This window comes from Miscanthus floridulus, chromosome 5, assembly GCF_019320115.1.
Source record: "Miscanthus floridulus cultivar M001 chromosome 5, ASM1932011v1, whole genome shotgun sequence".
Classification (NCBI taxonomy): Eukaryota; Viridiplantae; Streptophyta; class Magnoliopsida; order Poales; family Poaceae; genus Miscanthus; species Miscanthus floridulus.
In genome coordinates, this window is record NC_089584.1 from 48,651,442 (window position 1) to 48,723,530 (window position 72,089).

At 42.8% G+C, this 72,089-nt stretch overlaps 2 protein-coding genes and 1 non-coding gene across 3 annotated transcripts; all 3 read right to left on the reverse strand.

Annotated features, from left to right (window-relative positions):
• Positions 1 to 11,014: 11,014 nt before the first annotated feature.
• Positions 11,015 to 11,112, reverse strand: LOC136455769 (small nucleolar RNA Z119). Its single transcript, XR_010759237.1, has one exon. It is a non-coding gene; the product is annotated as a small nucleolar RNA Z119 (small nucleolar RNA).
• Positions 11,113 to 27,116: 16,004 nt separating this feature from the next.
• On the reverse strand, positions 27,117 to 27,966 carry LOC136452136 (transcription factor UPBEAT1-like). The gene has a single exon (XM_066452774.1). It carries the CDS (start codon positions 27,800 to 27,802, stop codon positions 27,464 to 27,466), a length of 339 nt encoding a protein of 112 aa, XP_066308871.1. The 5' UTR covers positions 27,803 to 27,966; the 3' UTR covers positions 27,117 to 27,463.
• A 520-nt stretch (positions 27,967 to 28,486) lies between these two features.
• On the reverse strand, positions 28,487 to 31,534 carry LOC136452135 (disease resistance protein Pik-2-like). The gene is made up of 2 exons (XM_066452773.1): positions 30,553 to 31,534; positions 28,487 to 30,448 (listed from the first exon to the last, which is right to left on the reverse strand). Exons 1-2 carry the CDS (start codon positions 31,362 to 31,364, stop codon positions 28,840 to 28,842), a joined length of 2,421 nt encoding a protein of 806 aa, XP_066308870.1. The 5' UTR covers positions 31,365 to 31,534; the 3' UTR covers positions 28,487 to 28,839.
• Between the last annotated feature and the right edge of the window lie 40,555 nt (positions 31,535 to 72,089).

Consider the following 72,089-nt stretch of genomic DNA (forward strand, 5'->3'; position numbering starts at 1 on the left):
AGAGTGAACACATATCCAGACGTGGATTTTCTATTATCTCCCGCATAATCAGAATCTGAATATCCCACTATATGGAGTGAATCAGATCTTCTATACGTCATCATGAGGCCTTTCGTTCCTTGCAAATAACGCAAGACTTTCTTTATCAATTTCCAGTGTTCTATTCCAGGATTGCTCTGGAATCTGCCAAGTAACCCGGTAACAAATGCCAAGTCAGGGCGCGTACATACTTGAGCATATTACAAGCTTCCGACAGCTGAAGCATATGGAACCACTTTCATTTGATCGATCTCATATTGGTTCCTGGGGCATTGAAAATCCCCATATCTGTCGCCCTTGACTATAGGAGCAGGTGAGGGACTACATTTGTGCATACTGAATTTCTTTAAGACTTTTTCTATGTATGCCTTTTGTGACAGTCCTAATACCCCTTTACTTCTATCTCGGTGAATCTCGATCCCTAGAACGAACGAAGCTTCACCAAGATCTTTCATATCAAATTTTGAGGACAAAAACTTCTTTGTTTCCAGTAGTAGACTGACATCACTACTAGCAAGTAAGATATCATCCACATACAGGATAAGGAAGATAAACTTCCCATTCTTAAACTTTGCGTAGACACAATTGTCCTCAACATTATCTTTAAACCTAAAATTCTTTATTGTCTGATCAAACTTAAAGTACCATTGTCTTGAAGCTTGTTTTAATCCATAAATGGATTTCTTTAGGCAGGCATCCCAAACGTTCTTTTCCTTCCATGACAAAACCTTTCGGTTGTGCCATGTAAACATTTTCCTCTAAGTCTCCGTTGAGAAATGCCGTCTTTACATCCATCTGATGTAATTCTAAATCGTAATGTGCCACTAATGCCATTATGATTCTGAAGGAATCCTTACATGAGACTGGAGAAAAGGTCTCATTGTAATCAATCCCTTCTCTTTATGCAAAGCCTTTTGCCACAAGTCGGGCCTTTATATCTCTCTATATTCCCTTGAGAGTCAAGTTTTGTTTTGTAGACCCATTTACAGCCTACTGTTTTGGCTCCTTTAGGAATTATCTCCAAATCCCTAAACTTTATTTGCATTCATTGATCTCATCTCATCTTCCATAGGCCTCAAGCCACTTTGATGAATGATCAATTTTCATGGCTTCTTCAAATGCGGTGGGATCATCCTCCATTTAAAATTCTTCAGTGTTGTACACTTCATAATCAGCAGGAATAGCTGATTTTCTAACTCTTTGAGACCTTCTAGGGGCCTCCTCACTTGGCACATTTTCTGTTTGAGGCTATTGTTGCTCCCCCTCATGTGTGGCAATAGGTTCATAGTATCCTGAGCCATAGGTTCCTCATCATCATTCATTGTTGCCACAGGCAGGGATAACAATAGGTGCTGGCACCTACAGTGTCTTGTACTGTCGGTGCAGCAACAACAGGTAGTGAGAAAAATGGCTCATGAATGATCGGAGTGGGTGCATACACCCGCTTCTCTTCAAGGTCAATTTCTCGAGCTACCATGCTCCCCCTAACCATTTCATCTTCTAGGAAGACAGCGTGTCTCGTTTCCACAAACTTTGTATATCTGTTAGGACAGTAGAAACGAAAACCTTTTGACTTTTCTAGGTAGCCAATGAAATGGCAACTCACTGTTTTGGGATCTAGCTTCCCAATGTTTGGGTTAAAAACTTTAGCCTCAGTAGAGCTCCCCCACACACGCAAGTGGTTAAGTGAGGGTACTCTTCCTGTCCACAACTCATACGGTGTTTTAGGGCACCGACTTACTTGGTACTCTATTGAGAATATGAACTGACGGTTTTTAACGCCTCCATCCATTAGACTCATCGGTAAAGTGGAGTAACTTATCATACTACGCACCATATCCATCAGGGTATGGTTACGCCTTTCAACTACTCCATTCTGCTAAGGTTCGTCCGGTGTTGAATACTGGGCTGACTATACCATTCTCCTGTAAGAACCTTGCAAAAGGTCCAGGAACTTGTCCATATGAGGTATGCCGACCGTAGTACTCTCCCCCACGGTCAGACCTGACTATCTTAATCTTTAAATCATGCTGATTTTCAACTTCTGCTTTAAATATTTTGAATTTATCCAACGCTTCTGTTCTTTCTTTAATTGGATAAATGTAGCCAAACCTAGAGTAATCGTCTGTGAATGTTATGAATGAATCATAACCATCCACACTTTTCACAGGGAAAAGGACCACATATGTCTGTGTGAATAATCTGTAGAATTCATACGCTTCGTTTGGCATCTTTCTTAATTTTCTTTATATACTTTCCTTTTATGCAATCTCTACATTGTTCTAAATCTGAGAGCTCTAATGGAGGAAGAATATCATTCTTAACTAGTCTTTCTATTCTCTCCCCTCGAAATATGGCCTAAACGACAGTGCCATAATTTCGACAACAGCATCGTGAGCTCTCTTTCAGTTTTCTGTTTCCATTGTTCGATGAGGATACATTCTCATTCACATCACATACGGAATTCACATTTTCACGAAGTGATAACAAATAAAGCTCGTCTTGTCGACCAATACATTTATTATTAAACAATATCTGACATTTGTCATTTCTAAAATGGTAATCATAACCATCATGGTCTAACTTTGATACACTAATTAAGTTTCTTTGCAAAGAAGGTACATAAAGAACATCTCTAAGAAAAATTATGAAGCCATCAGCAAGCTCTAGAGGAAGATCGTCAACGGCCTCAACATCTGCTTGTTCTCTATTTGCGACTTTAATGAAACTTTCGCTTCTTTGCAAAGTTCTCATCGAACGGAATCCCTGTAATGAATTAGCAACATGAATAGTTGCACCTGAATCAATCCACCAAGTAGATTTTGAAAACTTTACATACAAGGATTCATTTACAAATGTAATGATGTTCTCACCTTTATTTTTCATAATCATCTTTAAGAAATCGGGATAATTCTTTTTATAATGTCCCAGTCTTCTTGCAGTAGAGACACTGGTCTTTATCCACTGGGAATTGCTTGTTCTGAGACTGTTGCATGGGACCTTTTCCAGATGACTTAGGAGGAAGAGCTGTTATTATAGTTCTTTTTCTTATCTTTTAGGTAGTTGATAGTACCACCCTGTGAAACTTTTATCCTTTCCTCCTCCTGCACACACATGGCTATGAGCTTTTCTAAATCCTATTTTTCAGGCTGTATGTTGTAATTAACAACAAAGGTGTCAAATTCTTTGGGCAAAGAAGCAAAAATCAAATGAATAAGAAACTCATCCTTGAGTGCCAAATCCATTGGTTTGAGCTTAGATGCCAGATTGCTCATTCTCAGTATGTACTCTCTAATGCCACTGCCGCCACCAGAGTACCTTTCTGTAACCAGCTGCTTGATCAGCTGGGTTGCATATGTCTTTGAAGAGCCAGTGAACTGACTCTTTATTCTTTTAGGTACTCTGTGACCGTGTCACAGTCTGGAATTGAGCCCACAATAGCAGGCTCAATCGTGTTCTTTATCACTGCCAAACACTTCTTGTTGGCAGTGACCTATTTCGTATGCTTAAGGTCATAGGACATCTTTACGGGAGCAAAATCCCGCTCTCTGTTCTGCCATGCAGCATCAGTCTCATCTATCTCCCTCACCGGTGCCACAGGTTCTCTGGGGCACGGTGTGGTGACAACCCAGTCCACCTCAGCGAGGATGAAAGCCAGGTCTATCTTTTTCTTCCACTCATTATAGTTATCACCTTTTAGAGCGGGGATCTCTTTGATACAACTCATCAAGTTGTATCCTCCTAAAAACACAATTCAAATAGTGTGAGAAACAGAAATAACAACAATAATTGCATGCCTTAGTTTAACGTTGGTCAAATTTAAAACATACAATTATTTTCTACACTAATTCTACATCACCGTTGGGCAGAAATAGAATTAATGTATGACAAAAACATTATAATATTGCCATTAATCAACGTTGGTCAGAATAACAACAATATTATAATCAATTTAAAACATATCCATTTTCAAAATTAAATTCTCCCGTTGGTTCGAATTTAATAATGAAAATTACATCTTTAAATACGCAGCTGGAAACATTAACATTCAATAATTATTTTCCTATTTTCCAGAAGCAACTTTACTATTTACTGAACAAAAAATATCGTTGTATAAATTTTGTACAGAAAATTATCATAAAAATTCAATTCAAATTGATCAAACTGTTTTCTGGAAAATAAGAAAATAAAAAAAAATGTGACTGTACTATTTGTTTGGCCATTTCGGCCTAGAGCAGCGCAACCGGCCCAACTGCCCGCGGCCCAGCCGCGTGGCGCGCGCTCCCCCGCTTTCGGCCCAGAGCAGCGCAACCGGCCCAGCTGCCCGCGGCCCAGCCGCGTGGCGCGCGCTTCCCCGCGCCCAGACCGCAACCTGGGCCTGGGCCAGGATTCCGGCCTCGCGCCCTATCCCGCCTGGGCTGAATGTGGCCCGATGCGCTGGTGGCCGTTGATCTCCGATCGACGGTTCTCCTTGCTTTTCGGCCGGATAAAAAACGCCCTGGCCGCTCCCCTCCAGAAACCCTAGGTTCATTCTCTCCCTCTCCTTCTCTCTCCACACCGCATCCGAGTGACTGAGCACCAGCGTCAGCCAGTCCATGGCGGCCGGAGAAAAGAGAGTACGACGCCGTCGCGGGCCCCCTCGCCGGTGCGCGCGCTCCCCTTTGGGTGAGCGCAGCCGCCAGTCGAGCGGCCTCGCGTTGGTGCCCTGAGCGCATCCGCCGGCGACCGCGCGTGCGTCTCGGCTCTGTCCCGCATGCCGTTCTGGAGCGACGCCGCGGTCTCCTTTTCCGCGCGGTGGCGATGCCAGCCGGCGGTGGGTAAAAGCCCAGGTAGGCTTCCTTTTTAGGGTTAGGGTTTGCTTTTCCGATTTGAAATCGGTTCTTTTCCTTTCTCAGTCAGTCACCGAGCGGGCGCCGGATCCCAGCGAGCTATGCCCCCGGCCGGCCTATCTTTTCCCCACGCGCCGGCGTGACTGCAGTGCCACGCAAACGCGAGGTAGGCTACCCTCTTCCCTTTCTTCCCCTTCCTGGATTAGGGTTAGGGTTTGGATAGCTTTTCCCCCGATTTGATTTCTTCTCGGGTAACTTTTCTTTTCTTTTCCCGAACCCGATCTAGGGTCAGGGTTCGATTTCTTTCTTTCCCCGATCCAGATCTACCGCTAGAAAGGCTCTGGTACCATTGTTAGAGTTCTGTGGATCGACTAGGGTAGATCTAGGCGGATGAACACTTGGATCCGTAAAGCACATGCACATCTAGACCTAGAACTACTACACCGAGAGGGAGATAGGGATAGAGATGCTGGTGTTGAACCTGAGCCTTCGGAGGAAGTCGCGGTTGAGCTGGCCATCGCTGGTTCGTTGATGGAGGCAGCACACGGCAGGCGACGGGTGGAGTAGAGGTTGCACGGACGTCGATGCAGTGCAGACGGATGGCGTAGCAGTGACGACGGCGAAGTCAGCGGAAGCTTCCCGTCGCTGGCTGCGCGCCCTCTTAGATCGGTCTAGGGTTTGTCGGTGGGGTTTGCGGCTCACGGTGAACCTCGTACTTTGAGCCGCCGGCCCCCACCTCTTTATATAGCGCAGTGCGACGGGGGCCCACCAACCATGTAGGGTTGGGCGCCCCCGATCAGGGACGCGTGACCAAGGCCCAATAGGCCGTTGGGCTTATTGGTTGGGAGATCAATCTAACAATGTCTTCATCTTGTGCCAAACCACCCAGAAGGGTTGCTTGAAAAATCTCACACTGCACAGTCCAGCTATCAGATGTTGGGTCCAAACCTTCAGTGAAAGTGAAGAACCAAGGTATAGAATCCAAACCACTGACTTGAGCTCTGACATAGACCCTGGACATATTCTGATAATCCTTTTCCCAGACAATTTATTTGCCAGATTCAGACACAGCTTTTATCAACAAGTGCATGGGACCACATATCAAGATTCAGGCCAATAAGCACCATCCAAACATCATGGGTCATAATAGCAGTCCTATTGTTCCATGCCTTGTCATGTGGAATAAATGAAATTGAGCCATTACCATAGGGAATAGGACTATTTTGGATCAGGAGATCTCTCTGATGCATATAAGTGAACTTCACATAGGCCTGCCCAAAAGGACAGGGCTGAATGGCCTCATAGGGAAACTGATGCTGCACTAACACATTTCTGATGGAATCAAAATCAAGTTGCTCCTGAGGAAATGGGTTGAAAGTTGCTATTGCCAGATCATTATGCCGACGTTAAACTCTGCCTATAACAACACGCTGCATCTTGGCTCCCTCAGGTAGGAAAGGTTGGGGATAAACAAAACGAAAAGCCATCTTCTCCTGGGGATTAGTGGGAGGAACAGTGAATGGGGGTTTTCTCGCACCAAGCTACGTGAACAGAGGGAGGAACAGTAGCGATGCCAAGGTTGGCACGAGCATACTCACCGAAGGAGAATATAGGCTCGCGAATAGCTCTTGCCTTCACTGGCGACGGCAGCTCGTCGTCGAACTCAGGCGCCGTGATTTTCCAAGTTCGGCTCCAAGGAACAATGAGGGGAGATGGAGACGTGAGGCCAAGATGTTTTTTGTAGTAGTCAGAGAATGAGGCGAAGCAAACATCTTTGTAGCCGGTAGAGGGTCCATCGGGCAGAGAATGAATGCCTGGCCGATCACCGGAAGCTAAAGCGACATTACCAGGAGCGCACGACAATCGAGGAGGGAGACGGCACTTTCCAGAGTGATGACCAAAACCACCACAAGACTGACAAATGGGGTCGCTGCTTCTTTTTCCAGGGTCATCTCATTTTCCAAAATTCTTATGCCCGGTCTGTTGAATTCCATTCTATGCATGACAATGCTCAATAGATCCTCACTAGTATTTATGCCCCTTGTATCACTCTGAAAAAAGCCAATTTCTTCAGTGGTTTCAAAATATTAATATGCCTGATTCTGTGGATTGGATTATAGCGGGAGATTTGAATCTCTGTAGATCACCAGAGGATAGAAATCAGCAAGGTGGTGATCATCAGGACATGTACCTTTTTAATGAGGCCATTAGCTCTCTTGGCCTGGTTGAGATACCTTTAAAGGGAAGGAGATTCACTTGGTCTAATAAACAACCATCACCTCTTCTTGAAAGACTTGATTGGTTTTTCACCTCAACCTCCTGGACTATTTCATATCCTAACACTTTTGTTTACCCTCTCTCCATGGAAACCTCTGATCATGTTCCCTGTGCCATCTCTATCTCCACCAAAATTCCTAAAGGATCCATCTTTCAGTTTGAAAATCACTGGCTTGAGCATGCAGATTTTTATAATGTTGTCCAACAGCACTGGACAGCCCCAACACATTATCACTGATGCAGCAAAGGCTTTAACAGCCAAGTTTAAAAATCTCAGAGTGGCACTCAAAGCTTGGAAAGCAACTCTCTCTAACTTGAAAACTAATATTGCCAATGTCAAGATTGTGCTAGCATTTCTGCAGGTTATTGAAGAATTCAGGGATTTATCTATTCCAGAATGGAATTTTAGACAATCTCTTGATGTTAAATTACAGAGCTTGCTGAGGCAATAGAAAATCTACTGGAAACAAGGAGGGCAGATAAAATGGGTGACTCTAGGTGATGCCAAGCACCAAATTTTTCCATGCCAATGCAACTATAAAGTTCAGAAGAAATTTGATTACCTGCCTTGACGATAGTACTGGAACCTCTGTCTTTGATCATCAACAGAAGGCTGACATGATTTGGGTGTCATTCAAAGAAAGGCTAGGTGTATCTAAATTTTCCTCAACTCAATTTAACCTTGACTCTGTGATGTAGGCATCTATTTTTTTTCTCGAACAGCGCAGGAGAACTGTGCGTCATTTCATTAAGGTAGAAAAAATGTTACACGGGTCCAAGAGACCCAACTCACACACCCCACACCCTGGACACTAAGTTACAGGCTCGCCACATAACGAATAGAAACGACCAAATGCTCCGAGCTTTAAGCTCTAGCAGGCAGCGACCTGAAAACATGTTCCTGGAGTTTAAAGGCCCCTGCCGAGCACCAAAGCACTCCCTCCGAGCTAATAGCCCTAAGAACCTCCTAGACACTTGGCCTCTTATTATCAAAGACACAAGTGTTGCAATGCCTCCAAATCTCCCAAGCCACCAAAATTATCAAGGAGTTGAGGCCTTTTCGCGCTTCTTTGGGGACAGCTGCAGTTGACCTCTTCCACCACCCCGATAAACGAGTCACAGTAGGCTGTGGTGCCACCTGCAGCAGCCCTAACTGTTGCAAAATCAGAGACCAAACTTGTCGAGCGAATACACAACCCACTAGCAAATGATTTATTGTTTCATCCTCTTGATCACATAAGGGACAATGCAGGCATCTATTGACCTGAGCTCCTTGGTGGCACCTTTTAGTACAATGGAAATTGACCTGGTGGTTAGAAATTTGCCCTCAGATAAGGCACCTGGTCCTGATGGCTTCAACACTGATTTTGTCAAGAAGTGTTGGCCTATTATTTGTCAAGATTTTTACAAACTTTGTGATGATTTTCATTCTGGTGATATTTGTCTTCAAATTATCAATGAATCCCTGATTACTTTGGTTCCAAAACATGATAATGCTATTAAGGTGGCTGATTTCAGACCAATCTCTTTATTAAACACCTCAGTCAAAATTGTCACAAAATTGCTAGCCAACAGATTGCAATCGGTCCTTCCTCAGCTAATTCATAAGAACCAATATGGATTCATTAAGCATAGATTTATTCAAGATTGCTTAGCTTGGTCCCTGGAATTTCTGCACCTTTGCCATCAGTCAAAGCAAGAGATTATTATACTCAAGCTATATTTTGAAAAGCATTTGACAAGGTTGAACATAATTTGATGCTTAAGATTATGGGAAAGAAAGGCTTCCCTGATAGATGGATGACTTGGATGCATTTGATTTTCAATTCTGGGAACCTCAGCTATTCTGCTCAATGGTGAATCAGGGAAGGTGTTTCATTGTAGGAGAGGAGTTAGGCAGGGTGATCCCCTCTCCCCTCTCTTATTTGTCTTGGCTGCAGATTTCTTATAGGACCTTCTTAATTCAGCCAGAGAGCAGGGACTTCTTTCATTACCTTTGGTGCTACCTCATACTCAAGATTTTCCAATTCTACAGTATGCAGATGATACTTTGATATTTATGAAGGCAGATGCTAGATAGCTCTTTTTCATTAAGGCTTTGCTAAATTCCTTTGTTGAATCCATTGGTTTGAGGGTCCACTTTGATAAATCAATGATGGTTCCAATAAATGTTAGTGAAGTAAAGTTGAAAATCTTGTCGAGAACTTTGGGCTGTTCTAAGGGATCACTTCCCTTCACATATCTAGGCTTGCCTTTAAGCCTCACCAGACCAACTGTTGCTAATTATTGGCCTTTGGTTTCTCGATGTGAACGTCATCTAGTCAGTATATCAACCTTTCTGAGTCAAGCTGGTCGTTTGCAGTTAACCAATGCAGCCTTTAGTGCTTTGCCAACATTTGCAATGTCAACTTACTTGCTTCCAAAAATAGTTATCAAGCAGATAGATAAGTTCAGAAAACACTGTTTATGGCGTGGTTCAGATACTAACAGCAAGAAACCCCCCAAGGCAGCATGGGCAATGACTTGTGTCCCCAAAGAAAGTGGAGGTTTTGGTGTACTCAATTTGCATACTCATAATCAGAGTCTGCTTCTTAAAAACTTGTGTAAGTTTTTCAATCGATTAGATATCCCATGAGTACACCTTGTTTGGGAAGTCAGGTACCCAAATGGCCGACCAACAACTACTATTCGCAAAGGCTCTTTTTGTGGCGTGATATTCAAAAACTTCTGTCTGCTTTCAAAGGTATGGCAATGGCTACAGTTGTGAATGGAACTTCATGCTTATTTTGGCTGGATTCTTGGAATGGATTTACCTTATGTAATAATATGCCAGAGCTCTTCTCCTTTGTCAAGAACAAATATGTCACTGTCCAAGAAGTCTGTCAGACCACAGAACTTCATGATCTTTTTCACTTTCTTTCTGAGGAGGCTTTTCTACAACTCTCACAGCTCTCTGACATTGTTCAATCTATGGATTTACAAGATGGTTTTGACAGATGGTCATACATTTGGAACTCTGGTAGCTTCACTTCAAAGCATGCATATATGCTTCTCATTGGGACAAGGCAGGTCCATCCTGCTTTCAACTGGCTCTGGAAATCCTGCTGTCAGAACAAAAGGAAATTTTTCTTCTGGCTGCTTCTCAAAGTTAGGCTTAGTACCAGGGAGCTTCTAAAAAGGAAAAGAATGGTGTTAGATGACTACAATTGTGTTCTCTGTAATGAAGCTTCAGAAGAATCCCTTATTCATCTGTTTTTGGCTTGTCCCTTCTCAAAAGCATGCTGGGCAACTCTAGGTCTCTTCATTCAGCAGCCATCAGATCCTTTTGGGACTTTGACTTCGTTCAAGAAGCAGCTACAGCTTCCTTTGTTTATAGAGATAATTGTGACGATGTGCTGGTCTATTTGAACTATTAGGAATGACGCCATCTTCAGACAAGTGCCACCTTCTGTTCAACACTGCAAGTCCATCTTCAGAAGAGAATTTGCTCATGTTATTCTTCGAGCAAAGAGCAGCTTAACCTATTTGTTTACTCAATGGCTAGATGCATATATGTAATTTTACATATTTTTTTTGTAACTTTCTTTGTTTCTTGATACCCCTTGTAAGAACATTCTTTTTTTTTTAAATTCAATAAAAGCACAGTAGGGGTGCACCCCGCTCCTGTTTCCCCTCAAAAACACTTATCTACCCTCAGAAACAACATCTGGAATAAGTTTGTCATTTCCCAACTAAGTAAAGCATGTTAGAATAAGATGTCAAACTCTTTGAGCACATATTCTGAAGCATCGCATAACTACTTTTTTGCATTTGACCAGGAATTAAGCAACTGAGTTTTGTTTTCTAGAGGGGAGAAATCAGAACAAGTGCTTTTGATCAGAATGGCAAATCAATTTTTTCGCAGCACTGGGAGAGCCCTTGGCTCATCCTCAGAAACAGCCTCCGATATGAATCATCATCTCTAAATGCAGACAAGCTGCAAGAAAACTTTGCAAATAATTTCCAGTTGTATAGATTTACCAAAAACAAATAATAAAGATATAAAAGATTCTTGGTTAGTTGTGAGAAACAGTCAGCTCTCAAATCCCTCCATTAACAAGTACGGAACAAGTGATAAGAATCATCTCCAAAAGCATAAGGATAGAGCTCAAAGACGACCCAAACAGATATATCTAGTTTTGAGAAGTTAATTAAGCAAATTATTGTGAACTGAGCGTAGCTGATTGGGTTCCTCGTGGTGGAAACTGACCACCCGGGTTCAAGTCCCCAATTTATATGAGTGCTCGCATTTTCCTGGATTTATTCCAGGATTTAACGATACTATTCTTTCAGTGGCAGGCGACGTGTCCGTCGACAGCGAAGCGTCTATAGTGACTTCGTCAATCTCGAGATTTGCCGATCCAACTCAGTTATTAGGAGGTGCTCATAGGGTATTTTTTTCTTAAAAAAATAAAAAAAGAAGGATAAAATGTTGCGCCCTTGAACTATTTTGGGGAAACCACATGGGCTTTGGGCTACACATCACACCACACAAGGCAAGATAGGTGGATATGCAAAGTAAACCCCTCTATTTCCTCTATCTCAAGAAAGCATGTCTAGGACTTGGGGAGCAGATTAGTGTAGCAGAGAAATTACACTTTTGCACCTATAAAGAGTACATGACTGTCCTATAAAAAGCAATTGGGGGAATAGAATAGTGTAGCTTTAGTGTTGTACACGAGTGAATGGAAGGGGAACGAGGGAAGCTTTCTAAAACCATCTCGAAGAGAATATCCAAAATGACTATCTAAATTTAGTGATTTAGCTATATTTTGTAAAATGAATCTTACTTAAAAAATAGACCACTCCAACAGACTATCTAAACTAAAACTCTCTATATTCAAAAGCCTGCCACGTCACCCGATCTCCCGTCTTAATGGATCGCGGCGACGTCGTCGTTCGTCTCGTACGCCGCCTGGGAACTCTGCAAGTCACCTTTCGTCAATTTGAAGCCGCGATCTGCTAGCTAGCCAACGCACACGGGGGCGGCATAGCCACGTCCAGCCGGCCGCACCGCACAGCAAGGGGCATCGCCCAGCACCGTCCTGTTGTTGTTGGCCACACGGCTTCAGGGGCATCATGCGGCAACCTGCTCGTGGCCTGTGATTGCAGCCAGCTAGGAGGTATGTTTTGGCATCTGTACAGATAATGTGGCTTACAGTGAATTAGTCTGGTTGATGAGAGAATTTTGTTCTTGTACCGTACAGCTCAAGGTGTGTCAACGATAGATTATGAAGATGAGTTCTATGATACATGTGTATGGAATGAAGTGCTTGAGTCGTCATCTTCAGACGATGAGGATGATTTATATATTGCTGCCGCGCACATAGTAGCACTGTAGCAGAGGATAATGACAATCAACTATATCGCCGAGGTTCTATTGACGGACATCGCGTATTGAATCGAGATAGGCAGTCCGGGCACTTCAGACTTTTTCTAGACTATTCCTCAGATAATCCTATGTATGGGCCGAACTATTTCGGACGCAGGTTTGTACTTTTCCCTCGTAGTATGAATTTTCTTTTCTACATACGTGTAGGTTTGGCTAATTAATTTGTCTTGTGGCTAATTAATTTCTTTTCAATAGCATGACGAACTACTGAAAACTGCATGTGTCTGTCAAGCAAAGGTTAATCGTTTGGTTTTTAAAATTAAAATTATGCATGCACTCTCTCTGGAAGTGCAACAGCTGCAAAGCAGCAAGAATAATATTGAAAAAACTAACCTTGCCCATTGCCTTGCATCGATGCTGCAAAACAAACAATAATATTAATTTCCAATCTAAATGTCACTCTAAAACTAGAGAAAATGTATCAGTTCAGTCTCAAACAAATTGCTATTACTGATGACAGAGCCAAACATCACCTTCTGAAATTACTACATAAACTCAACAGGCATCACTTCTGAGTGCAATTATTCCCAAATAAGAGGACATTCATAATTCAGCCCTCGACTACAGAATATACCGAAATTCATCCGTACAACAAAGGAGCAAGATATGGACAACAATCATGACAATTCATTTCTAGATTTTCTTTTCTGAATTAAATCAATTTTGCTCAGAGCAACACACTGCTATGAACAAACTGAGAAACGAAATAAAATTAACAAGGCCTCACCAGAAAAATCCTCCTTGCCGTCGACCTGGTCTGCAACTGGGAAGGGGAACTGCGATGGCTGCCCACCGGCTGGGAAAGAGAACTGCTGCATCTGGGCAAGATGGTGGGAGGCACCACCCATCAAGAGGATGTTAGAGGTAGTTGAGCACTTGTCGGTGACCACAACAATATGAAGGACGGCGCTCGGTGCCACCAGGAACTGAAGATTAGGACTCAAAACCCTAGGAACCCCCCCCCCTCCCCCGAAACTATGTAACTTGTACACCCATCGCCCTCTGATACATATGGATAGGCATGGGCTCCTGTAGAATCGAGGCTTTGATCGGATCACACACCAAGCGAAAAACTCTAGAGAGTAGCATAACGCTTCCCCAACATCTCTCTGTGTTGTAAGAACTCAATTGAGCATTCCTAACAAGAAGAACACCACTGCTGGATGCAGGGCTTAGTTGCACGAACCAAGATAAACCCCTTGTGTTTTGAGTGCTTAAGTCACCGGAGACTCACGCATGAACCCACGTCGAACAACTAGATCACTCTAGTGAAATCGAACAAACAATAGTTGACACTCCAGGTAGGAGAGCATCATGTGTGATCATCGCTCTTCGATGATCCAGGCCACCACCTTCACCGCCAGAACCAGAGGCATCGCCCCAGAGGGTGGCATGCACTTCTCGGATGAGATCATCTTTGCTGCCAGCACCTTCACCCTCAGTAGGCTCTCAGCTTTGGGAGTCTAGACTATGTCGCTGATCACAGCAGCGAGCACTTGTAACACCCTAGACCATTAGTAGCCTATAGTAGTTGTGAAGTTGGCCCATGTAGCCCAAGTGGCAAATGTGGAGTTGTTGGTGGGTTTAGTACCACATTGGAAGTCTATGAGGGTGAGGGCCAGCTTATAAGCCTTGTCATTCTAAACATAGCACCTCCAGCTTAACCCTTTTACACGAAGCGAGGACTGATAGTGTAAGAGAGGTGCTACGCGTATGCAGGCCTGTTCCACGTGCGGTGTGTTGGTGGTCCTTAGCTCCAATTTCTAACCACCAACTTTTATATAAAAATTGCTAAAAAGAACTCCAAACTTAGAATTAGGATTTATAACTAATCAATTCCATGAGTTTTGATGATTTATCATTTTTAGGAGGACATGTCGGAATAACACAAGATATGAGCCAAAAGTACACAAAGAACTTAGCAAAACATACACCCAACATGAGCCCAAGGGGAGAGGACTCAAACCAAGGCCCAATAAGGCCCAATAAGGGGGAGAACAAGACCAAATCTAGATCAAACCAGCACCAATTGGTGCGAAACCTCCACACGACCATTCTAGAAGACCAAAGAATATCTCTTGACGAAATTGGACTCAAGGTGGCCCAACCAAGGTGCAGCCGCACCCATGGCGCGGGCACACCCATGCTGGCCTCCCTCGGGTCCAACCTTCTCCAGTCACTTCATACCACCTCTCCAACGTCGGTTGAATCGGTATCGCGGAGGAATTGGTATAGAGGATGGCAGTTTGCTAAAGATAGAAAGGAATCAAGGGAATATGCAAAGGGATTATTCCTCCTCTCCACCTATAAAAGGTTGCCATCCCCCTCCTCATTCAACACCACCTCAAGGCAAAGAGCACTCCACATTTGAGCAACACTCCAAGGGCTTAGGCCCTATATAGCTAGCTAGAGTTGTAAGGGAGAGATGTGAGGGAGAAGCTTGGGGAAGAGCCAAACTTGTCGGTGTCTCCCCATCTTGTACCTCAACGAACACCTATGCTATACTTCGTCGGGTTCTCCCACTAAGTGAGTGTTCGTGGTTCTGTTTGTTTGCAAAGTCTTTGATTACTTAAACTTTACTCTTACTTGTTTGTGGGTTCATCATCCGTCGCCATGGTGAATGCTCTAGTAGAGGACTCCTGATAAAGACAGATGTTTCTGGCCAACATTTGAGTAGTAACCAATAGCGTAGACATGGTGTCTGGGCTAGGAGTTACCTTTGTTTGCCTCGTTCCCCACGGTTGAGGGGTAGGCGGCAGGTGGTGATAGCCCTATCCGTCCCTTGTAATCCCCCACATTCAGGTTCAGCATAGAGCTGTAAGCCGGTATCGTCTGGTAGACCAGGTTCGCTCCGGTGCCCGAAGTAAGCGAGTAATAGTAGAGTTTATCTGTTCTTAGACGCTACAAATAGAGGAATCCATCTCTACCCTCTGCGTACTCTACCTTTGTGGTGTCCTTCGATGAACTAGTTAAAAGAATACCCCCGTTCTCTGTGGAAAAAACGATATCCTGAATACTTTCGGGTGAAATGCTACAACGGTAATTTCATGCGCTTGTGGATTATTTCTGTTTGCGTTCAGAAATACCAACAAGCATTTCTGGCCCCATTGTCGGGGAACAGTTGCTATATTTTCTTCGAACCTAGTTTGTCTTCGTATCTATATCTTTTATTTTTATAAAAATAAAAACATCTTTTATCTTGGTCACCATGAAGCCTACACCAAATCCTTACCTTTCCGCTTTAAAGGAGGAGTTCCCTAAGCCACCTTCTTCAAAACCAACCTTTTCATCTGGCTATGAACTCCTCCCTGGCTTGATAGCCATGGTTCGGGCACAACCCTTCTTAGGGCACTGACAATGAAAATCCTTGCCATCACCTACACGAGTTCGAGGAGATGTGTTAGTGCCTGAGCATTTCTGGCATGACACAAGAAACACTAAGGTGGAAATTAATTCCCTTCTCTCTCACGAGGAAGGTGAAGCAATGGTACACACATGTCAGTAGAAAGTACGAATGGGGACTAGGATGAACTCAAAGACCAGCTCACCTTGCATTCTTCCTAATGTCTCATATCGTCTCTCTACCAAGAGCGATCCTCGATTTTGAGTAGCACGAGAAGGAGTCTATAGGTGCAGCCTGGGTCAGGTTTTCAACGTTAATACACACCGGCCCTAGACTTGTCTTTGCCCGATAGCATATTGCTATGACTCCTTTGTTTGGGTATTGACATAAGATGCTGATCTATGCCTAGATGTGTCTGCCGGATGACATTGTACACACAAACCTATGACAGGAGCAAGTGAAATTCCTTAAAACTTCCTAGAAAGACACACCTCCTCTATCATAAGAACTAGAACCCTACAGGCGAAAGTCTTGTCGAGTGTTGAGGAGTCCTCATTAGTCAAATCCGAAACCGTAGCATCCTTAGATTCGATTTATAAACCCTCACCCGAACCATGAACATCGAAGGAAACATTAATCCATCCTTCGGAGTTCCCTATTGAATTCGAGGATTATGACAATACCTCAAAACACTTTTGGCACAATCCTCAAGATGAAGATTCCTTCAAGGTAGAACTATTGAAGTAATGGCTAATGGAAGTGAAGTGTTCTTCCGAAGTAATTCGAATTCTTTCACCTTCCACTACCATACCTTGTTCATTAAGGGGGATTGTCATAGAAGTCTTACACAACCACATGGTCGAGACTAATATCATGTCAGAATTCTTTGCGAAAACCCATTTGGGCAACATGCCGCTAGTCTCAACCATCAAACTCTTCAAAAGTCCGTCAGGACTCATCTTCGAGTGTTGTGGGCTAGGGCCGTGCCAATCAAAATAGAGAAAACCGAGGTTCACTTGGACTTTCACATCTTTGCCATTCTCGATTTCGATCTTCTTATAGGCCACCCTCTTGAAAATCTTTTCCAAGAAAAACATTCCCATGGGAGCCTTAGCAAGGAATTTGGGAAAATTGCTTCCGCCACTCACTCAGATACCCCAATGGTGGAGCATCATCCCAACAATGACTCATTCGAGGGGGCTGTAATTCATTTTCCCATTCATTTTACCCAGGCTTTCTAGTGAAACCGAACGTCCATTGCCAACCTCACTCGAACCAAAACCATGTCCCTCTGGCCAAAACCTCCATGCCATGGACAAACTCGGAGCACCAACTCTGGAAACCGAGAAGAAGGATTCCGTTGTTGAGCAAGAGAGTTTCTCTTTCGAGACCCCTCACATTTCATGCTCACTTTTAAAATCTCCAGAGTTCGTCGTGTTTACTACCATATGCTTCTACGAGAGGACCACAACCATATCTCAGTCCTCGTTTGCAAACTTTTAAGAAGATGGTTGTGGATGCTTTTATTTATCATAAATATTGCAAATCTTGTGGATGCACTGTGGAACTAACCTTGTAGCTTGAATGAAAAATGTTAAATGTTTGGTGGTGAAGCTAGGGAACTACACCACCATAGATAGTTGCAACATAAAGTTTCCAGGGTCGAGCTTGTGACCACAATCAAAGCACTAACGGGAGATACCCCAGATTATCATAAATAATAATAATAATAATAATATAATAATAATAATAATAATAACAATAATAATAAAAAAACAACTACTTTCTTGTCAATAAAAGCAAGAACATGTTTCCAAGTTAGTATGCATCTTTGGATATTCTTGGTTGCTAACCCTTTTAGGTTAAGAACAAGAAGAACAGGGGACATGCGATGCCTTAAATCACGGGAGTTGCATCAACTAAAGGAGACCCTGGTCCTACACACTTGACTTTCACATAAAAGTTCAAGTGTGGGGGAGGATGGTGAGAATCTTAAGTCCCATACATACCAAAGATAATCCTGCTTAAAAAGTAATAATGATGTTAGCTCTACCTTGCTATTAAAAAAATTATGTTCACCAAATCCTTTACTCATTTTTGTCTTCAAATGATTTGTGCTCATGCTAGTTCATGCTTCCTTTGTTTATATCATCTACCCTGGTTTGAATGTATTCGCTAGCAGTATATCCATAGGTATTTTAAATTAAGCATGGTGCTTAGGTTAAAATAGCCTCCTTTAATCAAAATTAGACATGGTGTTTAATTTTGATTAATGAGCTTGTGTTATTTTCATAAACAATGGAAGTAGTTTATTATGAAGATAAATCAAGGCTAGATTTATATTGTATCTTTACCATAAGCCTTGTTTGAGTTATGCTAAAAAAGAATAAAAAAAGAGAGTTAAGTGAATACTTTTTATAAAAAAGTAAAATAAAGTAAAATAAAATAATAATAAAAATAAAAACAATAGGCTCTCCAGTATTTAAACCGGTAGAGCCCTTATTGTTTCCACCTGTGTTTCTTTTTTGTTTGAATAAAGCAGGTACAAAAATAAGTGCGGGGGAGATCTCTCAAGCGCGACACGTACACGTTCAAGATTTCCCATCAACATGTTGCACAACTTCGAACGATCCAGCTTGCAAGAAGGACAGGACAAATGATTCCAGAATGGATTGGCTAAACCTCTGGTTTAGCCAAACCATCTCTAACTCCCCATAGCTCCTTCATCTTCAACGATGGTTTATGCAACATTACCCCTCATCTCTCCAAAAATTTTGAAATTTAAAATTCTAACAAATTAAAAAAATATAAAACAAATGATGCTTCATCTCCATGCTATCCTATGATCAAATTTGCATACTCTTTATTTCTAGCTAATATTCCTACAACTTGTGAACATTCATGATAGGGACCCCATGTTATTAAAGTAATTGGAATATGTGATATAGTAGGATGAAAATGAACCTTGCTCGCTTATGTAAAGAACTTGGGATTTATTTTACAAAATCAAAATTCAAATAGCATGCTCCTCGATGATATTGAAATTCCTACCAAAGCCATATCTAGTGATAAGAGCGTAAAACCTCCAAAAATTATGGTACTTATTCTTGTATTGAGTTTTGTCAAGTCTTGTTGAACCTAGTTGAGAAAGTTATCATGCCCCCTAAGATCAAGATCATGTACACCCGCATATATATGATGCTCCTACATTGGGAGTACGCAAAAACATGCTTACATTTAGATCCACCAAAAATTCTACTCCTACACTGGGAGTAGACAAAAAAACATGATTGATAAGTAAATACTCCATGTTCTAAAAGATAGTGATCTCTCTCTAATATATGGTTAAAAAAGAGACATGGGCTATATATAAGTTTGAAAAAAAATATGAACATATGAAGGTCCATGTACAAAAAGATGATGAGCACATGAAGGCTCATGTATTGAGAAAAAGAGAAAGATAGGCATGTTTCAAAATAATAAGTTATAGAGAGAGATCATATCTACAAAAGGAAGTATAGTATAGATTTAAACTTGTTTTATCCTCACACATGCACTTCTTGATCTAAGGATATGGTATCTTTCTACTTGGATTCGAGCTTTGGCTTAACAAACTATGCAGAGTAAGTATGCCTTCATATCTTTCCATACCCAAAGATCCATATAAGCTTTTTAGAAGTAGGAAAGAAAGAAGGCAACACTATGATGTGGCTTGGTAACGAACCAAACACATATATGAGCGATCTGAGAGAATCATTTGAGGAGCTAAGCTATGTTTACATTTTCAAAATCAAATGAAAACCCAAGTTTCTGAACTAAGTGATGCAAAGGGGATTTGAATCCATGCTGTTCCATTATTCAATTACACAAGATAATGTGGTAGACACTCCAAAGTTCACAAGTGTAGGTGAAGCTTGGAATAACTTGTATGCATATTTCATATCAAGGAGATGACCCATCTTAGTCCTTAACTTTACTCGAGGACGAGCAAAAGGCTAAGTGTGGGGGTATTTGTTGGTGGTCCTTAACTCCAATTTCTAACCACCAACTTTTATATAAAAAATTGCTAAAAAGAACACCAAACTTAGAATTAGGACTTATAACTAATCAATTCCATGAGTTTTGGTGATTTTTTATTTTCAGGAGGACATGTTGGAATAACACAAGAAATGAGCCAAAAGTACATAAAGAACTTAGCAAAAACATACACCCAACATGAGCCCAAGGGGAGAAGACTCACTACCTGGGCCAAACCAAGGCCCAACAAGGGGGAGAACAAGACTAATTCCAGATCAAACCAGCTCCAATTGGCGTGAAATCTCCACAGGGCCATTCTAAAAGACCAAAGAATATCTCTCAACAAAATTGGACTCAAGGTGGCCCAACTAGGGTGCGGCTGCACCCACCCATGGTGCGGGCGCACCCTTGCTGGCCTCCCTTGGGTGCAACCACCTCTAGTCACTTCGTACGGCCTCTCCAACGTCGGTTGAATCAGTATCAGTGGAGGAATTGGTACGGAGTATGGCGGTTTCCTAAAGATAGAAAGGAATCAAGGGAATATGCCTTGGGATTATTCGTCCTCTCCACCTATAAAAGGAGGCCACCCCCTCCTCATTCAACACCACCTCAAGGCAAAGAGCACTCCATATTTGAGCAACACTCCAAGGGCTTAGGCCCTAGATAGCTAGCTAGAGTTGTAAGGGAGAGATGTTAGGGAGAGCTCGGGGAAGCGCCAGACTTGTTGGTGTCTCCCCATCTTCTACCACAACAAACACCTACGCTATACTTCTTTGGGTTCTCCTGCTAAGTGAGTGTTCGTGGTTTGGTTGGTTGAAAGTCTTTGATTAGTTGAACTTTACTCTTACTTGTTTGCGGGTCCGACGTCTGTCCTCATGGCGGATGCTCTAGTAGAGGACTCCTGATAAAGACGGATGGTCTTGGCCAACGCTAGAGTAGTAACCAATAGCATAGACATGGTGTCTGAGCTAGGAGTACCTTCGTTTGCCTCATTCCCCATGGTTGAGGGGTAGGCGACAAGTCGTGACAGCCCTGTCCATCTGTTTACACCAAAATTTAGCAGAGAGAACATGGGAACTTGAAGCTTCTAAGATTGTACCCTCAAGGAATCGATCAGATGTGAATCGATATCAGCTGATTCAGATGCGATACTAGGATCGGCTCTATTTGGATGACATCAGCAGATAACGTCAATGGACTACGTACGGATGGCGTCGGGGAAAAATATGTTGGACTCTACAAAAAAAGGAAAAGATTAGGGTACAAGTTATCTTAAGTTAGGAATATTTTCTTTTATTCCAAGAATTGTAATGAGTTATATTTGAGTAGGATTCATATTTAGGTTTCGGGTATAAATATTGGACCCTAGCTATTGTAAAAAAAATGAACAATCAATCAATACAATCACTTTTTTCGGCTTCACGCCAACCCTTAGGAGTAGGAGTACTGTAGAAACTCGACGAGTTCTTCAACAAGCAGGGCTTGCATCGACTGATCGACCTTCGGCTTGTCTGTGAGTACCGTCATGACTTGTATTATGCTTGTAAAGCTACATCAGCCGATTGACCCTTTACGTGTTATAATATAAGTTAGTTATCGATCTATATCGTAGTTTGTAAGGATGCATCAACTGATTGATCTCTTACAAATCATAATATAGATCAAAGTTATCGATCTTGTGTTAAGTAACTTGTTGTTTAATACAATATCACCAGTTATCGAATCTGCTAAGATTAGTAAGACTTTCCTTGCTGTTTTTGGTTGATTCACCAGTTGTCGATCTTGTTATAATTAATGTTTTATTAATTATAACAAATCATCCAATTGAGATAGAGATAGATCGGCATCATATCATCTTAATTGGTCATCCTCTGATCTAGTCATACTTCAAATCTTATAATCGATGGCTTAGTTCTGCTACATCGACTGTTTTATCTCTATTCCAATCAAACATAGTATGCATCCAAAGACATGTTTCAATCTTGAATAAACTCAATAGTTAATGAGATCTAATCTAATGACACTACCATAACTGCATCGACCCGGTCGAACCTCATTGGTAAGACTTTAGATCAGAAATTATCAATTAGTGGTTTTGTTCATGATCGAGATATGTACTCTGTTTATTTGCTATGCCTGCATTGGCTATTTTAGCCGATTCACCTGTGCTTTCACACATATAGCATGTTTTCCTTGAACCTGTCAATATATAGATAGTTTTATAGATTCTTTGGCTTTAGTTTGTTACTATTATCATAGCTGTATCAATCCGGTTGAACCTTACTGTTCATGGTAACAAATTAGATACAGAGCGTTTGTAGATTCATTTGTATTAGACAGTCGATTTATTCGCATGTTATATCTTTTCTTGTTAAACTTATCGGCTCAATGCTTTACACTGGTTATATCTATCTAGCTGATGATGCTTTCTTTATATTACTTATATCTAGGTGCATCGTACTTGCTATCATAAATCAATCATGATCCACGAGCATCACAGTCCTTAACAGTTGATTTCTCCTCGTATCGGCTATCTAATTGATCCCCCTGTTTGTCTGCTCTCGAAGCAGCATACTTGGAACTGTTGGGGTAACACCGGCATGTTCCACCCTAAATTACTTATAAGCTTTCTCTCATTGTCAATTGCAAGTCAAATTGATTGGCATGCCTTCTTGATTTTCAGGATCGACTGGTCCTGTGTTGAAGCCAAGCAGATCTCCAATCTCATTCCGTTCAGATCGTCTAGGCTTGTTGTGTGTTGGCTGCATTGCCACATTTTTTTTGCACCAACACCATCCCTTGTAATCCCCCATGTTCAGGTTTGGCATAGAGCTATAAGCCAATATCGCCTGGCAAACCAGGTGCGCTCTAGTGCCCGAAGTAAGCGAGTAATAGTAGAGTTTATCTGTTAATAGACCCTAAAACCAAAGGAATCCATGTCTACCCTCTACCTACTCTACCTTTATGGTGTCCTTGGATGAACTAGTTAGTAGAATACCTTAGTTTTCTATGGAAAATATGATACACTGAATACTTTCGAGTGAAATGCTACAACGTAATTCTGTGCGCTTGCGGATTATTTCTGTTTGCGTTAGGAAATACCAACACGATGCTGGGCAATCTAAGCAATTTTGGACGTGGGGTCTTATAGATGGTATCGGAGCATCAACCCTTACTGCATGTGCCCATGGAGGGGTGTACCAAGGGGAGGTCCTAGACATCTGCCATATATATATGGTGAGCTGCCGAGGGCATCAGCCCTTAAGTGGGGGTGAATGTAACACCTTAGCCCATTAGTAGCCTATAGTAGTTGTGAAGTTGGTCCATGTAGCCCAAGTAGCACATGTGGAGTTGTTGTTGGTGTGTTTAGTACCACCATGGAAGTTTAGAAGGGTGTGGGTAGCTTATAAGCCTTCTCGTTCTAAATGTAGCACCTCTGGGTTAACTCTTTTACACGAAGCGAGGACAATAGTGTAAGAGAGGTGCTACGCGTATGCAGGCCCGTTTTCACCTGTGGTATTGGGCCATATAAGCAGTTTTGGATGCGGGGTGTTATAGCACCACCTCTTCGATGGGGCATCATCGGAGGATAGCGAGTCCCAGGCCTTGTTCCCTCCATTTTGACTCCTACGGGCCAACTTGGAGGTGCTTTCTTGATAGATCTGCCTTAGTTTGGGCCCAAACCCCACCATGGTGGAACCCTACCAGATGTTGTATATACACTAGCCAACATTCACTGCCAGATATCAGAGGCGGTGGGGAACTATCGGCGAACCACCATAAGATGAAGGGCGACACCCAGCGCCTCAAGGAACCGAAGATTAGGACTCAAAACCCTAGGAAACCCCCTAGAACCATTGAGTTTGTATGCCCATTGGCCTCCAGTATATAAGGCTAGGCATGGGCTCCCATAGAGAAGGGACCGAACATCGAGCCTTTGATCGGATCCTCGACCGAGTGATCGGATCCCCTAATATCTCTCTCTATTGTAAGAACTCGATTGAGGATTCCTAACACGAAGAATACCACTAGTGGATGTAGGGTTTAGATGCTCGAACTAGGATAAACCCCATGTGTTTTAAGTGCTTAAGCCACCAAAGACTCACATATCGACCCACGTCAAACAACTAGATTGTTGTCGTGGAATCAAACCCATGACACCCTCACTCAAAAAGAGACCGACGACTAGAGACACAGAAGTGTTGGGGGCCAGCTGTGGATGACCATGCCACTAGCCACCTGGAGATCAGACCAGCACCTGCGTCTAGACAAGCTAGGACCACTTCAGAGAGACTGACTGAACCAATAGCACTGTCACACGGTAGAGGTGAAGCCCCCTTATGAGTGACTTGACTCTATAGATCTAGAATCAAATCACAGATGCGGCTCCCCTTACGACAGAGTTCATGAGATCTCTCTTTACCACAGTCGTGTCTTAAAAAGTGAGTCTAGACTATTTCAAAACATCAGAGACGCAGGGCATCGAGCACACACCTGTGATATCGATCACTAATACAGATGCGTCTTTACACCATGTGTCTATGATATTATATCTTTTCACAACTGCACTTTCTCAAAACGCGTCTCTGATAACTCAACCTATTATTGAAGACATAGGTTGTATAACACTGCGTCTGCAAGATTATATCTAACTACATATGTGTTTTCTGTGTCTTTGATAACTCAACCTGTTATTAGAGACATGTGTATGAAACATGTGTCTGTAGTAACGTGTCATCATAGACGCATCTAGTTCCCCACTGATCCTTTGGCCATGCATGGTTGACAGAATACTAGAGACGTGTGGTAAATAGATGCGTTTGTGAATTGTTATTATAGACGCGTCCGATTTAGCATCTGTGGTATGGCACTACCCCAGATCTTGACATCACTGCCGGTTCAAAAACCCCCTTCACTGCCGGATTTTGAACCGACAGTGGCATACCAGCAGTGATGTGGGATTGACATCATTGCTGGTTCTTATAAACCGACAGTAATATGGTTTTCAGAAAATCCAAAAAACAGGCTGAAAAAATAGAAAAAAAATTAATTCTGGGAGAGGCCCCACTGGACAGCCACACGGTCGTGTGTCGCAAGTCCAAAGCCACGCAAATTTTTTGCGTGAAAACACGTGCTTCGTGGCCACCGGCGCTCGAACCCCTAACCTCTTGCTTCACATCTTCAGCCCCTAACCACTCCACCTGCAAGCTATATGTCCAAATGAGATTTTCGTCCTAGCCATTTTATGTTCATCTGATTTTGAAATGAGTATTTAGGACCCTAAACGAATTTAAATAAAAAAGTTGCCAACGACAAAGTTTTATAACTTTTCGAGATCTGCAACTTTTATTTTGGTAGTTTCTCCATCCGAGGTCGTTTACAAAATTTGAATTTTAAATTTGAGAAATTCAAACGTAGTTTTCCATGACAAGATGATTTCAAATCAAAAAGTTGTCAACTACAAAGTTTCATAACTTTTTGAGATCTACAAGTTTTATTTTTTCTGTTTGTCCATCTAAGGTCATTTAAAAAATTCAAATTTTAAATTTTTGAAAATTCAAACGTAGTTTTCCTTGATAAGATGAATTCAAATCAAAAAGTTGTCAACTATAAAGTTTCATAACTTTTTGGGAGCTACAACTTTTATTTTGGTAGTTTCTCCATCCGAGGTCGTTCACAAAATTTGAATTTCAAATTTTAGAAATTGAAACGTAGTTTTTCTTGACAAGATAGTTTGAAAATCAAAAAGTTGTCAACTACAGAGTTTCATAACTTTTCGAGATCTACAACTTTTATTTTAGTCATTTGGTCATTTATTCATCTGACATAGTGGTAGTAATATTGTTCACAAATGTTATATATCCCTCTCACTTTATCGGATGAAGAAATGATCAAAATAAAAGTTGTAAATCTTGATAAGTTCTACAACTTCTATGTTCATGACTTTTTCAGCTGAAATCATTTAGTGTTCCAAAATTATGTTTGGAAGTTGCCATTTTTTAAATTCAAAATTCAAATAAATAAAACACAATCACATTAAAAGATGGATAAAATAATAGCTGTAAGAACATAATAAATTGATAGAGCATGGTTTTAGAAAAATTTTAGAAAAAAAATCATCAAATTTGAAGTGAGTACGAGGGAGAAAAACTAGTTATAAATTTTAACCAGAGATTAAAAAGAGAAATCAGAGTTCTTCGATTATTTCAAAATTTAATTTTAAACAACATTTTGAAGTAGTAAATGATTTCAAATGAAAAAGTTGTCAACTACAAAGTTGCATAACTTTTTGAGATCTACAACTTTTGTTTTTGGCGTTTCTCTATCCGAGATCGTTTGAAAATTTTAAATTTTAAATTTTAGAAATCAAACGTAATTTTCGTTAGATAGATGATTTCAAATGAAAATATTTGGACATCCAAACAATCTCAAACTAAAAAAGTTTGAACTACAAAGTTGTAGATCTCGTCGAGTACTACAACTTTGATATAAAGTTTGTCTTCATTGAACATGATATGAGAAACTTATACAGTTTTCTTGCAGCATATCACTGTCGGTTCAGGCCACGAACCGACAGTGATAGTATCAGTGTCGGTTCTTGACAAAAACAGGTAATGATGACCCAATATCTTTGTCGGTTCTTGGCTAAAACCGATAGTGATATGAACCGACAGTGAATACCCGAATATCAGTGCCGGTTAGTCCTATCACTGTCGATTTTAGCAAAAAACCGACAATGATGGGCTATCACTGTCGGTTTCTTAAAATCCGGCATGCACTGATAAGGGCCATTATATACTAATAAATATATATGGTTCCCACATGGATTATTTGCATTGTCACTAATAGTACATATAGCCTCAAACCACTAGTTGGTAAAGTTTTTTCTCGAATACACAAGTGAGCCGTGTATCATTATATTGCATTAAGAAGAAAAAAGAGAGTACAAAACACACAAAAAACACCAACCACACCGTCACTCAGAAGAGTCAGCATTTTTTCTCAAATTCAGTCAGTTATAGTCGGTATAAACTTATAGTGACAACACTTTCACTGACTTATAATTATGATCGGCAAAGATATATATGAACTGATGATCAGTCACTATAGTCTATAGCGGCTTTTACCGACCCTAATGGAGTCGTGGATTTTGGGCTGTGGTATAGTGATGACGATGAGTTCATAATTTGACGTCATCCCGTAAAAAAAATGAATGAACACCTGCCCAATTCAATTTAAACCTTGACTCCATAGACAATTGCGTACATTCACACAAAGAACCCCCCTGTCACATACAGCTGATGGCAGTAGGTTCCCTAAAACTATGTATATAATTATACTCTATCATCACATACAGTATATGCATGCTGGAGTATGAATACATTTCTATGTTCGTACATATGCTGTATACACGAACAAAATCGCCAAATCCCACACTCAACGAACCAAATGATTTGCACCCAGCCACCGAGAAGAAGAAGAAGAAGAAGAAGAAAGAAGGAATTCACTTTAGCTGGGAAACGAAGATTAATCCTCCGGCAGATTATTTAAAGCATGGACCATGACCTGCATCACTCTGACCTGCATCTGGAGGCGCAGGATGTACCCGGCGGCGTGCAGGAGGAGCTCGTCCAGCCGGTCCCCACCAGATTCCTGGCCGACGACCGCGCCGTCGTCGTCTCCGCACAGTGGCACGAGCCTCCTCAGCGCTTCCATCTTCCTCCTGATCGCCATCACGCGCTTCCTCGACGCTGCCGCCCTCGGGCGTTTGCCGCCGGCAGACTTCTTCCTTAGCTTTCTCGCCTTCATGGGGGACGCCGACGGCCTTGTCAATTTCAGGCGCCTTGTGGCCGCCGGTGCAGCCATCTGGCCTGTGGCAACGAGGAAGCTAGCACTGGCTAGCTTCAGCTTTTGCACGTAGAGACGGCTAGGACGGAGAGCAGTGGACAATGTAGTAACAGCGCGAGATTAAGGGAGCAAGCTCTGATGCTTATATAGATTAGATGCCAATTGCCATGTGCGTGCGTAGTTGGGGGCACTGGCGGCACAGGTAATCAAAATAAAAGCAGATTCAATAGGAAAACAAGTAGCAGCATGCATAAAGTATCTGTTTGTTAAGTCGTGTGGACATGGGGAACAGCTAGCAGCAGGGCGGAAACAGGGGGGCAGCACGCAAAGAGATCCAGGTCACGTTGGGTAGCATCCTGCGATATCTCAAGAGCACGAGAGGTGTTTGCTTGAACGCCCAGGAAGCAAGGTCCGGGCATATGCCGCATGTTCTCCTAACTCGTGGCCACATGCCCCCGCGCGCGCGCTGACGGCTCATTTCACGCAGGCATGCCACGCAACATGCAGCGCGCAGTCTCCCGGCCAGCCGGCCCCGGCGGCCACACGCCACTCGTCGGCCACTCCGGCTGCCCGGTCGAGCTGCCGAGCATATGCGTGCGCGCGTGCCGGCACCCTCTTTTCCTCGTCGAAACGCGCTGTCGGATTCGCGCCCCGCGCGCCACTGGGGCTCGCTCCTCGCACCTTCGACGTGTCCTTCCTTTGGGCCCCGACGCCCCGTACGTCCCCGTGCATATGCAGAGTGCCAATGCAATGCGCGCAGCCACCGCCCCGCCGTCACATGATCCGATCCCGATCCACATCCACTAGCTAGCTAGCGAGGCATATGCGTTTGCTGACATGCATCCATGAATATAAATGAATTACACACCATTAAATAGAAAGTTTACAGCACGGGAAATTGAAACATTCTCAAGTCTCAACATTTCAGTAAACCATGAATGTATCGCATGTTGAAGGAAGTGCTTAGAAACTGAATGACACAATGAGCAGACGCCTTGCACTGTTTGTGGTAAGCCTTATAGGTGTAGCTTACCTCTTCCTCAATCCTCACTGCATTAGTAGTTCTTCCCATCCACCTTTATAGTGATATATTGACGATCTAGAAGGAGCCCCTCAGCAGCCTTCCTCACACCATCAACTGTCGCCATGGCGCCCGCATCATGCTGCTCAAACTCGAGGACCAAATGCTTCAGGCTCGACAGATGCTCTAAGCCAGACACACCACTCGATTCATCAGCACGGCCTTTCTCAAACCTCAGCTCAAGTGCTTGGACCTTTGGCAGTACATGGGGCTCAAATGTTACTGATGGTGATGTGCACCGGATGCACAGTTGTTTAACAGTCTTGAGCCCATTACCGGGGAACATGATTTGCTTCTCATTTCCAGGCGTTTCAGTTGCATAGTAATACAGTTCCAGATCCCTCAAGTTATCGTGCTTACTGAACTCTTCCACGACGTTGGCAGAGCTCTTTGTGGTACCAGCGCATGACAATGACCGCATGGCTTTCATCTTATCCATCCCGCCAGGCAGCTTGGCACTCCCAGCAAGCAAATGCATTATCTTTTCCAGCCTGACAATACTGGGAGGCAGCTCTTCCACCATTGTTGACCTCACATCAAGTGTCTCCAAGCACCTTAGATCCCCAATTGCTTCTGGGAGTTCACTAACATCAGTGCCTTTGAGGCTCAGGTACCTCAGCAGCACCAGCTTGCATAGGCCATCCAAGCACACAGGACCATTGCAGCCTTCGAGGTCCAGCACGCGCACCACTTTCAGATCAGTCAGGTGAGGGGTGGCACTGGCGTGACCAAAGACAGTGACTGAGCGAGCATGAGATAAGTCGGTAGACTCATTTCGGGCTGCAGGTTGATCTCCCTTGCTATTGTTCTTCAAATTCAGGGATAGCCGACGGACAGTTCTGTTGTTGTTTAGGATGTGTTGAGCATCCGTCAGAGTGGCAAGGTTGTCTTCCATGGACTTGCAAACAATGAAATCATATATCACTGGGTGGACTCTGCAACGCCTTGGGATACTATCATGGTTCAGACCCAATGGTTGTACCAAGTTTCTGTCAATTAGCTCTTTCAGGTAACTGATTGCTGTCTCCTCTTTGCTTCCAGTGATGAATCCTTCGGCGATCCATCGCCTCACTAGGCGCTCTGTCTCAATCTCTGAATTCTCAGGAAATATGCTCAGATACAGAAAACAGGACCTGAGATGTGGCTGTAGATCGTTGTAACTAAGATCGAGTATTTGCTTCAGCCCATCTAACCCATCTGGATGTGAACTGCATAGCAAGTTCAATCCATGCTTTTCCCATTCATCTCTTGATTGCTTGGGTGCTAACTTGGCTGCTATGCTAACCACAGCAAGTGGCAGGCCAGCACACCTTCTCAGAACCCTTGTAAAAGCATCCTCCAGATGTTGTGGACAATCATTCCGGCTGCTGAAAGCTTTCTTCAGAAACAATTCCTTGGCTTCATTGTCAGTAAGGAGGCCGATCTTGTGGACAAATTTGCTTGAACCGGAATGATGATTGGTGGGCAACGCATCATTCCTTGTTGTAGTGATTATCCTACTACCAAGATTGTTGTCTGGAAAACAACACCATATTGCTCCCCATTGTTCACTACTCCATAGATCATCAATCGCAATGAGGTACCTATAATAGTAAAAAAGGATGCACAGATGAAGCAAAATATTACCAAATCAGCTTGTGATTCTGTAGTCTGGATGCTAAAACTCAGCAGGTCATGCTAGACATACCTCTTCTTCTCCAGTATTTCTCTGACCCTGTGGATGAGTTGGCTAATGTCCTCGCCTCCTCGGTGCTGTTCGCCGAGTTTTGAGAGCATGTCCTTGACTGTCTTCACCATGTCCGCCTTCGGTCCGATGGAGACGAAAGCAGAGCACTGGAAGGTGTTGTCTGCTTGAAGACGCTGGTACACTGCATTGGCGAGCGTCGTCTTCCCTGAGCCGGCCATCCCGACAATGGAGACGATTTTCAGCTCATTAGTGCCGCCGGCGTCCATGACAGTCTTGAACATATCCTCCACTTTCCCATCTAAGCCGACGAGGCTGCCGGGGTAGACGAAGAGCGCAGAAAGCCTGGGATCATGGGGGTGTTGCGAGGTGGTGCCAACCATCGCGCCGAGCCTGTAGCGATTCCGCTGCTCGCTAATCTCAAGAACGCGCTCCTTGAGGCCCTGGAGCTCGCTCGCGATGGTGTGGCGGGCGGGGAGCGCCGTTAACTTGTCCACACAGCGGCGAATCCAGGCACGAAACCCGGAAGTGGATTGGGCGCCGCCGTCGACGCGGATGCTGAAGAGGTCAACCCAGTCTTCGATGTCATAGGCGACCTCGCGGACAAGGCCAATCCATCCACTAGTCTGGGAGTCGTGGTGGTCGAGGGACTCACAGTGGTGGATGGCGGCGTGCATGCTTGACAGCTCGGCCTGGAGAAAGACGACGTCCCCGCGGACGCCGGAGAGCAGTGCATACTCCTGCTCCAGCAGCTCGCCGAGCTTCCCCGGCAGCGCGTCCACAATGCCCGACAGCGCGCCCACCACGATGTCCATCTCGCCGGCCGGATCGGTCTGCTCCGGAACTCCGATTTGCGCGTGCCTCCGCCGCGGCGAGGAGATGGGCGTGGACTTGCAGAGCACCCAAGTCTTCGCCGCCGGGTCCTGGGATGGTGTCGGGGTGCGCGTAATATTTTCCAGTAGGCAAGCTGCTTTGAAGCCACAGTTTGCTCTGTTTTTTTAAAAGGAAATACTCATTATTCATCATTCGTTAAAAGCAAAGTACAGAAATGGGACATAAGTACATAATGACCCCCTTCAAAGTTCTGTAAATTAATAAGTACAGAAATAGTACAGTTTTGCGAATAGGCTGAAGCTTGATAAGAACAAAGTCAATCTTGCATGTCTTACATATGTTTGTCTCTCTTCTAATCTTAAGTATTGAGCAGTTTCTTCCATTTTGTAGCAGTAGGTAGTGCCACAAGAATAAGTTTGAGACTAATGGCCTACACCCTCTGTTACATAAAAAAAGTATTATTTCCACTTCCCTATAAGTCAAACATTTTTAATTATGATCATATATATTAATATATTTGGTACATAAATAGTATCGTAAGATAGATTGTTGAATATATACTTAGAATAAACTTACTTGAAGATATAAATGTTGCTAATATTTTCTATAAATCTAATTAAATTTAAGAAAGTTTGACCAACACGCCGTACGATTTTTTTTATAGTGCAGAGGGAGTAGATTCTAGTAGAGCATTGAGCCAGCTCTGGCAGCATTGGCCAACACCTTATTATCTATGAGAAGGTTGATCTACTGCAAGTTTAAGGTGGTTGCTAATTTGACACCTAGTAGTAAACCCAGTCCTTCCGCCTCCAACAGGTCCACATGTTGAGGTATCACAACTTGAAAGAAGTAACCAGAGCACAAGCTACAATTCTAAAATTTGACTAATTATATATAAAAAACATCAATATTTATAATAACAAATATTGTTTGCCTAGACGGTTATTTAGCCCTTTACATATCGTTTAAATGGTACGCAATGGTACACCGTTTCCGTTTAATCAACCATTTAGCCCGTTTAAACACAACCTCTTTGTTGGGTAGAGGTAGTATAAGAGTAGTGAGAATGAAGATGCCAATGCATGTTTGAGTGGACTACAAGATATGGGAGTATCAGAAGATTTTTGTTCGTTCACATGCCTGCAAGGATCCACTAAAATTTGTATAGATGAGGAGGCACAAAATGGTTATTAGCCACATCAAGCTCATGAGTGGGCGTTGAATCTTCTTCCATAGCACAGTTATAACCTCTACCAAAAGTATTGGCTTTACGAAGCACTCTTGTAACTGACCAATGGGTGTTGTGGAACCTGTGATCATTTCTATATTTCCATAAGCACCACATAATTAAAAAACCAAACATGTCATGGCTTGTAACGAGCGTTGTTGTAAAATGGTGGTGACTTGGAGGTATAGCCCATGTCCTGAAGAGGGAAGCGAAGTTGACCTAAGTCCCAGTGTTGATCCAAACTAGATAACCCTAACAAAACCGCATTCAAAGAAAACATGGTTTTCATTCTCAAATTTGGTGCAGTGCATACAACTTTCATTCACATTGGGATTGATTCTTTGAATTCGCTTAGTAGTGCCTAGGACCGGTCTAAGCAATCTCCAATCGAAGGCCTTGACTCTTGACCAGATCATTTTGTCTTTCCATTTTCCATACATGTTGAAGGAAGTTCAAAACTTGCAGTGGAATGTTAGTAGGTGCATTATTGTTGTTTCTTCGGCAACCAACATTTTGTAAGCACTATTGGAGATACATGCACCATTAGAGGTTAACTTTCAACAAATGATATCTTCACCTGCATCTGAAATAATTGGAATATGCATAATAACACCTAGATTTTATTGTCCAAAGAAAGCTATGACCTTATTAACTAGTGTGTCCCGTCTTTTTGTACAAGGTAGCCAAAGATTTTGATACCTTATTTGGAATTTGATATTCATTTTTTCAAGATTGAGTCGATCATGCATTTATTTATTTCCATATATATAGGGCACCATGGTTTATTCTAGATGGAGGTATTATATTACTATCTAGGAACTGAATGGGAACATGCTTGTCCAAATGATGTCTAACATTAAGAATAGGAATTCTAGAAAGTGGATTGTTTGGAAATAAGTAACAATTGTCCATAATGAAGCACATGAAAAATATTTTGCTTTTTTTTTTATCTTAGGAACAATGGAATTAGGTTCATAAATAAGGCGTCAAGTGGTGCTACGCATACCTTTGTTACATGATCCAATTTTCTAATGCACAAACCTCTTTCCTTTTTAGGCTTCCATCTGGAGTCCCATGATCTGTAGTGAATAGGCTTTTTTGCTGATCTTTTTTGGAATCCATGCCACCAAAGAGTCCTAATAATCGATGTAATTTTTGCTAGAAAGTTCTCGTTGAAGAGAATGTCAGCCATGTGATAAATAGGAATTGATGCAAATATAGATTGAATAAGAGTAAGTCTCCTAGCATGATTGAGTGAATTGGCCTTTGTGAGAGTTAGTCTAGATTTGAGTTTTTTATATATGAAACTGTAAGCTTCATTTTTATCTCATGGGTCATAAATAAAGGAGGACCCAGGTGCATATGGTGCCTTGCTTAAAATCATCAATAGGAAAAAAGGTTTGATTTGAGCCTGTAAGCCTTGACCTACCTTTTGTTCAAAAAAACTAAAGACTTTGACTAATTTCGTGTTTGTCCTAATATAGTACAAAGATACTGAAGAATGTTGCTAATCATTTGAACTTACTAAATATATTCTTTGCCACAAATGATCAAGTCATCCGCAGAGAGAAAGGAGTGAATAGGAGGACAACCTAGACCTAGATTAACTCCGGTTATTACCATTTCATTTTCCAAAGTGTACTACAACCTAACAAATAGCTCATCTGTAGCAATGACAAACAAGTACAGTGAGAGTGGACAGCCCTGTTTGATACCCTTATGGCACAAAATTGACCATAAGATTTGCCATTGACATTGATAGCAAAAGAGAGTGGAAATGCAAGCATGGATTGGCTTGATAAAATGACCATGGTATCCTTTGTGTTGCAAGCATCAATCATGAAAGACCATTCAACACTATCTAAAGTTTTAGCAAGATTTATTTTTAGCATGAAAGTATATTGTGTAAAAGATTTCAAATTGAAGGAATGGACAATTTCTTGGGCTATGATGATGATGTCATCAGTAATTATTCTGACTTAAATAAAAGCATGCTAAGAAATGAATGTAATTAGGTAAATCCCTTTTAAGGCATTTCGCCAAAGATTTTGTTATGATACCCATAAATGTTGACCTTGACAAAACGCTGCATCTTGCCCTCACTTTTGGTTGTTCTGTTGGTCAGCTTCCCTTCATGTACTTAGGTCTACCCTTGGGACCACTCGGCCTTCAGTGACTGATTTTCTCTCACTGATTCGTCGGATTGAGAGGCGCTTGGCTAGTATCACTAGTCACCTGTCCTACTATGGTTGACTAATTTTGGTAAATTTGTTGATATCTTTTTTGCCAATGTAATGGTTAAGTACTTTGTGTTTCCCCAAGAAATTCATGAAGCAGATTGATGGCTTTCGCAAGCACTACCCCTGGGATGAGCTATACATACTCAGACAAGGTAAATGTCTTCTAGCTTGGACAACGGCTTGTCAGTCTAAAGCAAAAGGTGGTTGGGTATTATCAATCTCAAAGTGTAGAACAAAGCTCTTCTACTAAACTTTGCAGACAAATTCTACAATAGTTTTGATACACCATGGGTGTGCTAACTTGGTTGGCTTTCTACTCTAACCTAGTTCCCCCTGATGTCAAGTTACTAGTGGGTTATTTTGGTTGTGAGATGTTATGAGCTTGTCGATCGACTTCAGAGGTATTGATTCATGTTCGGTGGGCAATGGACGCACGATGAGCTTTTGGGATGATATGTGGAACTTGGGCTTCTAAAAATAGAATTCCAATAGCTTTACTCTTTTGCCATGGATCAAAATCTTTCACTTGCTGCCTTTACAGCTCCTACGACCCCTCTCTGTGGTTGCTTTGGAGAAGTTAGTTATTCTTGCTGGAATTTTGGGCACGCTCCGACTACAGAATCTAGAAGAAGATCAATGGTGCTATATTTGCGGGCCTTCCTTTTCTTGCAAACCTGCTATCATGTGTACCTTACCAGCACCTAAACAGTTTGTTTGGATTTGGAAAAGTAATTGTAGAGGTAAACATATTTGTTTCTTTTGGTTGCTTCTTTTGGACCGACACAACACAAGAAACTTACTTCTAAAAGCATTTAGGCTCCTAGTTGGGTTTCAGTGATTAATGACAACACGAGATTACTATGACTAACGTATATTTTGCAGAGACAATTTATGTTAGGTCATGGTAATGGCAATTGATTGGGCAATCATGGTGGTCATGCCCCTGATGATGGAAATCGTTTTGGTTTTCAAAGGATGGATGACAAGTTAAGGACGGACTAGTTCTAAGTGTCATTTGGTGTTGAAGAGACACTTAGAGTAGTTTAAGACTTTGTTTTCCTTTGGCCATACTATTAAGGGGGGTATGGACTAGTAGCTTGACCTAGTTGAGTCTAGTGGGTTAGGTGTGGTGCACACTTGTCAAATCTAGTACTAGGTAGCTCAGGAATAGCCCTAAGATCAATTGGAGCAAACTTCATTCACATAGAATTTTGAGTTGGAAGTGAATGGAGGGTCAAATGACTGACCGAACGCTGGTCTGGTTATGACTGGACACTGAAGGGTGAGTCCAGTCAGTTCATTTGATCAACTGAAGTCGTCTGGTACTGACCGAACGCTGAGTGAAAATGACCGAACGCTGGATGTCTACGTCCGGTCAACTCCAGAGAGGTTCCAAAAAGGGAATTTCCTGACCGGATGTGTCTGGTTGGTGCAGACCGGACGCTGGTCAGGATCCGGTAACTGACCGGACGCTGAATAGTCAAGTGACCGGACTTTGGGTGCCAGCATCCGGTCATCATCAGTAAGGTTCCAGAAAGCATTTTTCATAACTGGACGCGTCCGGTCAGTGCTGACCGGACGTAGGTCAAAGTCCGATCAGAAGTTAACGTCTCTTTCTGACATAGTGGTGGGGATAACTGATCGGAGCTTCCGATCACCCTAATCGGAGCGTCCGGTCACCCCGCAGAGTGCTGACTTAGCCTCCCAATGGTTTATTTTGAATGAGGGGTTATAAATACTCACTCTATTTGTCCAAGGGAGGTCTCTTGCCCATTTGTTCAGCAAAGAAACACCTTGAGAGTGCCAAGGAGAGCAAGAGCCTAGTGAGGTGATTGAGATTTGAGAATCCAAGATTAAGGTCCTCATTAGTGCAAGGAGAGTAGCAAGTGTAAATCCACCCTTCTCATTAGGCTTGTTGTGGTCAAGTGAGAGTTTCTGTTTGTTACTCTTGGTGATCGCCATCACCTAAATAGCTTGGTGGTGATTGGGAGTTTGGTGATCATCCGGCAGAGCTTGTGGATGACCCAACTCAAGTTGTGAGCGGTTGTGGGCGATTCACTGTGATGGAGTGTCGAAGAATCAGCCCGTTGAGAGCACTTGATCCTTGCGCGGATCAAGGGGGAGCTACACCCTTGTGTGGGTGCTCCAACGACGACTAGTGGGGAGTGATGACTCTCTGTATCGGCAAAACATCACCGTGTTCCTTTCCCTATCTTTACTTTGAGCATTTACTTTTGAGCAATTCATTTCAAGTCTTTACATTCCTAGAACTGCCATGATAGAGTAGGATTAGAACTTAGGGTGCAAAACTTTTGTGTGGTAGAACAATAGAATCACATTCTAGGCACAAGGGATAAAGTGGGCTAAGTGTAGGACTTAATTATTGCAAAGAATTTAGAATTAGCCCAATTCACCCCCCCTCTTGGGCATCTTGATCCTTTCAATTGGTATTAGGGCCTCGTGCTCGCTAAATTAGGCTTCCCACGGGGATGGACCTCCTCCTATCTTTGAGGGAGATGATTTTCCTTATTGGAAAATCCACATGGAGACTTATTTAGAAGCTTTAGATGTTGGAATTCTTAGAACTACCTCTCAAGGCTTTCCAAAACCTAAGGATCCCACAAACCTTCAAGGCGATGAAGTTAATTACGAGAAATGGAATGCAAAGGCTAGAAACACCATCTTGAGAGGCCTTTACAAAGATGTTTTTAACCGTGTGCGGAACCACAAGGACGTCCATGCACTATGGTCGGACATATGTGTGCTCCATGAGGGAACAAAGAGTGAGCGTGAGGAACGCTATCATCTTGTTATGAAAAAGCTTAATTCATTTGAGATGCTTCCTAAAGAAAGTGCTAATGAGATGTATTCATGCTTAAATATTCTTATAGAGGAAGTCAATGGGCTTGGACTCACACAAATGCAACCATCCGATGTTGTAAGAAAAATCTTAAGTGTCCTCCCCATTGAAAAATATGGGCATATTGTGACCGTGCTTCATCAAGGTAATCTTTCCACCGCTGCACCAACTCAAATATTGGGAAAGATCAATGCACATGACATGTATATGCACATCACACCACAAGATGGCTCTTCTTCCACCAAGAAGAAAGACTTGGCATTCAAGGCAAGCCAAGAGAAGAAGGGAAAAGCAAGAGTTGATCATGAGAGTTCAAGTGATGATGAAATTGATGATGCAAGTCATACTCTCATGGTGAGAAAAACCGTCAAGATGCTTAAGAAGCTCAACAAGAACGGTGTCAAGTTTGATGGCAAGAAGAAGAAATTCTTCACTAGCAATAGAAGAAAGCCAATCTCCGAGATGGATTGCTATAATTGTGGAAAACTTGGTCATCTAGCACATCAATGCCCCAAGCCAAAGAAAGACAAATACAAGAAGAAGTACAAGGGCAAGAAAGATGACTCAAGTGATGAAGATGATGATGAGAAGAAGAAAAACAAGCCATATAAGAAGAAGAATGGCAAGAAGAAGGATTTCCACAAGAAGAAGAAGAAGAATGGCAAGGCATACATCATCGGTGATTGGCTCATTGATATTGATTCATCAAGTTGCTCATCCGATGATGAAAGTGAGAACAAGAAGGTGTCTGCTATTGCAATTGACTCTTCACTATCTTCACCAACACCACTGCCATCATCCTCTACACACCTATGCCTTATGGCCAAGGGTGAACGAAAGGTACAAAATGATGATGATAGTAGTGGTGATGATCATGCTAGCAATGATGATAGTGATAGTAATGATGAATTTGAATCACCTTCCTATGATGACCATGTCAAGTTGCGTAACCAATATACTAAAATCATTAGAAAGACAAAAGCTAAAAATGAAAATCTAGAACTTGAGAATGACTCACTCTTAGCAAAATATGACATAGCGGGAAAAGCTAGTGTTGAGCTTAGAGAAGAAAATAAAACTATGTCATCCAAACTCAAGGAGCTCAAATTCTCTAAAAAGGAGCTTAAAGAAAAACATGATAAACTTGAGGAGGATACATAATGAGCTCACCACTAGCTACACAAATCTCAAGGTTAATCATGATAATCTTGTTGTCTCTCATGAGTTATTATCCAATAAGCCACATGATGCCACTAACCATGTTGTTAAGATTGATATAGCTACATCATGTGATGACTTAATTGTGGAGAGCATTGATCAAGAATCTAGTGGCAAAGGCAAGAAAGTGGTTGAGACCAACAACTATGATGAGTATGTCAAGCTCAAGCATGAGAATGAAAAACTCAAGAAAGATCTTGAAAAGCTATCAACAACCAACACTATTGTGATAGAGAACCTTGATCATGATTGTGATATAGCTCTTGAGAATGAGAAGCTTAAAGAAGAGAATAAGAGACTCAAAATAGAGAAAAATCATGATGAACTCAAAGAAGAGAACAAGAAGCTCAAGTTGGAGAAAGAACATCTCAAGACTGGCTTGAGCAATGTCGCAGAACCGACCAATTTATAAGAATACAAGTACAATGGCAATCCGCAAGCGGTCGCACCGTCATACTTGAACCCATATAAACCCGGTAGTCCGTCGAGTACCACGACGGGTCTCGATAAACGATTTACAACAACCAAGATCGTACAGGATTCAACATACATGCCACATTTTACATAAAGATCACAGATACTTTTCATCATCAGAGTACGAATAAAAGTTATTACAAACCGAGTTTGATAAATAAAGCGAAAGCAAATAAGTTCGAAGATAAAGTTTCCAACATAGTTTGATATAGTGCCAAGCCAGATCATGGTCCACAAAAGCAAAGATAGGAATTACTAAAGAAGCCTGCCCAAGGCTTACTCCTCATCCACGGCGGGATAGAAGCAACTCTTGCAATAACCATGATACACAGTGCCATCTGCAACAATGGGAAAAATAAACCCTGAGTACGAGAAGGTACTCAGCTAGACTTACCCGTCATGAACCAGAAATAAAATGACTCCAAGGATTATGCAAGGCTGTATAAGTGGACGTAACTTGACAACATTTTGTGAAAAAGGCAATTACCCGTTGTACAATTATGATTCCTTTATCAAGTTAATTATAACTATCCATTTCTAGATTAGCAACTATCCTGTGCCAAACATGTGGTATATCATTTAGAAGCATACAATAGTAACCATAGCAGGTATTGTAATTCCATATCCATCTGAACCATCATGTTTCATAATATAGTTGCTACGATGTTGGGACTAGCCAAGTTTCTCACTATCCGGGAGAGACGGCGATTCGAATCGATTTCTACCAGCTGGGAATTTATTCCTAACACAAACCTAGATCTACCAGCCACGATAGTCTTAGGTCACCTTTGGTACAACTCAGGTATACATTTCGCGGGTCCATACAGCGCCGCACAATCTGGAACACCAGATGCCAGGATGCTCAGGCCAAGCCTGCCCTTGGGCTCAGTCTGATCGTTCCCCAGAAGGAGCGCACAACAGAACGGTTCCCGGCCTGAGTTGAATTACTCGGCTTCGCGGTCAGAACGAGTTATCCGGCCAGCTAAGTGAGAGGCATGCGTTCAATCTTATCAGAAGCGCCAACAACGGTACAGTCCTTAATCGACACAGACGGGGATAAGTCCACACCCAAGACCTCCATGCCTTGTTGCTTCTCTATCGACTTCCCGTCCAGTCTCAATTTATTTTTACCTCATGGTTCTGTTCCACGATAGCAGATATAGCCAACCGTACTTCGGTATCCACCTATATCTCGCAAGTGACAGGACATCACCCGACTTCTACCGGTCTAAGCATGGCTAAGCATATATATTCGATCCTGGACCTATACCAGTTAAAGGTGTAATATCTGGACAAGGAATGTACATGCATCAAGTGGTTTCATTCAACTCTTATAACCTAATGCATCAATCATAAATACATAGTAAACATTTGTAAATTACTGGGAGACTTATAATGCTCTGGGGCTTGCCTCGCAGAAAGGAAGTAGGGCGGTGGTCAGGGCACTCCGGAAGCTCTTCAGGGTTCTGCTCCACGCCTTCGGGAGCTGCGGCTTGCGGATCCTCCTGCTGGTTCCCTTCCTCTGCTTCTTCAAATTCCAGCAACGTGATCTCTTCCTCCGATCCTACATGCATGAGTATGGCATAAGTATTACGAATGCATATATGTTAACAAGTGCATCACATTGATTGAGTAGGTGCATATCTCTTCTCGATTATTACTTAACTACTTCTACAATGCATCGACTATGCCACAAACAGTAGCTACTTGTTTCACTCATAACTGGAGTTCTACCAATCCAAAAATAGTGATCCTGGACTTTCTGGAAAGCTTATCAAATTCTCTACAACTTTGTTATTAACCATTTTTACAGTACACATCAGTTTCAACATGCAACTCATCACACTCTAGAATTAGTCCGGAAACTATTTAACATGCAATATAAAGTAATAATACTTCTACTTCATGTAATCATTCAAAATTTGACAACATAGAATCTACCAACAGTTTAAGCATACCAAATACAATTAAGATAATATAATGGTAAAGTCCAAACTATTTATTTAATTACCTTTATTATTTTATTTAGATATCTAGGTTAAATACTAAACATATATCAGACATACTTATTAAATTCTTAAAACTTTACAGTGCCTTACTAATGCTATAAAAGGACTACTATAAAAATTTCATGTCATTTTACTAAGTAGAACATTCTATACAAAAATGATAAGGCAGCAAGGCTTGAAATAGCATAAATGGAAAATCCTATTGAAAAGTGTCAAGCAACAGATTTCCTATTTTTCTTAACATACATATGGTACTAGGATTACCTCCAACAAATTTCATGAATTTTGGACTCACAAATAATTTATAAAAATTCGTGCAAGGATTGACTAGCCATAAAAGAAAAATCTATAACTATAATTCTACACAGGCACTGGTCTTCAAATTTTTACCAGAGTTCATATATGCTAAGACTAGCTTACCACAAAAATTTTATAATTTTTGGAGCACAGGAACTCTAGATATAAAATAAACAAATTTGAATGCATTCAAAAGCACATTTCAAATCCTTATTTAAATCTCCAAAAATTTCTACTGTTGAAACCAAGAACATATTTTTCTTAAATACTACACTTCCTAAGCAACACAACCATATTTATTTCACAATTTTAGGAGCTACCAAACTGAAGATACAAAATTCACAAAACAAATCAAAATCTGGAATATTTGAACCAGCCCTCAATACTGCTGTCGCTGACCAGTGGGACCCGCTGGTCAGGGGACCCCACGCGTCAGTGACACGAAACAGGGCAGCGGCGCTGCTTGGTACTGCGCGGCTATGGCTCATCGACGGCGAGCTTCGCCGGCGGTGAGGTCTTCACGACACATTCTACTGAGCAGCGCGCGTCGAACGACCTAGGTGGTGGCGGGTGAGGGTGGGTGGAGCATGCTCGTCGTCGGTGATGGCGGCACGGCGGCGCTGCTTAATGCTGTGCCGGCCATCTCCGGCCATGGGAAAGCTAGGCGAGGCGCGCAACGGTACCACGGTGACCTAGCGACTCTATTTCAACAACAAAAGCTCCACGTAAAGCTCCGACGACGCATGGCTACGGCGCGGTGGTGCGGAGGTTAGAACGCGGCGGCGCGGGTTGTCACGTTCCACGCCGGTGAGACCACCAATGGAGGTGACACCATAGCACCGGCTAATACACATCCTAACCAAATGCTAACGCTCAAAATCGAAAGGGAAGCGCGCGCGAGCCGAACAGTGGCGAGCTTGCCGTGGAGGCGGCCATGGCGGTCGAGGTTCCGACAGGAGGGGAAAAAGGAAATACGCCCTCACCAAGGCGCAATAGAAGCAATCAACACGTCGTGGTGGTGGAGGGAGGTGCGGCGCAGCTATGGGCGAGATGGAGGCAGTTGTGGTGCGACGTAGCGCACGCGAGACGACGGCGGAACTGCTCGGCGCTACGGGAGCTCGGCGGCTGCGCTGTGGGCGAAGGAGGAGCGAGAAAGCGAAACTGAGGGCGCGAACGGCTCGGGCAAACGCTGGCGGGGTTAAGGCCGCGCCCAGGCGCGTCGTGGCCTGACCGGACAGAGCAATGGCGACGCGCGGCCATCGCCGCAGACACGCGGCGCGCAAGCTCTACCGGTGGTCGGCCACCGAAGCCAACATGCCGGATTTGATTCAGTTCGTCAGAAACGCGATGGCCGCCTGACAGCGCGAGTTAACGATGATTTTTCTGCTTAACCGTAGCTCTATCGTGCAACCGACCTTAACAACTTTTGTAGACCCATGTACCAGCTTCAATTGTTCTTAAAGGATTATGCTCTAATTCGCAACCAAAACCAAGTTATATCATCCCCAATGTCAGCCTGACAGTCGGTCAGTGAACCTAGACTTAGAAAAATTTGTTAAGTGTTGAAAGCTGGATTTTGCTGGTTTTTGTGGGACCCATTCAAGCATGTTAGAAGCTAAATCAGTCCATGACCCAAAAATAAAAGTTGTTCCTTATGTCAAACACTACAACTTTGCTTTAGTGAACTCCTCCATGCAAGGTCTCTAACACCTAGTTCAACTTTAGTCAAACATGTCACTTTGAAATCATGATACATACTCAAACCATGGCTAAATGACCAAACTAGCCCTAGCCTTAAATACCAAAGTTGTTCATGATGATATCCTAAGCATGTTTAAGAAATTTTCAAGGTCATTCAATCATTTTATGCAGTGGTCACTCATAGAGCTATCCAGGTCAACACATGTAATATTACTTAAGTGCTTGATCATGAAAGGTGACCTTCATGAACAAGGTTCCTTTTGTTAACCTAAGTGTAGCTAAGGTGTTTTAGTGACTAGCATTACCCACTTGCATTCATTTGCACATGATCATATGCATATGTTCCAAGAAACACGAGATAACAAGCAATGTTTCATATGCTTCGATCAAATGTTTCAATTGTAAATGATGATTTATGAATGCTTGATGCTCATGCTCATGTTATGCAAGTCAAGTTATGCAAGGCTAACACCCGAGGTGTTACAGCCCCTCCCCCTTATAAAAATCTCGTCCCGAGATTTGCAAGACCTACCATTCTTGGAAAAAGGCGAGATAAACTTCTCGTAGATAATCTTCTCTTTCCCACGTAGCATCTTGTTCACTATGATTGTTCCACACCACCTTATAGAACTTAATAATCTTACTCCTTGTCACTCTCTCCATCTCTTCTAATACTCTAATTGGCTTTTCTTCATAGGTCAAATCCGATTGAAGCTGCACGTTGGTGGGTGCAATAGCTTCTTCCAGTACTTGAAGACATTTCTTTAGCTGAGAAACATGGAACACATCAAAGATTGCACTCATCTCTGGTGGTAGTTGTAGCTTATACGCAACATTTCCTTTTCGTTCCAAAATTTTGTATGGCCCTACATATCTTGGTGAAAGCTTCTTTTTCATCCCAAATCTTTTCACACCTTTCATGGGTGATACTCTCAAGTATACATAGTCACCCACTTCAAAAGTCAGTGGTCTTCTTCTCCTATCAGCATAACTCTTCTGTCTTGATTGAGCTGCCTTCATGTGTTGTTGGATGATACGTACTTGTTCTTCAGCTTCATTGACAAAATCAATACCAAAGTATCTCCTTTCACCGGGCTCAATCCAATTCAATGGAGTTCTGCACTTTCTGCCATACAAGGCTTCAAATGGAGCCATTTTGATACTCGCTTGATAACTGTTGTTATAGGAGAATTCAGCTAAAGGTAACCATTTCTCCCATGAACCTTTTGAAGATATAACACAAGCTCTAAGTAAATCTTCTAGGATTTGGTTCACTCGCTCTGTCTGTCCTGAAGTTTGTGGATGATAAGCTGAACTTCTGATTAGCTTGGTTCCCAAAGGCTGGTGTAAGTGCTCCCAGAAATGAGCTATGAACTGTGGTCCTCTATCTGAGATTATGGTCCTGGGTACTCCATGCAATCTCACGATCTGGGATACATATATCTCAGCGTATTTCCCAACTATATACCGCATGTTCAGGGGTATAAAGTGTGCTGACTTGGTGAGACGATCAACAATGACCTAGATTAAATCGTGACCTTGTGGCGTTGTTGGAAGGCCTGTAATAAAGTCCATACTGATTTCCTCCCATTTCCATCCTGGAATAGGCAATGGCTGAAGTAATCCAGCGGTTTTCATATGGACGGCTTTCACTCTACTGCAGTTATCACACCTAGCAACATAGGCTGCGATCTCTTTCTTCATCTTAGTCCACCAAAAATGGGTTCTTAGATCTTGATACATTTTACTACTACCTGGATGGATAGACAATTTGGACGAGTGAGCTTCCTCTAAGATTTGATTCCTTAGCTCACGGTCTTTTGGTACCACTAGCCGGTCCTCAAACCATAATACACCTCTTTCATCCAATCTAAAATGTTTGGTTTCCTGCTCTTGCATTTTTCTCTTGATGTGACTTATTCCTACATCTGTCTGCTATAGCTCTATGATTTTGCCCTCAAGCGAACAACTGATTGTGATATTGTGTAGTACAGTAGGATGTAGCAAGTTGAATCCATCTTCCAATAGTGCCTCCACAGTGTTGCAATGGGACTTCCGACTAAGTGCATCGGCTACTACATTAGCTTTACCCGGATGGTAATGCACTTCCAAATTATAGTCCTTAATCAATTCTAATCATCTTCGTTGTCTCATGTTCAGCTCTGGCTGGGTAAAGATATACTTGAGGCTTTTGTGGTCAGTATAGATATGACATACATTGCCCAACAAGTAATGTCTCCATATCTTTAATGCATGAACAACGGCTGCAAGTTCCAAATCATGTGTAGGGTAGTTGACTTCATGTTTTCTCAATTGCCGAGAGGCATATGCAATTACTCTCCCTTCTTGCATAAGCACATATCCCAAACCTATTCTTGATGCATCACAAAATACATCAAAAGACTTTTCAATGTCTGGTTGTGCTAGCACAGGCGCTGTAGTCAACAAAGTTCTGAGGGTGTGAAAAGCTGTTTCACATTCTGGTGTCCATTTGTATTTCTCATCTTTCTGAAGTAGTCTGGTCATAGGCTTAGCTATCTTTGAGAAATCTGGAATAAACCGACGATAGTATCCTGCTAACCCTAGAAAACTCTGAACTTCATGAACCGAAGTTGGGGCTTTCCAATCCATGACCTCTTGTACTTTTGATGGGTCTACTGAGATTCCATCTCTTGATAAAATGTGACCTAAGAAAGGTACTTTGCTCATCCAAAATTCACATTTGCTAAACTTGGCATATAGCTTATGCTCCCTCAATCTGGATAGGACAATTCTTAGATGCTCTTCATGATCTGACTCATTTTCTGAATAAATCAATATGTCATCGATAAACATGACCATGAACTTATCAAGTTCGGGCATGAATACCGAGTTCATTAGGTACATGAAATAGGCTGGAGCATTTGTTAGTCCGAAAGACATAACCAAATACTCGTATAAGCCGTACCTAGTAGAGAAAGCAGTTTTAGGTATATCCTCCGGTCTGATCTTTATCTGATGGTAACCTGATCTCAAGTCAATTTTGGAGAATACCTTTGCCTTCGCTAGCTGATCGAACAAGATGTCGATGTGGGGTAATGGATATTTGTTCTTGATGGTCACATCATTGAGTGGTCTGTAATCTACACACATCCTCAGTGACTTATCCTTCTTTCTCACAAACAATGCTGGACATCCCCATGGAGATGAGCTAGGTTGGATAAGACCTTTGTCCAATAGATCTTGCAATTGAACCTTAAGTTCTGCTAACTCATTGGGTGGCATTCTATAGGGCCTTCTGGATATGGGTGCGGTACCGGGCACTAATTCAATCTTAAATTCCACTTCCCTATCCAGGGGTAGACCTAGTAATTCTTCTGGGAATACATCTAGAAACTCATAAACCATGGGGATATCACATATGGTGGTCGTTTGGATAGCACATGCTAAATGTTGGGGTTCAAAATCGCAGGAGAGTGGGACTAGAAAAGCATTCCCTCCCGTGGGTTCTCTCAGCATAATAGTGCGTGTACTAGTGTCAATAAGAACACCATGATCCTTCATCCAATTCATGCCTAAGATTACACTTATTGACAACCCCGGCAATATTATCAAATCTATTGTATACTCCCTCCCTTGTATCAAGATGAGTACATTTTTGACTATCTTTTTGGTAGTAATAGTTCCCCCTGCTGAACTTATGTTAAAACCCCCTTTACTTACTTCAATTATTTCTTGATCATGTCTAGATGCAAATGCTTGACTCATAAATGAATGAGAAGCTCCCGAATCAAATAAAACAACAGCAGGATGCTTGTTGACGAGAAACATACCAGCCGTGACAACTTCTCCGGTGGGCACTTCCTCCACAGCGGTATAATGCACTTGTCCCTGACGTGCCCTGGCATTCACCTATCTCTGATTGTTTTGATTCTGGTTGCTATTCCTCTTGGGGTGGGGGCATTCCTTGGACCAATGACCCAGTTGGTTGCAGTTGAAACATGGTTGATTACTTCTGAACCCGGTGGAGCTGTCTTGATTACCATTTCCTTTTGGTAAGGCAATAGTGAACGCCTTACGGAAGGGTTTCTATGGCCTATTATTCTAAGCTTTCGGTGGTGGAGGCCTAAACTTGGGTGCAGCTGGACGGAATTGTGGCCTAGCTGTGACAGGCGCTTTTGACTGAAAAGATCCAGATGCACCGGCCTCATAGGCCCTCTTGCGACCTTTAGCAACTGCATGCATGTTGTTGTGGTTTTCTTGGGTCAAGGCATCACTAATAAACTCATTGTACGTGGCACATTGAGAATTTGCCATAGTCTTCATTAATTTGGTACCCAACCCTCGCTTGAAACTTTCTATCTTTTTCTCCTCGGTATCCACAAAACTTGGAGCATATCTTGACAAGTTGTTGAATGCATGCATATATTCTGTGAGTGACTTTGTTCCCTGAGTGAGCCTCATAAATTCGGCTGCTTTCATGCGCATCAGGCCAGGGGGAATATGATGTCCCCTAAAAGCCAGCTTGAATTGTTCCCAGGTCACTCGCGCATTAGCAGGCAGAGATGACAGGAAATGTGTCCACCAGATCCCTGCTGGTCCTTGCAATTGATGAGAAGCATACTCTGCTTTCAGATGCTCCGTGACCCTTAGCAGACGAAATTTTTGCTCGATGGTATTCAGCCACTCATCGGCCTACAGTGGTTCCTCAGCCACCTTGAAGATCGGAGGCTTCGTGTCCAGAAACTCCTTGAATGAACTATGCTAATTTGGCTTGGCCCCTGGTTGATGTGGTTGGCCACGAGCAGTGTTTTGCGCGATAAGGCGCAAAGCTTCTTCCATTGTCCTCTGGCTACCCAGGAACTGGGTAAAGAATTCCTAAGCAGACGGCGGCGGTGGGGGTGGCAAGTCATCATGGTTGCCATCCTAGCTGCTACTAGCTCCTGCACGGGTGCGCGTCATCTGCGAAGTTGCAACAATAAGCGATTATTGGTTGAGGTCAAGAGATTGCAGAGGAATTTTGTACTCATGCCAAACTGAAATTACTGGAGAAAATTCTCAAAATCACAATAAAAATAGAGGCATAATAATTCATTCTCGCAACATGACATCACCAATTTGACCACTTATCGTGCTCACAACGCATGCAAATTTAAAGCGTGATTATCGACAAAGAACTGGAATTGCATTGACGTTCATCCAAACGTGCGGTTAACATTACATGATAGTCTGGTTACTAATGCCAACTTCGAACTACAGGTCTATTACATGAATAAAGGTGATACATTAGTCCTTCCACTAAGTGCTAAGCGATCTAATCCTCATCATGATCACTATCGAGGTCAGATGCAGAATCATCTCCTTCCTCAGGTTCTACTTCTTCTTCAGGCTCCACTTCTTCTTCTTCCTCGTACCCTTCTAGATCCATTTCTGCGGCTCTAGGTGGGACATAAGGGTGGAGCTGATTGTTCAATAGATGAACCTCTTCATGCAGATTATCATTGTATTCTTCCGCATTGGCCAGCTGCTGTCCCAGCTCAAACTGTCGAGCTCTCATGACATCTTCCCTGGACCAAGCTGCATTTCGCTGGTGAGTTAACCGAGTCATCTCTTCCGTGAGCCTCTCAATCTCAGCGTCGTGCTCCCTCTGAAGCTGACGTCGATCCTCGTGGGCATGACCAAGAGCACCAGACACACGTCTGAGGCTACCTTCTACTCCATCTAACACTCTCATCACTGCGAACATGGTGCTCATGGCAGGGTTATCACTATTCTGCCCTTCTGCTACACCAATCTCCAAAGATCTTCCTCTTGCCTGCTGCCATGAGTTAGTGGAGGGGTTACCTCTTGGAAAGACTCCAACCAAAGCGGCTGCCAGCTCTTGAGGAAAACGATCCATGATATTCCTCAAGATCTCAAAGGCTGCCCTGCTAGCTGCTTCTTCAGCAGTCCTGCCAGTCGACTCATAACACCAACCTATCCACTCAGAATCGTCACCTCAGGGACGAACAACGGCCTCCACAGTAACTAAGAGACCTTCTCCCAACTGCTCATTCGCCTAGAAGTAGCGGGGTTCCATTCCATCAGGATAGCCTACATAGCTGAGCACTCTCCATAAGAGTGTAGGTATCCCAAACTCTCCAAGGAACGTGTGACGTTGACGGGTACGTGGAGCAAGCTGACGGCTAGGAGCTCTGCCTCTGGTTGACTTGCGAGCAGTCTGCTTGGTGCGTGCCATCTGCACCATTAACATGTACCCTTTGGTGAGACAATGCCATAATGGATAAGAGTTACATAACCGAGTAAGAATTTTATAAGGGGAGGAACAATGTAGTTATGTGAATGGTAATTTAACATGATGCATGCGCGTTCTGTACGTCCTCACAAACTTAGGAAAAATTTGTTTCTAACGGTAGACACGGTGGCATACATACGTTCTCTCATAAATAGCGTAACTAGTTGAGCTACACGTTTCGTTGTTAGTGTACCTGCATAAAATTTCATTTCAGCCCTAAACCCATAATGAATATGCAGAATGTAATTGTAAATACTTCCATATATGTATACCCATACATCTACTTCCGTATCAATCTACCCAACAATAATTTAAACCCATAATTAAATACGTACCATATACACATGCAAGCATGCATACATAGCCGTACCACAGCTAACTCTTCCCGACCGCACTCTCACATCTTGTGGTCATACACTCATCTTACCTTGGCGTAGAGGCATTTGATCCATACATTACCACTCAAGTGAATGGCATCCATACTATAGCACGCCGTATGGACGACGAAGTAAACCCCCCCCCCCATGTTAGTACTTAAATAGCCACCTAATAGTCCTTAATTTGGGCATAAGGAAAGTGATCATTGGCACACTTTAGATTTCAAATACCTATTATATAACTAATAGTTGCTAGAGAAGGGTTTTTGAAAAACAAAAGCTTTTGTTTTAAATACACTTGTGACAATTAACGTTGAATCTTGCTCTGATGCCAGCTGTCGCAGAACCGACCAATTTATAAGAATACAAGTACAATGGCAATCCGCAAGCAGTCGCACCATCATACTTGAACCCATATAAACCCGGTAGTCCGTCGAGTACCACGACGGGTCTCGATAAACGATTTACAACAACCAAGATCGTACAGGATTCAACATACATGCCACATTTTACATAAAGTTCACAGATACTTTTCATCATCAGAGTACGAATAAAAGTTATTACAAACCGAGTTTGATAAATAAAGCGGAAGCAAATAAGTTCGAAGATAAAGTTTCCAACATAGTTTGATATAGTGCCAAGCCAGATCACGGTCCACAAAATCAAAGATAGGAATTACTAAAGAAGCCTGCCCAAGGCTTACTCCTCATCCACGGCGGGATAGAAGCAACTCTTGCAATAACCATGATACACAGTGCCATCTGCAACAATGGGAAAAATAAACCCTGAGTACGAGAAGGTACTCAGCTAGACTTACTCGTCATGAACCAAAAATAAAATGACTCCAAGGATTATGCAAGGCTGTATAAGTGGACGTAACTTGACAACATTTTGTGAAAAAGGCAATTACCCGTTGTACAATTATGATTCCTTTATCAAGTTAATTATAACTATCCATTTCTAGATTAGCAACTATCCTGTGCCAAACATGTGGTATATCATTTAGAAGCATACAATAGTAACCATAGCAAGTATTGTAATTCCATATCCATCTGAACCATCATGTTTCATAATATAGTTGCTACGATGTTGGGACTAGCCAAGTTTCTCACTATCCGGGAGAGACGGCGATTCGAATCGATTTCTACCAGCTGAGAATTTATTCCTAACACAAACCCAGATCTACCAGCCATGATAGTCTTAGGTCACCTTTGGTACAACTCAGGTACACATTTCGTAGGTCTGTACCGCACCACACAATCTAGAACACCAAATGCCAGGATGCTCAGGCCAAGCCTGCCCTTGGGCTCAGTCTGATCGTTCCCCGGAAGGAGCGCACAACAGAACGGTTCCCGGCCTGAGTTGAATTACTCGGCTTTTGCGGTCGGAACAAGTTATCCGGCCAGCTAAGTGAGAGGCATGCGTTCAATCTTGTTAGAAGTGCCAACAATGGTACGGTCCTTAATCAACACAGATGGGGATAAGTCCACACCCAAGACCTCCATGCCTTGTTGCTTCTCTATCGACTTCCCGTCCAGTCTCAATTTATTTTTACCTCATGGTTCTGTTCCACGATAGCAGATATAGCCAACCGTGCTCCGGTATCCACCTATATCTCGCAAGTGACAGGACATCACCCAACTTCTACTGGTCTAAGCATGGCTAAGCATATATATTCGATCCTGGACCTATACCGGTTAAAGGTGTAATATCTGGATAAGGAATGTACATGCATCAAGTGGTTTCATTCAACTCTTATAACCTAATGCATCAATCATAAATACGTAGTAAACATTTGTAAATTACTGGGAGACTTGTAATGCTCCGGGGCTTGCCTCGCAGAAAGGAAGTAGGGCGGTGGTCAGGGCACTCTGGAAGCTCTTCAGGGTTCTGCTCCATGCCTTCGGGAGCTGCGGCTTGCGGATCCTCCTGCTGGTTCCCTTCCTCTGCTTCTTCGAATTCCAGCAATGTGATCTCTTCCTCCGATCCTAGATGCATGAGTATGGCATAAGTATTACGAATGCATATATGTTAACAAGTGCATCACGTTGATTGAGTAGGTGCATATCTCTTCTCGATTATTACTTAACTACTTCTACAATGCATCGACTATGCCACAAACAGTAGCTACTTGTTTCACTCATAACTGGAGTTCTACTAATCCAAAAACAGTGATCCTAGACTTTCTAGAAAGCTTATCAAATTCTCTACAACTTTGTTATTAACCATTTTTACAGTACACATCAGTTTCAACATGCAACTCATCACACTCTAGAATTAGTCCGGAAACTATTTAACATGCAATATAAAGTAATAATACTTCTACTTCATGTAATCATTCAAAATTTGACAACATAGAATCTACCAACAGTTTAAGCATACCAAATACAGTTAAGATAATATAATGGTGAAGTCCAAACTATTTATTTAATTACCTTTATTATTTTATTTAGATATCTAGGTTAAATACTAAACATATATCAGACATACTTATTAAATTCTTAAAAATTTACAGTGCCTTACTAATGCTATAAAAGGACTACTATAAAAATTTCATGTCATTTTACTAAGTAGAACATTCTATACAAAAATGATAAGGCAGCAAGGCTTGAAATAGCATAAATGGAAAATCCTATTGAAAAGTGTCAAGCAACAGATTTCCTATTTTTCTTCACATACATATGGTACTAGGATTACCTCCAACAAATTTCATGAATTTTGGACTCACAAATAATTTATAAAAATTCATGCAACGATTGACTAGCCATAAAAGAAAAATCTATAACTATAATTCTACACATGCACTGGTCTTCAAATTTTTACCAGAGTTCATATATGCTAAGACTAGCTTACCACAAAAATTTTATAATTTTTGGAGCACAAGAACTCTAGATATAAAATAAACAAATTTGAATGCATTCAAAAGCACATTTCAAATCCTTATTTAAATCTCTAGAAATTTCTACTGTTGAAACCAAGAACATATTTTTCTTAAATACTACACTTCCTAAGCAACACAACCATATTTATTTCACAATTTTAGGAGCTACCAAACTGAAGATACAAAATTCACAAAATAAATCAAAATCTAGAATATTTGAACCAGCCCTCAATACTGCTGTCGCTGACCAGTGGGACCCGCTGGTCAGGGGACCCCATGCGTCAGTGACACGAAACAGGGCAGCGGCGCTGCTTGGTACTGCGCGGCTACGGCTCGTCGACGGCGAGCTTCGCCGGCGGTGAGGTCTTCACGACACATTCTACTGAGCAGCGCGCGTCGAACGACCTAGGTGGTGGCGGGTGAGGGTGGGTGGAGCATGCTCGTCGTCGGTGATGGCGGCACGGTGGCGCTGCTTAATGCTGTGCCGGCCATCTCCGGCCATGGGAAAGCTAGGCGAGGCACGCAACGGTACCACGGTGACCTAGCGACTCTATTTCAACAACAAAAGCTCCACGTAAAGCTCTGACGACGCATGGCTACGGCGTGGTGGCACGGAGGTTAGAATGCGGCAGCGCGGGTTGTCACGTTCCACACCGGCGAGACCACCAATGGAGGTGACACCATAGCACCGGCTAATACACATCCTAACCAAATGCTAACGCTCAAAATCAAAAGGGAAGCGCGCGCGAGCCGAACAGTGGCGAGCTTGTCGTGGAGGCGGCCATGGCGGTCGAGGTTCTGGTGGGAGGGGAAAAAGGAAATACGCCCTCACCAAGGCGCAATAGAAGCAATCAACATGTCGTGGTGGTGGAGGGAGGTGCGGCACAGCTATGGGCGAGATGGAGGCGGTTGTGGTGCGACGTAGCACACGCGAGATGACGGCGGAACTGCTCGGCGCTGCGGGAGCTCGGCGGCTACACTGTGGGCGAAGGAGGAGCGAGAAAGCGAAACTAAGGGCGTGAACGGCTCGGGCAAACGCTGGCGGGGTTAAGGCCGCGCCCAGGCGCGTCGTGGCCTGACCGGATAGAGCAATGGCGACGCGCGGCCATCGCCGCGGACACGCGGCGCGCAAGCTCTGCCGGTGGTCGGCCACCGAAGCGAACGTGCCGGATTTGATTCAGTTCGTCAGAAACGCGATGGCCGCCTGACAGCGCGAGTTGACGATGATTTTTCTGCTTAACCGTAGCTCTATCGTGCAACCGACCTTAACAACTTTTGTAGACCCATGTACCAGCTTCAATTGTTCTTAAAGGATTATGCTCTAATTCGCAACCAAAACCAAGTTATATCATCCCCAATGTCAGCCTAACAGTCGGTCAGTGAACCTAGACTTAGAAAAATTTGTTAAGTGTTGAAAGCTGGATTTTGCTGGTTTTTGTGGGACCCATTCAAGCATGTTAGAAGCTAAATCAGTCCATGACCCAAAAATAAAAGTTGTTCCTTATGTCAAACACTACAACTTTGCTTTAGTGAACTCCTCCATGCAAGGTCTCTAACACCTAGTTCAACTTTAGTCAAACATGTCACTTTGAAATCATGATACATACTCAAACCATGGCTAAATGACCAAACTAGCCCTAGCCTTAAATACCAAAGTTGTTCATGATGATATCCTAAGCATGTTTAAGAAATTTTCAAGGTCATTCAATCATTTTATGCAGTGGTCACTCATAGAGCTATCCAGGTCAACACATGTAATATTACTTAAGTGCTTGATCATGAAAGGTGACCTTCATGAACAAGGTTCCTTTTGTTAACCTAAGTGTAGCTAAGGTGTTTTAGTGACTAGCATTACCCACTTGCATTCATTTGCACATGATCATATGCATATGTTCCAAGAAACACGAGATAACAAGCAATGTTTCATATGCTTCGATCAAATGTTTCAATTGTAAATGATGATTTATGAATGCTTGATGCTCATGCTCATGTTATGCAAGTCAAGTTATGCAAGGCTAACACCCGAGGTGTTACAAGCAAGTTCACAAGAGGCCAATATCTCCAAAGTGAGCTACTCATGAACACCGTAATGAAGATGGATAGAAGTGGCATTGGGTACTTGGCACATCAAGAGAAGAAAGCTCAAGCTCATCATCAACAACAACATAAGTCAAAGCCAAAGCCAAAGAGATGTGTTGAATGTGGACAAGAAGGTCACTTTTCCCATGAGTGTCAAGCTCCACCACCACAACCCTTGCCCAAGCATGCTAGACCCTTTGCTTTCAATGCTCATTACATGCTTAGAAAGGACTCTAGTGGAAAAATGAAAGTTATGTTCTTAAGACCTCTCAACAAGAATAGGCCTAAGAAAATTTGGGTTGCAAAGTCACTAGTTGAGAAAGTCAAGGGCCCTCATCAAGTTTGGGTCCCCAAACATCAAGCTTGTTCTCTTATGTGTAGGCGAACTATAAGACCGGTGGAAGTCATTGGGCTATTCATAGTGGTTGCACTCAACATATGACCGGTGATCCTCGTATGTTCACCTCACTAGATGAAGAAGTTGATGGTCAAGAAAGAATTACATTTGGTGACAATTCAAAGGGAAAAGTTCAAGGATTGGGCAAAGTGGCAATATCAAATGATCATTCAATTTAAAATGTGCTATATGTTGCTTCATTGAGCTTTAACTTGCTATCCATTAGTCAATTGTGTGATCTTGGCTTTCAATGCTTGTTTATCGAGAAGGAAGTGGTTGTATCAAAGAGATGTGATGACCAAGTCATATTCAAGGGCTTTAGATACAACAACCTATATCTAGTGGATTTCACATCCGAAGATGCAAACTTTAAGAATTGCCTATTCACCAAAACATCACTTGGGTGGCTATGGCATAGAAGACTTGCTCATGTTTGGATAAGCTCGCTCAAGAAGCTAATGAAGAATGAATTGGTGAGAGGGTTGAAGGATGTGAAATTTGAGAAGGACAAGCTTTGTAGTGCATGTCAAGCCGGCAAGCAAGTTGCAAACACTCATCCTACAAAAGCTTACATGTCAACAACAAGAGTGCTAGAGCTCCTTTACAAGGGCCTATTTGGACCAACTACTAACAAGAGTTTGGAAGGAAATCTCTATTGTCTTATGATTATTGATGACTACTCTAGATATACTTGAGTGTTCTTCCTTCATGACAAGACTGAAGTAGCATCATGCTTCAAGAAGTTTGCCAAGAGAGCCCAAAATGAATTTGAAGTGAAGCTCAAGAAGATAAGAAGTGATAATGGAAAAGAATTTGACAACACAAACATTGAAGCATATTGGGATGAAGTTGGAATCAAGCATGAGGTCTCCGCAACATATACTCCTCAACAAAATGGCATAGTTGAGAGAAAGAACCGGACACTTATCACACTTGCAAGAACAATGCTTGATGAGTATAATACACCCGAAGCTCTATGGGCGGAAGCCATCAACACCACATGTTATGCATCCAACCACCTATTCCTTCAAAAGTTTCTTGGCAAGACCCCTTATGAGTTGCTCAATGGGAAGAAGCCGGACGTATCATTCTTCTGGGTGTTTGGTTGCAAATGCTACATCTACAAGAAGCGGCAACACCTAGGGAAGTTTTAAAGATGTTGTGACATTAGCTTTCATATTGGTTACTCATCAAAGTCCAAAGCATATCGAGTATTTAATCATGCCACTGGCTTGGTTGAAGAAACATATGATGTGGAATTTGATGAATCTAATGGCTCCCAAGGAGCACATGAGAATCTTGATGATGTAGGTGATGAACCATTGAGGGAGGCCATGAAGAACATTCTGGTTGGAGACATCAAGCCCAAAGATGATGAAGATGATGTACAAGTGATTGATTCACCTTCTTCATCAAATGTGCCACAAGATGGTGATAAAGATGGGAGAGTAGAAAATAAAGATACTCATGTCTCATGATCAAATGGTGGCACAAGCACAAGATGTTTATGCTCCACAACCTCCCCCTCAAATGGTCTAAAGAAGAAATTCACCTCTACTACAAGCACATCCATAAGATCTTATCATAGGGAGTCCTTCAAAGGGTGTAATGACTCGCTCTGAAAAACTTGCTTCATTTATTGAATATCACTCCTTTGTTTCTTGCTTTGAGCCTAAAAAGGTAGAAATAGCTCTTCAAGATCCAGATTGGATAAATGACATGCATGAAGAGTTGAACAACTTTACCCACAATGAAGTTTAGACTCTTGAAGAGCGACCACAAGGTGCTAGAATCATTGGAACAAAGTGGGTGTTCTGGAACAAGCAAGATGATCAAGGCATTGTTGTGAGGAATAAGGCAAGACTAGTTGCAAAGGGGTTCTCTCAAGTCGAAGGGTTGGATTTTGGAGAGACCTTTGCACGATTGCAAGACTTGAAGCCATTCGTATCCTCCTTGCATATGCATCGCATCATGAAATGAAATTATATCAAATGGATGTTAAAAGTGCATTTTTAAATGACTTTATAAATGAACTAGCCTATGTTGATCAACCTCCTAGGTTTAAAGACTCTAGATATCCTAATCATGTTTATAAGTTGTCCAAGGCGCTATATGGGCTCAAGCAAGCCCCAAGAGCATGGTATGAGCGCCTTCGAGATTTCCTCATTGAGAAGGGCTTCACCAGTGAGAAGGTCGACACCACACTATTTACCAAGAAGCTTGATGGAGAAATCTTCATTTGCCAAGTCTATGTTGATGATATCATATTTGGAATATCAAATAAAGATTGTTGCAAAGAGTTTGGTGAATTGATGTCAAAATAGTTCGAGATGTCTATGATTGGAGAGCTTACATTCTTTCTTGGTTTTCAAGTCAAGCAAATGAGAGAAGGGATTTTTATCTCTCAAGAAAAGTATACCAAGGATCTTCTTAAGAGGTTCAATATGGATGAATGTAAGCCAATCAAGACACCAATGCCATCTAATGGACATCTTGACCTAAATGAGGGAGGTAAATCGGTTGATCAAACTCTCTACCATTCTATGATTGGTAGTTTATTATACTTGACCACATCTAGGCCCAACATTTTGTTTAGTGTGTGTATGCGTGCTAGATTTCAAGCTAGTCCTAAGGAGGCTCACTTGGTTGCCGTTAAAAGAATCCTTAGGTACCTTAAACACACACCAAGCATTGGTCTTTGGTATCCCAAAGGAGCTAGTTTTCAACTAGTTGGCTACTCCAATTTGGATTATGCCAGTTGCAAAATTGATAGGAAAAGCACATCTAGAGGGTGCCATTTGCTTGGTAGATCACTAGTGTCTTGGACCTCCAAGAAGCAAAAATAGTGTGGCTTTGCCCACCGCCGAAGCGGAATACATTGTCGCGGATGCTTGTTGTGCACAAATTCTTTACATGTAGCAAACTTTGCTATACTATGGTGTAGTTCTAGAAAAAGTACCTCTTTTGTGTAACAATGAGAGTGCGGTAAAGCTTGCTAATAATCCGGTTCAACACTCTCGCACCAAGCACATAGATATCCGCCATCACTTTCTTAGAGATCATGTTGCTAAAAATGATATATTACTAGAAGGTGTAAGGACCGAGGATCAATTGGTGGATATCTTCACTAAACCGCTAGATGAGGCTACATTTTGTTGGTTAAGAAGCGACCTCAATGTGCTTGATTTTAGTAACTTCACTAAAAAATGAGCTTGTGTTGTCCCTTGCATTGCATTTGTAATATAAAACATGTTTAATTTTTGGTAATACACTTAGGGCTTGTCTAACATGGTTAAGATAACCGCCAAAAAGTGTGTGAAGAAGCTTAACCTTGGATCAAACTTGACAAGCAACTAGAATTACTTTCAAGCATTGCATTGCATATGCATGTGTGTTTCTTTATCGTTTCTTTTCGGTTATCTTTTGAGCATCCGTTGTGTTTGTACACAAATAGGGAGAGCATTCGAAGCTTCTATTGATCATAAAACCCTATTATGTGACCACATGTTGCTCCTCGCCCCTTTTATTGCATATTTTCTTAAAAAGAATTATAGCCTAAGGCAAAATATTTTGAAAAATGTGAGGGTTTACGAGAGGTCACTCATATCAGTCCCAATTGGTGTTTATTTGGGTCTTATTGAAGTTGAGACTTGATTGGGAACAGGCAGCACGAAGGAACATTGAAGATTCGCTGAAAAACGGTGACCAGTCTCTGCTTCCAGCATCTGGTCAGTTCACAGGAGGTGAACAGAAGCAGCACATGAGTGACCGGACGCTGAAACAGTGCTCATCCTATGTCTGGTGTGAAGTTGGACCTATGTTCGGTCAATCGAAGAAGATGAACATAGGATCAACCAGACTCTGGCTACGTCCGGTCAAGGGTAATCAGACGCGTCCGGTCGCGACTTGAGGGGTTTTGGACCTCTCTGTTGTCGACCGGACTCTAGGTGGCAGCATCTGATCATTGCCACCGGAGCGTTCGGTCAGTGGAAATCGTGTGGATCTAATACTCCTTTCCTTATCTGACATAGGGGGCGCCATATATATCCTTCCTCTTTCCATTCGTTGCGCCGCTCCTAATCATGCCCTAGCCGTCGTGCCATCTCGCCCATGCCAACTTCGCCTGTGCCCTAGCCGCGCCTACTTCGTGCCTACCTAGCGCCGCCATGCCCACTCCGCGCCACCATCGCCTGCCTTCATCGTCACGCCGCTGCACAGCCACGCCCATGCCCATGCCTGAGTCATGCCGCCATGCCACCACACCCGTCTCTGCCATCGCACCACCGCACTAGCCCCGCACTACCATCGTCGTGCCCTAGCGATGACCTTGCCTGCACTTCGGCCACACCACTCCACCGCAATTGTGACTACGCCATCGTGATTTTAGTCTAGGTGTCGGAACCCTAACCCTAGGCGCAAGATTGTTGATCCCGGTGGTGCCCCATGATCTTCTCCTTAGCTCATCGATCGCCAGTTCGTCAAGTAGCAAGCCATCGCCTTCAATTTCTTCTCTACTACTTGCTTCTTAGGGTTTCTCACCTCTAGATGAATATAATAATTATTTATATATCCTATCTATTCTATCGTGCAACGAGTCGATGCTTTTGTGGTTGTCTTTGTAGTTATCAGTAAACTTGGGGCCAAGCACGAGAGTACGGATCGAGGCCAAGCCTCGTAGGTGTTAGTTGGCATTGTCAGTGGCAGTAATTCTCTTCAGCTACAGCAATGGCACGTTGTAAGAATACCGAAGGTGGTCCCAGTGATGAGGATCCAAGGCCTCTACCTCGCCTAGCTGCTCAGGAAAAGGGGGAGGCAAAAAAGACCACAACAAAGAAGCAGAAGTTCACTGATGTGGAGACTGAGAGAGCAGCAGTGGTAGCCGCCGCAGAGCGAGCGGAGAGAGGTGGCACTAGGAGTGGTGTCCGTATTGCCGATCAGCTGTCACTAGCTCAGAGGGCCGCCATCAAGAGAATTGAGAGTCATCATGGTAGTCCAGCTTGGACTGTCATGCTTGGAGGATGGCGTGTCGCTTTAGAGGAGAGTCAACCTCAAGGGGGAGACTATTGAGCAGTAGACACAGCTAGTAGAGTAGTCAGAGGATACTCAGCAGGCAGAGTAGACTGAGGAGATAGAGCAGACAGCACAACCATAGCTTCAACACTCTGGTCGTACACATACCAAGGTGCCATCGATGCTTGAGACATAGAGGAGGGGCTCTCATCCACCTCCTAGACCACAGGGTCCACCTCTAGTGGTTCACCTTGACCTAAGGGCAGTGATAGCCAGACAGGTGCAGCAGCTCTGCTTTATGTAGTTTAAGGACTGGTTTCCACCGAGGTGGGATGAGCGTGATTCAAAGCACTTCTATACAGTGTTGCAGGAGGACTTCTATCATGCTTATCTAAATAGTGGAGTTGCCTTCAGATCCCAGAGAGTCTGCTCCATAGAGTCACTTGTTGCAGCTGCAGGCGAGCAGATACATCCTCACCTCTCATATCTGCCAAGGTTGATAGATCTTCTTGGACAAACATGCCGCTATGTTCTGTCATGGGTCCATGAGTTCTACTCCTCTCTTTGGATTGACCCAAGGCATAGGTTTATACACTATGCTTTCAGAGGCCATGACTATAGGCTCCAGAGCTCAAGGGTCAGAGAGATTCTAAGGATTCCAGAGTCCCTTATTCACATTCACGAGGTATGCTATGGACAGATTGAGCCTCTGAGATGCCCTCATGGTGGACTTGTGCCACCACAGATATTGTCAAACCTTGCTTCATAGAGTCATTTAGCGAGGGGTCAAGTAGGACACCATGAGATCTTACACCTACAGCTCAACTCCTTAATGCTATAATGAGGAGGACTCTGTTTCCGAGGATGGGCTACCATGAGGGCCTGACTCGCATTCAGCTATGGCTACTGTATCACCTTGTGTCCTAGATTGCTTTTGATATTTGGGATGAGATACTCTTTGAGATGGAGGACACACTAGCTGAGGGCTTCAGGGGTCACCGTCAGCTGTCTATGCTCATTGGATCACCTTCTTAATTTGAAAGGTAGTTACATAGAAGTCTTCTGAGATGATGGCAGAGTATACTGGTGCTACTACTGAGTTTCTGCCATATAACATGACCCAGATGCTCCGTCATAGAAGTGTGAGGACACCTCGCTAGCCGAGCCATCGCCCAGAGGTGCTAGAGATAGCAGCTGAGCAAGATGATATCATCAGAGGCATTGCAATGATAGAGAAGGAGCAGCTTGATGCACAGTGGGCGGATGTGATTGAGAGCGACCCTAGTGACAGCTTTGATGATAACTATCAGCCTATTCCGCAGATGGCTCCTCGGCCACACGACAGAGAGGCCAGTGGCTCTAGCTCTGCTCCACCACAGTCACCACAGACAGACCCAACACTTCTAGCTGTACTTGAGCGGATAAGGTAGGACTAGGCATGCTAGGCCCAGGAGACCGCAGCTACACTTGCATAGGTTCAAGCTCAACAGGATGAGTTATAGAGGCAGCAGCAGGCCATGCAACAGCAGTAGCTCATGATTCAGCAGCAATTACTTGGCTTCATGCAGCATGTCTTCACAGCTATTGGGGTTGCTCCTTAGCAGTCCACACCTTAGATAGGCCAGCCTGCTTCCACCACTGCAATGACTCTAGCTATATAGCCCAGTGGGCTTCAGAGTCAGGGACATCTAGCTACTTAATTTGCTTCACCTACAAAGCAGGTGTCCTAGTGGTTTGCTTCACCAGTGACAGCCTAGGGTCCTCACTATACTCCTATTGTTACAGGCTTCACCCTGCCTTAGAGTTCTTCAGTGCTAGTGATGGACACCCCTATTTCCCGGAGTCTCAGTGCCACTTTTAGTGAGCTTATAGGGCAGCCTACACCTCTAGAGCTATGAGTCCTTGTCCCTACCATAGTTGCTCCAGTTACCGAGACTATTGAGACACTCCCATTTTCTGTTGCATCATCCGAGCCAGTTGAGGTTTCAGTGATAGCAACAACGGTAGATGTGGCTCCACTTCCTACAGTGATACTTCTAGAGTCACAGGTTGTGCTAGTTACTAAGCAGACCCAGACTCCTTCACCTTCACTTCTAGTGATAGAGGGTCAGACCGCTCAGAGCTCAGGGTCAGAGGATGATGCTACTCAGTTATAGATCTCTCACCACACCTCAGCGCCCGACTCGTCTGCCCCTGCCCCACCGTCTGACCCTTAGGTTTTGGTGCTTGATGCCAAAGGGGGAGAGGGACCGAGTATGTCAGATCTAGGGGGAGTGTTAGATCTAGGGGGAGTGTTAGATCTATTTCGTTTGGTTCTTTATGTGTGATACTTTATGCATTCATGTTTACCTTCATGCATTGCACTACATACTTGTGATGGTGAGACTTATGTGACATGTGTGCTCTCTACATTGATATACATTTATATGTCATGTCACTTGATTATGCTCATTTGCTTTGCTTCCACGTTTTACTCTGATTCAAATGAGCTTTACTTCATGTACTCTTGATTAATTCATATCTATTGAGTACACCATGTTGCCTTGGGTCATATAAGCATATCTAACCCCTTGTTCTTATTGTCAAAAGCTTATATGAACCAAGCATGTTGAAAACCTCACTTATCTCTACTACATACTCAAGGTTGTGTTGTCATCAATCACCAAAAAGGGAGAGATTGAAAGCATCTAGGCCCCTAGTTGGGTTTCGGTGATTAATGACAACACGAGATTACTATGACAAACGTATGTTTTGTAGAGACAATTTAAGTTAGGTCATGGTAATGGCAATTGATTGGGCAATCATGGTGGTCATGCCCCTAACAATGGAAATCGTTTTGGTTTTCAAAGGATGGACGACAAGGTTAAGGACGGTGTAGTTCTAAGTGTCATTTGACGTTGGAGAGACACTTAGAGTAGTTTAGGACTTTATTTTTTCTTTGGCCGTACTATTAAGGGGGTATAGACTATTAGCTTGACCAAGGTGAGTCTAGTGGGTTATGTGTGGTGCACACTTATCAAATCTAGCACTAGGTAGCTCAGGAATAGCCCTAAAAATCAATTGGAGCAAACTTCATTCACATAGGATTTCGAGTTGGAAGTGAATGGAGGGTCAAATGAATGACCGGACGCTGGTCTGGTTGTGACCAGATGCTAAAGGGTGAGTCCGGCCAGTTCATTTGATCAACTGAAGTCGTCTGGTACTGACCGAACGCTGAGTGAAAGTGACCGGACGCTGGATGCCTATGTTCAGTCAACTCTAGTGAAGTTCCAGAGAGGGAATTTCCTGATCGGACGCATCCAGTCGGTGCTGACCGGACACTGGTCAGGATCCGATAACTGACCGGACGCTGAATAGCCAAGTGATCGGACTCTGGGTGCCAGCGTCCGGTCAAATCAGTAAGGTTCCAAAGAGCATTTTTCATGACCAGACACGTCCGGTCAGTGCTGACCGGACATAGGTCAGAGTCCGATCAGAACTTAACAGCTCTTTCTGACATAGTGGCGGGGATAACTGACTAGAGTGTTCGGTCACCCTAATCGGAGCGTCCGGTCACCCCGTTAAGTGCTAACTCAGCCTCCCAACGGTTTGTTTTAAATGAGGGGGTATAAATACTCACTCTATTCATTCAAGGGAGGTCTCTTGCCTATTTGTTCAGCTGAGAAACACCTTGAGAGTGCCAAGGAGAGCAAGAGCCTAGTGAGGTGATTGAGATTTGAGAATCCAAGATTCAGGTCCTCATTAGTGCAAGGAGAGTAGCAAATGTGCATACACCCTTCTTGTTAGGCTTGTTGTGGTCAAGTGAGAGTTTGTGCTTGTTACTCTTGGAGATCACCATCACCTAGACGGCTTAGTGGTGATTGGGAGTTTGGTTATCATCCGACGGAGCTTGTGGATGACCCAACTTAAGTTGTGAGTGGTTGTGGACGATTCACTGCGACGGAGTGTCGAAGAATCAGCCCGTAAAGAGCACTTGATCCTTGTGCGGATCAAGGGGGAGCTACACCCTTGCGTGGGTGCTCCAACGAGGACTAGTGAGGAGTGGCGACTCTCCGATATCTCGGTAAAACACCTTTAGAGTGCAAGAGAGAGCAAGAGCCTAGTGAGGTGATTGAGATGTGATAATCCAAGATTAAGGACCTCATTAGTGCATTGGGAGTAGCAAGTGTGCATCCACCTTTCTCATTAGGCTAGTCTTGGTCAAGTGAGAGTTTGTGCTTGTTACTCTTGGTGATCGCCATCACTTAGATGGCTCGGTGGTGATTGGGAGCTTGGTGATCATCCGGTGGAGCTTGTGGATCACCCAAGTCAAGTTGTGAGCGGTTGTGGGCAATTCACCGCGATGGAGTGTCAAAGAATCAGCCCGTAGAGAGCACTTGATCCTTGTATGGATTAAGGGGGAGCTACACCCTTGCGCAGGTGCTCCAACGAGGACTAGTGAGGAGTGGTGACTCTCCGATACCTCGAGAAAACATTACTGTGTTCCTTTCCCTCTCTTTACATTGAGCATTTACATTTGAGCAATTCATTTCATGTCTTTACATTTCTAGAATTGCCATGCTAGAGTAGGATTGGAACCTAAGGTGCAAAACTTTTGTGCGGGAGAACAATAGAAACACATTCTAGGCATAAGGGGTGACATGGGCTAAGTGTAGGGCTTAATTATTGCAAAAATTTAGAATTAGCCCAATTCACCCTCCCTCTTGAGCATCTTGATCCTTTCACTTACAAATAATTAACTTATCTTTGTATTCTTCTTCTTTTTCATTTTCTAACACACAATGCTTCTATGTAATTTCTATCCATTCCAATGAATTTATAGATCCCTCTATATGTTTTTGTGACACTTCATGTGTCTTCAATATAAATGAACTAAGATAAAACCTAGGCTTAATTTATGGTGACCTCTTCATGAAGTGGCCAGTGATAACCAATTATTGTCGCTCTGTAACCCCTTCAATGCCAGTTTTCACCGGCGTTGGTAAGCAATTGTTGTCATTGCCGGTCTGGAACTGGGCAAAACAACTTTTCAGAGGCATGTGACATGTCCTCCTCGGACCCAATGACACTGTTTATCAAGATTAATAGAGGTGGTCACAAATGCACGCTTTCATAATTAATTTCAGAAATTAAAAAAAGGCTCACCAAGCTAGCCCGCTGAGGACCCAGCCCAAAACAGCACCGCCCACCTCCAACGAAGCATCGACCACGCCACCGCTCCTCCACCAGATCCAGTCGCATCTCCACCAGATGGATCCTGCCTCCACCGGTTCCAGCCTAAGATGACCGCCGCCACCAGGAGGATGGATCCACACCTCCACCGGATCTACCACCGGGAGGATGGATCTGTGTCTTTTCTCCATTGGAACCTCCTCGCTACCTCCCCACTCGCCGTCGTCTGAGCAACGTTAGGTCCGTGCGTAGAGGAGGAAGCATGCCTAGAGCTGGTCCATGTAGAGAGGAGGACGAGGTTGCCTGGCCAAGATCTTGGGAGAGAGATAGTTGGGATGGAAGGGAGAGAAGGAGCATGGTGGGGTGGCGGTGTATGTGAGAGAGAAGTAATGGTGGATCAGCTTAGGAAACCTAAGTCCCATTTATATATGTGCCCATAGTTTTGGGCCACCTAAGATTCAAGCCTATTTTCTCATGCAGGTCTCTTAATGGGCCTGCCTCTGAAAATAGGTTCTATTTTCAGATCCTATTTTCAGATGGGTCTTTTAAGAGGCCTAGCTCTATAAGTAGATTTACAAGACAATCATTTTTTTACTGCCTCCTAAAATGGACCTACCGTCACTAAATACTAGGTATTTTAGGAGACATGAATAGTTGTGTCTGCCTCCAAAAATTGATTTCGTTCTAGAGTTTACCGACCACAATGTATATCTAGGATCAATAGTCATAATGTATTTTTAGAATACTAATTCAAATATAGCATAATAGTTAACAACATCCGTAATATCATTATATCAAGCCCACAACCTATACAATACATGAAATCTACATCTAGTTCAAGTTGCGCGTCCATACATCATCTGACCACAATGTTCTCTCCAGAATATGAGATATAAAAGTTTGAGAACGCAAGTCCAAGTTAACACATAAATATATGCATGACATATGATTACCATGTGAACAAGATGAATCTAAGTTGCAATTTGATTAGAGAACACAATGGTCTCTATCCAGATTCACGACTTGGTCTCATGACATAATAAATTTAGAATTAGATAGGATGCACTGAAATATGGACAAAACAACCAACTTCAATGCATAGTTTCATTTTTTTTGTTTTATAGACATTTATTTCCTTGACACGTCTAGAGTTGAAAACTATGCCAAGAGAGTAATATCTACATAAAATTCACTTCTTGTCTCTCTTCTTAAAAATATTGTCATATTATCTAAAATATTTATATCGCAACCTATTAAATTTAAATAAAGCTCTGATGAAACCTTCACTGAAACGGACCTTAGTTTCTACAAACTTTTTATCTACGCGTTAAGTTAAAATTCTTGTTTTTATTGTACAGAATTATATCTAAAATAAAAAATTTCAGTCCTAGACTACATTCAACGACTATGATGGCACAAATGGTTGTTTAAACCAGCGCCACGTCACTCATGATTGACGGTGGAGTTTGAAGGGAGATCTAGAAGGGCCCAAAGTGCTCACATTCGAGAGGATATTAAGAATTAAGGCTAACAATCACTGTTTACTTCAAAAGGGATTTCGAAACCCAACGAGGCCATGGTTACCTTTGCTCAGCATTATCCTTCTCCATTGTATAGGATGTTGAATTTCCTTTGTAAAAGTATTGTTTTTTCTAAAAAAAATTAAATGCTTAGTTATATTATCAATATCAATATGGCATAATGTTTCAATCAAATCAAATTGTATAAATATATGTAAAGTAACAATTTACATAAGTTACTATCATGAATATTGATATAACTTTAAATGAGTTGTTAGTGTCATATGTATGAGTAGTTAAATGAATTTTTGGTATGCTTATCTGATTTTAGAAATATATATCTATGGCTCATGCATGTAGGCATAACTGATCTACACGATATGAATGTTCACTTTAGTTTGGTTTTTAATATACTAATAGTGATAGAAATAGGTAATTTAAAACATATATAAGGTACTCTATAGTATTTAAAGAATTATTTATAATAATATATTTGGTATTTTAGTTGTAGATTTGAGAGGATATTTAATTTATTTTTAATGACCAAAGAAGTGGGTAATATAGGTACAAATTTAAGGAGTTACTTATAATATCTATCACAATGGTGGGGGTAACATTATTACACAACACTTAACCAAGGCGGTCAAAATCAGTTAACAGAGGCAGATAGTGTCCTCCGCTCAAACGCATGTGTTAACGATATTTTATGGAGGCGAGCGCCCTGGCCGCCTTCGTTAACCACATTAACATAGGCGGTCGCCTTATGATGACCGTCTTTGTTAATATGCGTTAGCGAAGATGGTGACCCTAAGGCGCCTGCCTCCGCTAATGGATCAACAGAGACGGTTGCCATAAGGCGTCCGCCTTCGTTAATGCACTATTAGCGGAGGCGGTTGCCTTATGCTGGCCGCCTCCGTCAACCACTAACGGAGGCGGCCACTTAACAGCAAGGCCTAGCCATGATTAACGGTGGCGGTACCCTATTGTGCCTGCCTCCAATAATCCAGGTCTAGTGCCTTGCAAAATCTTTTGTATAGTGTAAGTAATTTAGATAAAAAATAGAGAGTTACTTTAGATTATGTTTCATAATATTAGCGGTGGCTATTTTAAATTTAGATGCAAATTTGTTTTTATAATGGTAGGGGTGGATAATTTTTAAAAACAAAAAAGAATCCAATAACAATTATTATTAAAAAACATGACCTATGGGGGACAAGACAACTCTCAGGCCTTGCATTAAGAAAACCTCTCATGCAAGTAGAGAAGAAAACCCACGAATTACTACCCCATCCATACATAGCGGCACTGCAGCCCATATGAGAACAACCATGACTAGGGCCGGACCTTAGACCTGATCTTTAGAATGGGATAGACGAGGGTAGTTTTTAAATCCAACCTAAAAATGGGCACACATAGGGAGTCAAACCTAGGATATAAGGAGTGTTACTCGAGCCACCTGAGAGCAACTTCATCAAAGACCCTCAAATAAAGAGCCCTATTTTTAATTTGAGGGTTCTTCCTTATTTTCGAGGGCCTAATTTTTTTCAACCTATTACAGCGGGAACCCTTAAAAAAGAGTCCTCAAATCCATTTGAATAGACATTGACATAAGGGACTCACTAGTCGTTCTCTGTTATTCACATCCTCAATACTTAGCTATGCTCCTCACGCCCCACGACAATTAGATCGGGATGCTGGATCCGGACGAGCAAAGGCAGAGCCAAGGGAGGATGCCTACTCTGACAGAGCCGTCAAGGGAACATTGGGCGGAGGCACGTCAGGCGGGGTGTCAAGACTGCAGTGCATCAGGCTCGAGCAACAGTGATTCAAGTTAGGGTGGAGAGATAAACCACTGAAACCAAAAGTATGGGCCTCCTCCAAGGCCCCCCAGGAATAAGGACACGAGGGGAGAATTTGAGGGCTCCTGCTTTTGTGGCCTAAGTAAGGACCCTATTGGACACATAATGCCTTAAATTTAGTTTAGGGGCTTATTTGAGGCTCTATGGAGTTACTCTAGTTAGCTCAGTTAGAGACCCTTTTGTATAATTATTATTAATGATGATTAGAATCTATAGAATTGATGGCAGGATTTTTATGGGTTTTCATAGGAATTTATAGGCTATGGTCTTTTACTTTTCTAGCACGTCTTCTTAACGTAACAATATTATGATAAATTTTCATAACAATAGAATTTAGATTTGGGTTCTCAATTGTTTTATCATGTTTTGGTAGTTTTAAAAAAATATAATAGATCTAATGTTTATTATTGTGGACGAGAATTAGAGTCTATCAAAGTGAATCTTTATGATTTTTTAAGAAAAAATTCATATTTATCTTAGATTTAGGGTGTCACTTATTTCCTCGTGGAGGTTTTACAAAATATCTCTAGTCAGTACCAAAACGGTAGCAAAGATTCACCACAAAGTTACAGGAGAACGAGAAAGTAGTTGGAGAGTGAGGTAGCGAACTGATTTTCCTTGGTACTCACTCCGACTCAAATTATAAGTCATTTTATTTATTTTAGAGTCAAATCATTTTAAGTTTGATCAAAATAGATATAATTATAAAGATTCATGATAACAAATAGGTGTACTATGAAATATAATTAATAAAGAATCTAATAATATTTAGTTGGTATCATAAATGTTATTACTCCCTCAGTCCAGAAAAGCTTACAATCCTAGCTTCCCGAGGCAAACTTAGCAGAGCTAAAAAAATATCCCGTTTACCCCTACTCTGGTACACGTCCTATCACCTTTTTCATTTGCTCCAAACTAGTACTCTCGGGTGAGCACAGACAGTTGTGTGGACAGAAATGAATGGGAGTACAAGTGGAACCCACTGTACAGATACTCTATGAAGCTATAGTTGCATTCTTTGCCGTATATGGTATGGAGGCTCGAATTGCATGTTTATGCGGACAACATTATGTGAAAAATAGTGTGTAGCAACGGTTTTTTTTTTTTTGAAGCGGTTGATATTGGAGCAGCCCCTATAGTGGCGTGCTCGGACTCCAACACAGCAGCCGCTCCTACAAATGGCACAGTAGAGGCGGCTGGTAATACGAGCCGCCCCTACAAATGCGTCGATTTATAGGGGCGGCTATTACCAGTCGGCCCTGCTGTGTCCATTTGTAGGGGCGACTGAATCACCAACCGTTCCTACAAATGCCCGTTGTATTATATAGCAAAAAAGGTTGGGAGGCATTGGGCTCCTCCTAAAAATTACTCTACTAAGGGGAATGTTTTGATCTCAAATACTTTGATGGAGAGGTTGTACAAGGTAAGAAAATATTATTCCAAGCCTTTATTTGAAGTTTTAATAGTTGGTTAGTGATCATAATTAGAGTTTTACTTTTCTCTCATTTCTATGGTGCTTGAGCTTTGTATGAATCAAATTAGACTATAGTTTTGAAGCTATTAGTGTAAATTAGTTAGATAAATGAGATTACACCATTTATTAGTCGATCTTGCTTGATTTTAGTTGAGATTACACCCTAGTTTCGTGTATGTTTCCTGTACATGTAGATTTAGATCTAGATCATATTGTGGTAAAGCGAACGACGGACTGAAAGGATATAAGGCCGATCCAATTCGATCTTTTTTTAAATTTTAATTTTGTAAATTTATGTTTCATGAAATTGGAATAGGGTTAACATGAAAGGTAGTGGATAAAATATTAATTGTTGCAAATTGTTGTCTTTGAAATTATTTATTTTAATTAATAAATATATATTTTTAATTATTTATTGATAAATACGCCACTAATTAATTACCCTCTACCATGGGGTGTGTTTGATATGCTTCGTGTAATTTTATTTTATATTTATATTTATATATATCTAAAGTATATAGAATTATTGTCAAGTAATTAATTATTAATTTGATTTCTTTACATATATGTCGGTGTTTCGGACCGGGGGTCCTCAACCAACCAGTGAATTTGTTCTGCGTGCTCCCTATTCCGGATGGTGATACAAAGAGACACAAGGTTTATACTGGTTTAGGCAATCGAAGCCCTACGTCCAGTCTGAGAGGTCAATCTTGTATTCCTTGCACCGAAGTGCTCGTAGTAGGGGGTTACAAGCTAAGGGAGAGAGGGAACCAGTCCCAGGTCTCGGCAGGGTGTCGTGTGGGCCGTCTGAGACGTTCCTCTCAAGCGGCTGGAATGTGTGCGTTATGAGGTGTTCTTCATCGTCTGCCCCCCTAAGTGGCCCAAGTCCTCTCCTTTTATAGTTGAAGGGAGGACAAGGACAGTACATGTATTACTATGCGGCGTCGTGCCAATAGGGGTGGCACGTCCGAGCCCTGTGGCCTGTTTCTATGGCGGCGTGGTCGTAGGAGTGGTCCGTCCTTGGAGTACTGGGGCGGCGTGGTTGTCCCATCAGATCCTGTGCGTCGTGGGAGCCCCGGGAATGCCTCGGAGTGGACGCGGCGGCGAACGTGCAAGCCACTATGGACAGACTATGCGCGAGGCCGAGACTTGGTCAGTGCCGAGGCTTGCACTACGGTGGGGGGGTCTCGGCAGGCACGAACCCCAAGATCGCCGAGGCCCTGGTGTACAGTGTTGAGGCCTTGAGCGAGCGGCTAATCATGGGTACAGCGTTAGGACACAATGGCCGGTAATCCCCGTCGTACCCTGTCCCAGCTGGTATGGCGCTGATCGTGGACATAGTGTTAGGACACAGTGGCCGGTAATCCCCGCCGTGCCCTGTCCCGGCCGGTATGGCGCTGATGCGACCTCGGGTCGTGTCGGCCATTCTGTGGCATTGAGCCACCGTTCGGCTGAGATTGCGGGAGTGGTTGAAGTATTAATGAGACATGATGTGCTGTCGGGAGGGTCGACCGAGGCAGGGGGCGATGGGCTGCGGACGAGCCGGCCTTGAGCGACACGGAGAATGAGGCCTCGCGCGAGACGGAGATCAGGCTCCTTGCCGAGGCCTCGCGCGAGAGGCCTCGCGCGATACAGA

Coding starts and splice junctions, on each gene's coding strand:
- LOC136452136 (XM_066452774.1), bottom strand. CDS start 27,802: ATGGCTGCACCGGCGGCCACAAGGCGCCTGAAATTGACAAGGCCGTCG.
- LOC136452135 (XM_066452773.1), bottom strand. CDS start 31,364: ATGGACATCGTGGTGGGCGCGCTGTCGGGCATTGTGGACGCGCTGCCG. Junction 30,449..30,552: donor GAAATACTGGAGAAGAAGAG/GTATGTCTAGCA, acceptor TTACTATTATAG/GTACCTCATTGCGATTGATG.